The sequence below is a fragment of the Ixodes scapularis genome, unplaced genomic scaffold (assembly GCF_016920785.2).
Source record: "Ixodes scapularis isolate PalLabHiFi unplaced genomic scaffold, ASM1692078v2 ptg001496l_1___fragment_2___debris__unscaffolded, whole genome shotgun sequence".
Lineage (NCBI taxonomy): Eukaryota > Metazoa > Arthropoda > Arachnida > Ixodida > Ixodidae > Ixodes > Ixodes scapularis.
The window spans coordinates 4,312-76,400 of NW_024610156.1; the positions used below are offsets into that span (position 1 = coordinate 4,312).

At 46.0% G+C, this 72,089-nt stretch overlaps 1 protein-coding gene across 1 annotated transcript; it reads left to right on the top strand.

Annotated features, from left to right (window-relative positions):
• Window positions 1–9,707: 9,707 nt before the first annotated feature.
• LOC120850630 (retinol dehydrogenase 12) lies at window positions 9,708–47,585 on the top strand. Its single transcript, XM_042288274.1, has 6 exons — window positions 9,708–9,939; window positions 27,023–27,259; window positions 29,031–29,123; window positions 33,359–33,544; window positions 43,577–43,686; window positions 47,400–47,585. Exons 1-6 carry the CDS (start codon window positions 9,708–9,710, stop codon window positions 47,583–47,585), a joined length of 1,044 nt encoding a protein of 347 aa, XP_042144208.1.
• The last annotated feature ends 24,504 nt before the right edge of the window (window positions 47,586–72,089 follow it).

Sequence of the window (72,089 nt, forward strand, 5' to 3'; positions counted from 1 at the left end):
CTTTTTTCTTAATTGGATTTCGTATTCGATTTGATAACTACTATTCGGTATTCGCACACCCTTAATTGTAAAAATCCTAGTAAAATCTATTATATTAGGGTGTGATCGACACGACTAGGATCAGTAAACACACTGAAAACAAAAAAATTGCCAGCGACCTCTACATCCAAATTCCTGTAATTCGTTAAATGCATTATAGGGAATTGGCGTGTCACGTGACGTATATATACCAGCTAAATTTGGCGGGGAAACTGAATGGTTGTATAGGCCACATGACGTAAGGTCACGTGACGTCGATTTCCCTTGCCAAATTTAGCAGAGAAACGGGTTTGGTGTCTAAGTCACAAGACGTGAATCTTCCCATTAAGTTTAGCGAGTAACTGAATTGGTGTATTGTTCACGTGACGCCAATTTTTCGCTAAAATTAGCGGGAAAACTGGATTTATGTTTTGGCCACAAGACGTCAATTTTCCCGCTAAATTTATCAGGGAAGCTGAGTTGATGTATTGGTCACGTGCCGTTAATTTTTCCGAGGTGCATAGGTGACGTGACGTCAATTGTTATGCTATATTTAGCGGGGAAATTTAATTGGTCTGTGTATCCCGTTACGTCAGGTCACGTGACACAAATTGTCCAGCTAAATTTAGCTGAGGAACTGAATTCGTAGGTCTCGTGATAGCAATTTCGCCGCTAAATTTAGTAGAAAATGTTCAGACGGACGGACGAACAAAATTTAGGAATTGGCAGGTAGCGTTAAAAAAACGTTTTATGTTTTAAAACATAATTTAAGAGGGATGCCATTCATTATGCGGAACGGGAATGTCAACATCATTAACTAGCTTAATGAAAGAATCTGCTTTAGGATTCACAGCACATCAGAATTTATGGAGGTTTTCTGTAAAATACTAGGTGGTTTATTATTAAAGAACACATGCTTACGCTCAAGTAGTTGAGTTTTAATCTTTTTGGCGCGAACAGTATATCAACCAAGATTCTGGCGTGTTGACAGGTTTGGCTGTACGGAATAGTCGTGACTTTCGGTTAGAAAGAGAATGGGACGATCGAAAAAACCATGGGCTAGACGCATTATATTTGATTGCAGCACTAAAAACGTAGAGCTCAATAGGGTCAGGCAGCTTGTCAGGAAATAAACACCAGTTTACACTAACACTTCGTAAATTAAAATTCACAATGTAAAGAAGAAGTAATCAAATAGGCACTCCTTAAGTCAATCAAAATCGTCCTTGTTGCGCAAACGTACTTTATTTTCCTCACGCACAAACACATACTGGAAGTTAGAACATCAAGAAGAAGGTGCAACGCTTTACGGTCGCTTAACCCATCTAGGAAAAGCATTTAATGAACCAATGCGGGGTCAGCACAAATACGAAACTGTTCTGCGCTGGACGAATTGCCGCCGACTCTAGTGGTGAAAGGAATCAGCTGAGTGTGATTAAATGTCAACCACAAATGTAGAATTGGACTGGCACTTGCCTTTCCGACAGCATTTGTAGCAGCGTCGCTCCAATCTATACTGGGAAGGTTGAAATCCACGAAGATGAACGCGGGACAATCAATATAGGAATGTGAGAAGGCAGATATATCCTGCTGGTAAACAGTAAATATCGGTAAAGCGCCAGGAGGGCTATAAAAGACGCCTACCAGTATTGTTTTAAAGGAACTCGTTAAGCACACCCAAACTAATTCCAGCACACTTGATACTGATATCAATCGGCTGGGAATATATTTCTTTTACTCCGATAAAGACACTGCCGGCAGTCATATATAGGGTGTCACAAGTCACCAGGCTCGACCTAAGATGGACCGTAAAAATCGACGCCTGCACGAAGCAGTCAAAACTTTTCGTGAAAGGTGTATTTCTTAGGTCCGGTTTTTGTTGTAAAATGACAAAGCGTAGCTCCCTTTCTGTAATAAATAGGGCCGATAAACTTGCCAGGGTCAACGGCGGGCGCCGAAGCAGACGACTGAGTCGAGCGGCGGGGCGTGTTTCGTTCTCAAAACGCGATGGCCTCTGCCTTTTTGCTTTATAAAAAATGACACCTCTGCTCTTTTTCCACTTGACTACCGCACACTGCTCTCGATGTGTCTTCGATCTCCACTCGTGCGCACCTCTCTCTAAACTCATACTCCCTTCCCATACTCATGCATCGCTCTCGATGCGTCTCCCCTCCACTCCCCCTTCTGAACTCTCCCGCTCTCAGCATAGCTACACTCATCTCCTCCTCTTTTTTACAGCGGAGCTGTTAAGACGGTTCCTCAGGATAGTGTCCGGTACCAAAGAAATGTCGACACAAACCTACACGAACCTCTGGACAGCTACCGCCATCTATATGCGACGGCGGACACCAGGCAACCAGTCTGGTTGCCGCCGTCGCCCATAGATGGCGGCAACCTTTCCAGCTGTCATAGAAGAATGGGTAGTTGGGCGAGTTTAGAATTTATCCTAGGCAACAGCGCGCAAAACAGACGAGGACGAAGACGAAACACACGGGACGAGCGCAGCGCACATCACGTGTGTTTCTTCCTCGTCCTCTTCTGTTTTGCGCGCTGTTTCCCTACGCTCTTATCAGTTTCGGTGTGAACTCACGATGGGTCAGTCGCATGCCTTTTCTTTGGGAAAAAAAGACCGGGTGCGGAAGGAGTGGCGACGTACTCAGCAGCGTTAACGGGTCCGCAACCGCCGCGTGCGTCGAATACTTTAGATTCCCTCGCGAAAGAAGAGCAGATAGCTGACCTGTAAAGCCACCGCCGAGAACAGAAGCTACAGCTCCGCTGCTCTTTCTTCTTCACCAGAGTGAAAAGGATGAAAGCTTTTTAATCTCTCCCTCTCACACGCATTGTCATTTCCGAAGGACGCATACACATATGCCGACAAACAAGTCAAGTTGGCACCACTAAACCAAACGGCCCTCTGCCGCCGACTCTGGAGACACTCCAATTATCGACCCCCACAAACGCAGTCAGTCTAATCCAATAAATGTTCTGGAAGCGGTCCAAAACCGTTCTGCCCGTTTTATTCTAGGTAACTATCACCGCACTGCCAGTGTACGCTTCATGAAAATCACCTTCTCCTTGTCTCAGCTCTCTCTCCGACGTAAAGTTGCTCGTTTATGTCTTTTTCACCGTTCTCCATTTCACCTCGCATCGATCATCACCTCAAAGTTAGAATTTGTAAATGTAATACAGCCGCATTTCTACAATAATTCGTCCCTAAGACTTCTTTGAAATGGAATCACCTTCCGACTTCCGTAATCTATATTGTTGATACCCAAATGTTTAAAAATGCTATAAACGTTCTTAACTGTCCTGAGCCGCCGTGGTACATTATGTACTCTACTTTTTTGTTTCTTTTTGTGTGTTATTTTGTTACTCCCACTCCTCTCTTTAATGCCAATTGGACTTGAGGGCATTTACATAAATAAATTAGGTGTGAAACTGCTTTGAGCAATACAGATGTTATATTATCTGATTCAGCTGCTGTGTTAACGGTGAATCCATACAAAAGCGCCGCTAACTTCGGCACCGTTACAAAGGAATACCATTGAGTTTTGCTTTGGCAGCTGAAGATATTAACAGCTAAGAACTGCTACCACAAGAATATAAAATGAAAGAGGCACCACAATTTCAGGGTTATTTTTTTTTTTTTTTTTTAGGCAGGAGATTGTTAGGATAGTAAACACCAACAACAATCAGTTTATTTGAAAGTTTGTCAACGAGCTGCGAGGTGAAACTCTTTAGCGAGCTCTACGCTTTGAGGGGATCATTATAAATTAAACGGAATTCGTCCCCACATGACATCCTCAGAGACTTGCTAATGCCAGCACTTGCAAGGCTCTGAGCATTTGGCTTGTTCTAAACCCTTTTATATTCGCGTAGAAACCCTCCATTTCTCATTTTAATAAAAGTACATTGCATTTTTATAATAATTTCTAGATATATTTTTCAACATATTTGGTAATTAACTTTTTGAGCCTTTTTGTACCTTCGAATAAACCCCAATGCTTAAAGGTCTTTAATTTGTGTTCTGTGAATGTACACAACTCGGCACTGTTAGCGCACTACAAGCCATTGTCGTATTTTCTCGTTTCTTGCTTTCAGGTCTGATTTGCTGTCGTCAAAATTAACAGGAGGATTGAGTGTGCTTCTCGTGGGTACTAATATAAGCGGTAGAGTTTTGTTTTCTTCAGTGTTATTTACAAACAACACCCAAGAAAGCGCCGAAGTCGTGTTCCCAATATTTGTGTCGCGCAATGCACACTGAGTTCCATCGCTTTAACTCATTGTTTCCTCAACTGTAAGCCGCCACTTCAAGGGGAGTCGCGAAGGTTCAGCGGGGGGACGCGAAGCGGCTGAATAATTAAAAGAAAGCGCTTCTTGGCTTCTCTGCGGTGGCGTCGACGAAAACAAAATAGTGGTCGCGGCTCAAGATCGAACCGGAACTCAGAGGTGCGCTATCCGAATTTCGCCCTTATTTTGAGAAACCGCTCTAACAAACAAGTTAACTTTATTATAAAGTATGAGCCTTCATTCATGTTGGCTGCTCTTGCGCTCAAATATAGTAGCTTGTGGCATCGCGGAAAGTCAGGAGTGTGGGGATGGGGGGGGGGGGGGGGGGGGGGGGGTTGAGTCGCGACGCGATATTTGATCCTTCTGATGGATTGCAGGGTAGCAGAGTTCGGGAATCACCTATTACTGAATAAAAATGAATCGTTATTTATGCAAGCACCAATTACTCAACGTGTGTTCAATTACACGCGCAAATTTTTTTTCTTGTTTTTTTTTTTTTTTTTAATTTGCGTAAAAGCCCTTTGGTGATTACGCGGATTCGTGAAACTCAAAGAGATGTCTTTCACGGCTCTGCGGCTCTCTCGAGCCTCGTATTCGCAGGCGCTGTCATTCTTGTTCTTGACATACGATGGGTTTGTGTTCCGGCTGAAGGGACGAGGAAATCCGCATCTGAACGTTTGCGAAGCACTCGAATGTCCATTAGACATTCGCTAAGTGCGCGGTTCACGGGCCCGAGATACCAGGAAGCACGCGCGCTTACGACGTCCTCTTCCGACCCGGCAAGTATTTTAGTACTGCTGAACTAGTGACACTAAAGAAGCTACACTTCGGGATATCCACATTAGAGCTCTGAACGGGGCCGGGCCAACCCAAACGCCCGTGCTCGGCGCGGCCCGCGGTTCGGGTCCGGGTCCGGGCTGGGCAACACGGAGTGTTTCCGAGCCCGGGCGGGCCTCGGGCAATGGTGAAGCACACTTTCTAAAACGTGGATAATAAATGGCTAGTGCACTGATGGTTTAAATTTTATATAAACGAAAAAACCGAAGTGCGGACTCGCTACGACGCCACTGAGTTAATCTTAGAAATAAATGGACTAAGCAAGCTTACAAAAAGATACGGAGAATCTTGGGGATTCCATCAGTAAAGTGGGAAAGCTGCCAGCAAGCAAAAAAACTAGGGCAATTCTGCCACCTGATGACTGTTTTGCTGATGGAATCCTGAGGGGATTCCATCAGCAAAAATAATCTATGTCCTTTATATTTGTGTAAACGTTTGAATGTGCACCACGTGACTGATATGACAGCGTCTTTTTTTGCAAATTAGTAAAAGAATCAAATGCCGCAACACCTTCCCAGGGCAGTTTTGAATTTCAGAGATGAGGCACGCTTTAGCCTCTGATTGGGCCTGGCTGAGCCGGGCCTAATAAAATAGGCATCCCATCGGGTCGGGTCCGACCCGGGCCTGATTAGGCAGGCATGCCATCGGGCCGGGTCCGGGCTGGGTAAGAATAAGAATCATTGGTCCCGGCCGGGCCGGGCCTCAAAAAGTAGGCCCGTGCAGTGCTTAGGTCCACACTGCACTTGGCTACTTTGTCGTTTAAAGAAAAAATCAAAGTAGACATTCGTGTTTAGACAATGTAAAGTCGGTCGGCCTTCGAGGTTTCGCGATACCGACTTACGCTGTAGGTGAGAAATTTAGTCAGTGCCGTACGACTGCTAGCCTGGGATCTTTAACGTGCATCACGCAGCAGGTGTAAACGCCCGCACATCGGTACGATTCGCATCCAGACCAAAACGGGCGGGTGGTGGTGTTTAAACCCAAGATCCCTGGGCCGGTTTGCTCATCTTGCGGCCGCGGCTGCGGCCAAGAGGGATTTTTATGTCACGTGACGAGCTCCATGGGGACAAGGAAGTACCTAGCGTCCCTGCCTAATGGCAGAGAAGTCCGTGCCGCTTCGAGTACAAAAGTCTAATTTCGCTTGCAGAAACTGACTGCAGAGGCTTTCGACTGAAGTCCAATTAACCGCCCCATCATACTTTAGGAGCGGCAGGTAAAGTACGGCCAAGGAAGGTAAATATAAGTGAAAATAAAGGAAAAATCACGCAAAACGAAAGCGGTGGTTGTGTATTTATATATATGTGCCAGCGGCGGCGCAAACAGCGTCTGCTGTAGTCGAACGGTTAGAGCGCCGGGACTTGCCGTCTTGGCGTGAAAGTTCCCGGTTCAAATCTCGGCAAAAACCTTCTTTTTTTTATTCTGTGCGTTTTTTGTGTGTTTTTAAACTGTGATCATTTTTACAAACCGTCCTTGCTATGTCTGAGTCTTTGTTTCTTGCTCAACATCTATTTTAATAGTTTCCCTAAATGAGCGGAAATGTATGTTTGCGTCCCAAAACGTCTGGCTACCCTACCTTCTGCGTGTTTTGCGCCCTTTTCGGTTCTGCGGCACCTGCATTTCTTTCAACCGTTTCTTGACCGATTGCTAAATCGTTCCACCGACATACTCACCGACCGACCGACGGACCGACTACAACTGATTTGCGGACTTATCAAAACTCTCTGTCTGTGTGTGCCAACGTAGAGACGTCATCTAGGTCGAGACGCCTTGCTCGGCGAGAACGCATGTATTCTGATGCCAGGCAGGGAACGCGTACTCATGCAGCTGACGTGCACTCCGCGGAAAGCTTACGTCATTGACAATAACTTCCCATGCCTGTCTCTTCGTTCGCCAGGTAACTGTGCTGCTGAATTTCTCTAAAATTTGTTCTTTTCGTTCTCCAATTGCTCTAATTAATTTCATTTGTTGATCCAAAGTCATTTTAGGTGTTTGCGTTTGAGATATGGTTTGCTATGTCGACGCCTGACTCATTTTTGCATTCGGTTGTGATCGTCTGCTATTCATACTAAAATTCAACAAGTAATGTGTTAATATTCCAAAACGATTGCCACAGCGAAATGTAAAGAGTAAAAATATAACTTTTATCACATTCCATTGAAGTAAAAGTATAATCTCTTTTATTTCGGTTTTACGACTTTCTCAGACGTTTGACTGGCTGCCTTGCCTGTAGGATTTCGCTCAATCAATGTATCCACGGCTGCTATTTTTTTTTGTGTGTGTGAGTGTTTATTTCGTGGATTTTTTTTTTATTTGACACGAATGCAGTGTGTATTAGTACTAAATATGCGCCTCCTGTTATTGAAAAGAGTCGTAGCAAGAGCGTTGTATATTTAAAAACACATAAAATTGTAGTTGCTGGGAAAGGATGCTTGTTCCTGCCCCGTCTGTGTGAAAGTCATACCGATGCTGTAATCTTGGTGTCCTTTTAATGAACATTATCAAACGTTCGTATTTGCGCGTTAACTTGGCTTGATCTTGGTTTTCTTTTAATGAACATTATGAAACGATTGCAGTGGGGCGTTAACTTGGCTTACCGTAATATTTTTTTCTTCCGGTTTGTCGACCCAACAGGTAGGGCAAACAGTAAAAATCGTGTAAGGCGCAGTAGTCCTAGTGGATCATTAGTAAAAAAGATCACACGCGCAGAATAAAAGAAGTTTTCGTCGAGATTCGAACCCGGAACTTTCACGCCGCGACGAAAAGTCCGGGCGCTCTAACCGTTCAACTACAGCTTTTTTTTTCCTTATTTTCCGTTCGACTACATTACACGCTGTTTGCGCCGTCGCTGGCACATGTATATAAATACACAACCGCCGCTTTCGTTTTGCGTGATTTTTCCGGCTTATATATCCCTTCCCTGGCCGTAACTTTACCTGCCGCTCCTAAAGTAGGATGGGGCGGTTAATTGGACTTCAGTTGAAACCCTATGCAGTCAGTTTCTGCGAGCGAAATTAAACTTTTCAACTCGAAGCGGCACGGACTTCTCTGCCATTAGGACGCAGGGACGCTAGGTACTTCCTTGTCCCCATGGAGCTCGTCACGTGACCTCTTGGCCGCAGCCGCAGCCGCGGCCGCAAGATGAGCAAACCGGCCCTGGGTTCTACGGCGCTAGATTTTGTTTGCTCCAATAGCTCCGAACAGCGATCTGTCAACAAACTAGGCCACCGACGCCCCTTGTTGCTCAGAGCAGAGCGGGCATGGTTGCCGAAGAACCGATTAGAAAATGCGACTTTTCGAGCATGAGGTTCTTTGTCAGCTATCTCACGCGACATGGTTATGCTCTGTCTTTTACAGTTTTAACATTCTTTGTATGGGGGACAAAAAATATTTCGGGATTACGCTTTCAGAATGAGCTTTAGGTAAATAGTAACACTGATTTTAGGCAACTAGATGGCTCAAGTGTAGTCACTCTCAGGGGTAGCTTATGTGGTGACTCAATCGGGTGTTTCAGCGAAGAGTTAAAAAAATTCCGAACCAATAAAGTGGTTAAAAAAAGAAACAACTCTTTAAAAAAAAATCCGGCCAGTTCCGGCGGACGTCATAAACTGCAGAAAAACGTACCGATTAGCAAAATACTTAACTAAAATTGACTCGTGCAAATTTTAAAAATTGAAAATAAACGTATGGCTCCAACTGGAAACTTACTAAGCCCCACCGAAAACCCCCAAAATAAGTCAAATTTAGGAATGTTTAAAGCACATGGGAAGCGCAGGAGTGCGCTAAAGTTACCGCTCGTGGAACAGACGCAAGGCTGACGATGCGCAAACGCTGATTATGAGAATACCATTCGGCTTTTCGCACTGCCAGCCTGGTGCCTGCTGCGCAAGCGGCAAATTTAGATCGCTCCCGCGCTCAGCAAGATTTTATATCAAACCATACGTTTATTTTCACTAATTCAAAAATAAACTTTTTAGTTAATTAATCAACTATCTGTATGCTATTTGTTTTTGCAATCCTTGACGTTCACCGAAGCTGGCAGCATTTTTGTTTCCCCGAAATGAGCTTTTATTAAGCTTTGGTGGGTATTCTTTCAATATTCGTTGGAAAACCTAATATATCGGACGCCAGTCAGCACGCAACCTTGCCAAGGGCCGCGGGACATAAGTTTAGATTAGATGACAGCAGATATTCAAGAAACACGACCATAGCATGCCACGCGAGAGAAAGAAATTGGGTTGTGTGTATCTTTATACAGCCTAGAACTTGGTCTGTCTCAATGGGAGACGAGTCTCCCAGCTGTAGATTCGATCTGGATGAGCATCGTACCGGCGTGCGGTCGTGTATCACTACTGCGTGATGCACGTTAAAGACCCCAGGCTAGCGGTTGTACTGCACTGGCTAAATTGCTCATCTACAGCTGGGAAACGCGAGAGAGAGCCATGCTTAGCGTTGCGACACGCATCCATTAGGCCCTTTCGTTTTGTTCCGAGCAGAGTTCGTCTGCGCGTTCGGAGGCATTCATCTTTGACAATGTGATTTCGTTCTGACGGAAAACAGGAAAAATGGCCGACGTGGATCAACTTGTGAGGGGACTGGCTTTGAGCACGGCTCCGACGACCCGAGAGTCGTCCCTCGCCGGACGCCTGGTGCCGCTGTGGGTGATCCTCGGCCTGGTGTCGCTCGTCGTGCTCGTCATGCTTCTGGTCAAGTTGTACGCCGAGCTCACGGTGGGAAAGTGCAAGTCATCGGTGGACATGTCCGGAAAGACAGTCATCATCACCGGTTCCAACACGGGTCAGTCACGGCGTCCTTGGGAACAACTTGCCCAACCAGATTATAGGGCGGTTTCAGATGACCTACTTTCGGTTCTAAATCGTGTCGGACGCCATCTTGATAAACTTTATATCTGCATTTAATGCTCGGAGACAGTGTTTCCCAGTTCACTCGAGATCTTTCGCGCCCGCCAGAGTAGTCAGGAACGTAAGAGAGCATTGGCTGCCATTCGGTTCTCGTACATACCGGTCTTTACAAGCACTTAAAACGAGCTGGGGACTAAGAAGTCGACCCGTCCGTAACCAAAACGACCCACGCAGATGTCGCCAGGGCTATTACAAAAGAAGAAAGAGCGGAGTAAGCATGGGTTTACGGTGCCCAAATACGTCACCGGTCGTACTTACTGAGTTATATCGTCAGCAGAGCGACTGGCCATGTTTGTGCCTTTCTCCAGCGACAAAACCGACACCGATAACTAAGCGCCTGCGTGCAAACTAATGGGGAAGGTGGCGGACGCTGTCCATCAACATGGCGGTACGCGGCTCACCGGAAGTGAAAAGGTGTTTCGCGAAGCCACCGTGTAGTCGCTGACGACAGAAAGAAGCTTCATTTGTCCCGCCTCCAGCGTGAGCTTTCTGCCTTCGATAACGCTTCGGGGCCTGGAGCGTGCACGGGCGGCCGTAGCACGACGGAAGCCAACGAGCGCATGCTGGAGGCTGGGCGCTCGAAAGACCTGCCTTGCCGCTCTCACTTGACTGTAAGAGTTTAGTCCCCACCCCCTTATACCCAACTCCGCCAACCGAAGCAAGTCGCCTTATGGTTAACCTCTCTAGCTGTTTTCTTATCCTGCTCTTATCTTCTCTTCAAGCTAGTCCAAAACGCGGCAGGCTTCGGACACCTTTGGACACAATGGTGCATTCTTACACACAGAACTTGGTGTGAGGCTGGTTTCTATGAGACAGTATAACGTTAGGAGAGAGCGATAGCGATAGCGATAGCGATAGCGATAGCGATAGCGTAGTGTAACGTTAGGAGAGAGAGATTGACATTAGAGCTAAGAGAATGCGATAATCTTATGCTAAAAGTTCCAGTGATCCTCGAACACATCTGCCGAATCTGAGCACCGTTACGGCGATACGACTGATGCTGCCTCATTTGATAATATCCAGAGTGATCTTGCGCATAAAGCGTGTAAAGTTTAATTCCTTCAGATTTTCACGTCAAACCTGCGTCAGATACCAGGAAGAACTCCGAGATCGTCAGAGAGCAGCTGCACATCACGACTACCGCGTGCCGAACCAACTCGCGTTAGCAAAACTCGGGCGCTGCCATATTGTCCGTGACGTCACGGATTTTGTGAGATCATATGACGAGTAATCACATTCAACGTTAATAGATTACCTCAGCTGTGGAACTCTGGCGGAGGGGGTACCCCTCACCCACTTCAGTCCGCCTCCCGTCGTTCCAAGCGCCATCTAGATTTTCATTTACAAACTGTGTTTTCCATAGAGTACGGTGGAGCGCCGTCTAGACGCTGTGCTTCGAAACGTACGTATAGAATACACTGCAGTTACCATAGCAGATGTCGGGCGCGTCGAACAGCGAGAGGCGAGCCGTGGTCAGGAAGGCGGGTACGGCTCGTGCAAGCCGCGTCTATGAGCAGCTCCGCAACTGAGCTAATCTAATAACGTTGGCCACATTTGTGTGGAACATGGCGGCCACCAGGTCCAGAAGGGGGCGGGGGGGGGGGGGACTTTTGAATTTCAGATTTATCAATCGAAGCCATGGGAGTTCGCAGAACATTTTTCGGCGGGGGGGAGGGGAGGAGAGAGGGGGGAAGGGGGTATGCATACAATGTTTTTTTTTTTTTTTTAGACGGGAGCAACCGCGATTGACCATACGGGCACTAGAATATTTTACCTTCGGTCGTATTATATTATGCTTTCATCGGCGGAAATAAGAGTCTGTCAACTTTTGGCGTGCTGGTTTTATGAACACGCCCGCTTCAGGCTTCCACCGTGCCTGTTGCACATACCTTCGGGCATGTCGTTCATATCTGACAATCCGTCACAATCCATAAAGCCCCAGTCCCACTGCCCATGCGTGATACAAAAGAACCGGTATTCGCTGCAGGCATGGCGACGGAACCATCTGCGCCTCAAGCATGTTCCAAGCACCTTTGTTCTATATAGATTATATCGTGCATGTCGGCAGACAGTTTTTCTGTGACAGGGCAAGAAAGAAACATTGTCAGACAGTGTCTGCGGAATGACTATTAAATGATGTGTTAGCAGTGCTGGTCCAGCCCTACCAGTACGCCACCGAAACTTCTCGTCACCAACATCACCAGATTCCCAAAGACGGGGAGTGTGTGTATGTGTGTGTGCGGGGGGGGGGGGGGGGGGAGGGTGCAGGTGTTCCCCCCTCCATCCCGCCTTTGCACACCTCTTCGGACGCCAATGCCTCTACCTCGTTGGTATCCAGCTCTCGTCCCTACAAGAGCTTTACCAATGTCTTTTCCTATTCTCCTCTTCAATGTCCAAAGTCCCAGAGAGTACTGTAAGAAGTAAACAAACAAATAAATAAACAAACAAAATGCAGATTTGGATCTGCAGTAGAGTTCCTACCCCGTAGTGTGCGAACCCTTAAAGACATATTATACGAGCTAGGAACAGGCGTGTCCATTATCAAGCACGCTGCAAGTGAATGTTCAACGGTCACAGTCCTACTGTTTTCAATAAAGTAATATTTCAGAAGCTTTATGTGATAGCGACGCAGCGATTTCTCTTAATTAAATAGCAGAGGGAAATATAACTGAGAACCTCGCGCCAAAAATCTCGATTGTTTTGTTATTTCTGTTTTGACTATCTCACTCACTTCAAGTTGTCTTTGTTTCCACTTGGATTTAAGGAAGGCCGACAATGAAGAATAAAGATAGATTAAAAAATGCATATAACATTGATCATAACATGAAGGAAATTACTAGATTCAAGGTTTTCTTTAGAAAGCTTAAGAGACAATAAGAAAATTTCAAATTATATGCGACAGTGCACGGGGGAAACCAAGAATGTAGTTCATATAGGTTTCAGTGGGTGTTAATTTTTTTTTTGTTTATTAGAAAACGAAATTGTACTTTCGAAAATATTATCAAAAAGTTGTGCCTTCTTAATGCCCTGTAATGCCGAAAAAAGTGTCGATCACGAGTATCCCCAAAATAATGTGTTTGCAACAGCATGAGGTATTAGGCACCCTATTTATACGATGGCTTAATAAAACAATAACGTTTTCATGAGCATTACTTGCGATTGAATTATAGTAAATACTTTAATAAGTGAAAAAAGTAGAATAATCTTTTTTTTTTATAATTTGTAGTTTAATAGCCTTTGCTAATTTTTCAACATAGTAAAAAGGTAACTGAACACACACTTATTCCAACGATGGAAGCGATTCACGAAGCCGTCAGAGAAGAAGTCCACTCTCCGTTTCCGCATTGGTTGGTGAAGGAAAGACTGCGGAAACGTATGTTTGTGGCCGCCGATGAATTTATTGGTCGAGGCGAGGAGCGAAAGTTTATTAATGCATTCGCGGAAAATGTTGTCTTGTTTCTGAGAACATGCTCCTGGGAAAATCCCATTAGATCGAGTAAAGATTGCTGGTCGGCATGAAATTCAATGCATACCGCGTGCTTCCATGCGTTAAAGGACAATAGAACTGACCTTCTGCTTGTCTTGTTTCGAAAGAGAATGACGATCTCGCTGATTGCATCGCCGACGAAGATTGCGGTCTCCTTACTTGTCTGTTATATTTTCTTATTTTCATTTGTTACGATATGATGAAGTCCAATAGACAGCTACAAATATTTAAAACGATATATTTTGAGTGCAATGCTGCGTATAATTCGCAGCTTCTTTCTTTTTACAAACATTTTTTTGGGTGCAGTTTATACAATAATGTTACTCACATGCGTTTTTTTTTTTTTTTTGTCTTTATAAGTATGCATTTTTGCTGCGCAAATTTGTCGCGGGGATTTTATTTCTGGTTCGATTCTTTGGCGAGGTTATTGGAACTGGTTTCCGCTTGCGCACATATTGTATCACAACCCTCATATGCATGTTAGCCAACGCAATTTCGCCACACGGACAGTACAAATAGATAAATTTGAAATGTACAAAAGTGCGAATTCAACGTACAAACTTTTTTTTTCTTTTAATGGGCGTTTGTGCGACTTTTACAACGGTGCGACTTATAGATCAACTCAACTCTCTGATGTCAGACCACTGCGGTGGCGCTGCGGTTGGCACTGCGCATGCGAAAAGCTTGGACTCACGCAAATCTGGTTTCTGCGCAGGTGCAGTGCCTACACCCGGTGTGCGCAAACGCGAGCTTGTTTGTAGACGGGGTGTTGGGTGTAGACCGGACAATGCAGTATTTATGATTCAAATTCGTCATGGGCCATCGATTCGGGTACTGGGTAATTTTCGGTAATCGCTCTCGCATCAGGGAAATGACCAAAAGGAATACGAAAAGCAAGTGCAATCCGATGAATGTTTGTGCGTGTCTCTCGTTTGCTGCGTCATTCTCGTGTTGAGGGTTGCGTGCGTTTTTGCGTATGGCTCCGATTTGCATCGATCGGAGAGTCATCAGAACGTCGTCATCGGCTTGACCTTCCTTTTATTTTCGTTCGTGCGCCCAACTAACTCGCTCAGTGAAGCCTGACCCGAATGGAATTACCTTCACGACGGTCGGGGTCACTTGACGTACACTGCCAGGCCTCGTTGTAAAGTTAGCCCTCTATCTTCGGTTGTATTTCATTAAGACCTAAACACGGAGATGTTCGCTCAATTTCTTCTAGTCACTATAAAGGTGAGGGCGGCAGGGCGTCTCTTTCGAACAGCCGGCCTCCAGCAGGCGCGTGTAGCCTTTCTCCGTGATTTGGCTGCGCATACACGCTCGAGGTTTACAAGACGCCGAGGCGTTCTCGAATGTATGCGAAGCTGGCGACGGAGGCGGGTTGACTCCTCTATGACGTTCTCATTCCGTGAGTGGTTCCGACAAAGTTTCAATCTTTACTTGTTCCATAGTCACAGACAGAGTGAGCACGACAAAGGAGCGCATAAACATAAAAATTCTATTGCAATATACCGAGAGATGCCCCACACCCGAAAGATAGCCCACCCCTATTTTTGGCATGATTGGACCTTTTTTTTTTTTTTTTCAGAAGCGCCGAAAGATAGCCCTCTTCCAGTAATTCCAGGGCCCGGGCCAATTGTGACCTCGGCAAAATCGGTGGTATTTTACCACGGCGGGAAATAAGAGAACTTTGCTGATCCCATTGAAAAATCTCTTTTGTATGAGAAATTTCTGAGTACAATAAACACATATGAATCATGCAAGATATGTAAGAACATATTAGATCCATATAAGAAACTTGTAAGAAGTTTCTTAGAAGTTTCTTATACGTTCTTGTATATCTTATATAGTTCTCATATAGTTCTTATATGGTTCTTATATGTTAACATATATATTGTATGATTCACCTGCGTTTATTGGACACACAAGAAAGTTCTCATACAACTGATTTTTCACTAGGAGACTGAGAAGGACAGGCGTCTTTGGTTCATCGCCCCTTCCTGCGATCACAAGTTTTAAGGTTCACAAAATCTAAAACTATAGCTTTTTCAACTTCCTTTTAGGGAACACCGAAAGTTAACCTGCTCCTTATTCTAATACTATTTGCTATCGTTTTTAGGTGGGCTATCTTTCAGTATATTACGGTAGTTAAGACATTGGTGGGTCCTCACGGCCGCCACATGGTGCATTGACGAGAAAAATAAAAAAAGGAGGATGTTGTAACCAAGTTTGGGAATAGCAACGCAGATTGTGCTTTATAGGACTGTGTACCAAGCCTACCTATAGAGCGTCGCTTGAAACAAAAATGTGATAACGACCCGTTTTCTTTACGAAAAACTGTGCAACCTGGCAGAAATCGGAATAGTTCTGTAATCAGCAGATATCCGACCCCTTTTCTAGCGGAACGGTTTTGGTTAGCGTATTTATAGTGGGAGAAACCTTGTCGCCCCAATGATGGGAGGAGCTCGAAGCACGCTGCATATTCTGTATCTCTCGCCTTTATTCGCGGGACATTGAACACACCGAGATATTTTCATTAATGTTGTCATATCGACATTACGAAAGTATGAATGGTTTTGTGTTTGGGTAATTAAGCTGTAAATATTAAAGTAATCATGAACTGATTTGTCAACTTCTCCTTCCTTAGCTTTCCTCCTCAGCTCAAAAGCGAAAGGAGAAGTCACATGGTCGTGCCGTAGTATTTCACCGGAACCGATGACTCCAAGGTTTTACCGTACTTTTCAAGCGCACCGTGGAACTTGTCATTTCCAAGCGATAAGTTCCGTCAGGGCACTCATTGGCCACGAACGCGATTCCAAATATTCGTCGACGGATTGATTGTTGACGAGAGCATACGTACGAATGACGCAGTTCTCGTGTCCAACGCGTGAGCTGGGTTCGGCTAACGCGCTTGGTCACAGCGGATGCATCGCAGTGAAAGGGCGGAGAGCTTTCGAAGGAAAGGAGTTAATAAATAGTACGCTATACCTTTAAAATTTCGTACCGAAGAGCAAGCGTTTGACTTTCTACTCCCTGGTACTAGTTTTATTTTGACCCACTAATCGATATGCGGTTCGTAAAATGCAAATATAAAATCTTTCTTCCCTGCTCAAAATTAACTTTATGGTCCATTTAACAAACTTCGAGGTGCCGGCCTTTTTCATACAGTTAGATTAGGGATGTATAGGGAGTATTCACTGGCGGCCATACTTTTCATGCAGTTAGATTAGGGATGTATAGGGAGTATTCACTATTCACTGGCGGCCATATTTGTGTGCGCGAATTCTCAGCGCGTGCTGATGGCGAGCTTACGCAGTTCTTTTGCAACGTGCATTCCGCACCATCGAGAGTGCCGGCCTCAGCAGCCTATTGATGTGAGCTCGTTCTGAGCATGCGCTCTAAACAACAGCCACAAATATGGCGTCCAGTGAATACTTCCTATAACACAGTCTCTTCGTGGAATTCATAATAACAAAATGTGACATTAAAATAAAAATGAAAAAATAAAAATGTCGCCCGACGCCGGGCGACATTTTTTTGCTACTTGATATCTCCATTTGTCCATTGAAAAGTGGTAAAAGACGCTTGGCATGGCGGTACGGCACGGGCCTCTGGAAGAACGGTGTCTGTTTCTTCTTGGAAGTGAGAAGATTTGCAGCCTGGGGACTGTCGGGCGACGAGAGCTGCTATGGTATCGTATGTGCACTGACAAGGCGAGTGGTTTTCGGCACCGCCGGGATAGCGGCCGCTTCGTGGGACGTACTTTCGGACTTCGCTCTTGTGAAAGAAAATCCGATTACGCCGGCCACCACAAGACGATTGCCTCGGGACATGGCTGTTGCCCGACTGCCCCATAGTAAGCGAATGTATGCTTAACATCGTGTACTTCTTCAAGACCCCATCATTCATTCGAGATGAGATTATCTCACCGACTGGCGAGGAGCGACGTCGACGATGATCTCACCCTCGTTTGGGCGATGAACAGTCGACGGGGTTAAACCGAGAAGGACAGCATGGTGGTCTCCAAAGGATTGTTGACGCCATCAAAAGAGACGTACGCCGGATATGAGGTGTTCTTGCCAACAGGCCAAGTGGTCGTCCGGAAGTTTACCGGCATGCTAAAAGTCAATACATTTATCTGGTGTAGCACAAATATCCGTGTTAAGGGACCATGAAATGATTTTTTAACTTCTTCTTTCTTAGCTGTAATCCTCAAGTCAAAAGTGAACTGTGAAATCGCGCGGTCGTGACATGCTAGGGCACCGGTGCGATGACCCCAAGCTTTCACCGTGCTTTTTAAGCACACCATAGAATTTGGCATTCGCCAGTGACGATAAGTTCTGTCAGTACACTCATTGGCCACGAACGCGAATTCAAATATTTGTCCACGAATTGATTGTTGACGAGCGCATACGTACGAATGGCGCAGTTTTCGTGTCCAGTGCGTGAGCTGGGGTCGGTTGAAGTCATTTTGGCCTTTGTGGGATATTTAGAACCATACAGACATGATGATAACATCATTAGAGCACTGACATTAATGAGCACAAAACGGGTCCAGCTACAAAAAATAAATATTGCACGTAAAAAATAATTATGTCTGTAGCTTGTTAATTGCAAAGACGAACACATATCTGAGCATCTAAGTTTAATAGTATGTGTTAATGCATTGTTATATAGCAGGTCATTTCATATACCTCATTTGAGCAAACGCCAGCTTGTGACTTGAAAGAACAAACCAAAATACACTGCGATCAAATGCAACCCCTTGCAACGAAAGCACGTTATATCAAAGTTTTCAGAACTGTCAATTCGTAAAATTGTCGATTAGTACCGAAGGTTAAAGATCGCAATAGCTTCTTCGCTAAAAATTGCTGTGATTATTCGGTGACCCAGGGCTGAAACAAGTTCCCCTAGGCCCTACACGCGAGGTATATCTTTTGTTTCAATTCTCAGAAATTCAAACTTTCAAAGGAAGCTAGAAAAATGCTAAAATTTTATCCTAAAAGCTATATTGTAAAATCGTTGATTAGTACAAAACGTAAAGATCGCAGGAGCTTCCTCGCTAACCGCTCATTCACACTGGAAGCGGATCCGCGTTCGCAAAGCGTTTGCGAACGCGGTTGTATAAAGATCCAGTACAATTGCACGCGCACTTGATGTCATCGAGTGCGCGTGCAATTGCACTGGATCTGTATACAACCGCGTTCGCAACCGCTTTGCGAACGCGGATCCGCTTCCAGTGTGAATGAGCGGTAAACGTTTCTGTGGTTATGCGGTTACCTGGGGCTGAAACAACTTCCGCAGGGCCCAACTTGCGACTCATACATTTCGCACCGCTTCTCAGACACTCCAACGTTGAAACAAAGCCAAGAGTATGCGAAAATTGCATGCTAAGAGTCTTAACGATTCTCGAATACATCAGGTAATCCGAGCACCACTACGGCGAGATGACTGATTCGATCTTGCACAGAAAAGGTATTAAGTCCCATTCTTTTAGATCTCCACGTTATACCCTCATCAGAGAGCACGAAGAAGTCCGCAATCGTCGGCAATCAGCTGCACATCACCACTCCGCACACCGAACACTCTAATCCACCAGCTCTGGACGCAGCCATCTTACCGGTGACATCACGAATCTTGCGAGGTCACGTGACGAGTAGTCAATCGGTTGCTATGGGCACGGTGCCAGCTCGTCTCGTTGCTATGGTACCGCGTGTGACCAATCGCGGTGAGAGGCGGCACGGGGAAAAGCGTGGCGCTACTCTGGCAGCTACGCTGCCACATAAAGTGGCTCTAGTGCCGCCAAGTCTCTGCTCGTGCGCACGTGTCCGTGCCAATGCAAGCTCGCCCAAGCTGCGCGCACGCTCCACGTGCTTACACATGGGCAGCAGTTGTGACGCCATGCTTGCAATAGACCGATCTCACCAGCCAGTTTCGTTAAGCCGCCGCTACCGCAATGCATGGAGGGAACTTTAGTCTTTCTGCACGTGGGAGAACTCCACTGGAGCTTCGCGCGTGACGAGACGACTCGAGGCATCTCATCTCGAGGCGCCTGCTTCTGGTGAACTAAAGTTATGGCGGCGTTACGCATGCGTGGAACGCTTAGTGAAATCGATCTATTGTCTTTTTACAGTGTTCTAGAGGGGGTTGTAGTGGCAAGAGCGACACCATGGCGCTGCTGTTCTGTGCCCTAAGAGCGCGCCCCCGTCAGCCCCATCACCCGCGCTGTTCGGCGCTTACTACTGTGGTTTGACTGGAGCTTTTCGCGGTGCGAAACAACCGCTAATGTTGTTATGTATACTCTGTTTCACCTTATGATGTACCGCAGGAAAGGCTACGAGCGCGAGCTCCTTGCTCTGGGGCACATCTCGGCGGCACAAGCTCTCGTGCGTTAAGAGCAGCTGCCAACGCTATAAGCTCGCGCTTCTAGCCTTCCCTGCGGTACACATAAGGTGAAACTAAGTATAGTAAATTGTAGTACTGCCTTTGGACTAATGCCTCTAGAGTGTGTGCTATCCTCTACTTGAAATATTCGCGTGTTTTGAGGGAGATTATTTCATTAATATCGACTCCCCCCCCCCCCCCCCCCCAGTACTGACACATCGTTCAGCAACGCTATCACTTGGGCTGCAGGCTTAATAGCTGCGAAAGAAGTCCTACGGTGCTACATTTCGGAGAAGCGTACCGCGTCACCCTCGTCGTCTTCTTCGTTCATCGCACACGTGCCATTAATTCTCCTAGGGCACAGAACTCCAGCGCCACTCGCGGTATCTACGTCGACCGTCTTCACGCGCTTCATTGTAAGCGGGCGCCGCTCTTGCCACTACACCCTCTAGAACACTGTAGTCTTTTTTGTGGTGAGAAGCTCGCCCTAGGGGCGCTTCTGTTTTCCTCACTCCACCTCACTCTGGGTAGTGCACGTGCTTGCCACGCGGTTATGTTTTCATTTTTATAGTGCATGGAAATTTTGCATTGCACGTGCTTGCTTCGGCAGAGAAAGTTGAAGTATCCTCAATCTGGGTTGTGAAAAAATTACACCAGGCGGATACACCCAAACTTCTCTCCATAAATACTCGGCGTCAACTATTTTATTCCACGTTGCCAAAGCTAGCTAAGCCTTCAGAGTGCTCCAACTCTGTCAAAGCTAGTTGCACGAGCGCATGCAAATAAAGAGCAAAAAGCAGCTACGATAACTTTGACCATAGTGAATTTTAGCATTGCGTACACGAGCGAACGCAAGCCTTGTGCATTTGCGTTGGCGTTGCGTGTTCCCCACTGCACGTGAGCGGAGCTCAAAGTGCGGCCTTGGATTGGCGCATGGCGACTTCGCGCATTTGCAGCGTGGAGAACGCAACGCTAACGCGCAAACGCATAGGGCTTGCGTTTGCTCGTATACGCAATACTAAAACTCACTATTGTAACATAGATATGTGACGTTGAGTAGAGACGCGCAACATAAAATGGAAATCATTGTTTTCACTACGTTCGTGGTCACGTGCGCGACCAGTCCGATAGTCACCTATTTAAAGAGAAGAAAAATATTTAGATAGAAATTAATTTTGGCAATGTCAGTTGGCTATCTTTTTCAAAACGACAAAATAGTACAACCACAGCGTCCCACACATTACACTTACCCCCAATGTTTTGTGTTCTCTTTGGGTAACTCACACGGGGTTGCTGACAGGTGTTATCAACACCTCTCTTCCGCCTCTCTCTTTCTCTTTCTTTTTGTTTCTCTCTTCCTTTCCGTCACCCCCTTTTTTCTCTTTCTCTCTTTTTCGCCCCTAATTTTTTTCATCACAGAAAGACATAACTTGTGATTAGGGTTCCGTGTTTTCGGATAAATCCGAAGAACTCCGAAAAACACCCAACCGTAAAAGTTTGGTCAATTCGGATTTACCCGATAAAAAGTACAAAAAATGTATTTTACAATTAACGGTTTGATCAGCACGTAGAGTCGATTGTCCCGGGAAAATGCCACCACACTTTTGTTTTAAATTTCGGTAAGGACAACAGGTCATTGTACTTTCGGGTCACGACAAAATTCACCGTTCATGTTTCCAGTTTGGGCCATACTATTTGTGCTTTATTAGGCGGAAGGAGAGGTTGTGTTTTTGTAACAGTGAAAGCTATGGACCATAGAGATTGCATGGACTGGGGACGAGGGACAGTTGAAACTTCTCTATTGCATCCTTTACCAGTCTGGGTCGTGCGGCGGCGCGGTCGGTTGATGGAATAATAAGGAATGAATACGGGCTTCCCAGCGCCTCCTTCCAGGAGTTTTTTTTTTTTTTTATCTTAAGGTATCGACGTCTGTCGAAGCAACACTTGTGTGCAACTTTTGTCGTAGGACAAATTACTATTGCCCGTAGTAATGGCACCAACGCCAAAAACAGCCGAAAAAACTATTCATTATTACAATCGCGTTCTTTTTTTTTTTTTTTTTTGTAGCATACGTTTAAGCGTGGATATTAATTACTTATTTTTAGAAAGGAACTCTGCGAAATTAAACTCTGAATTTCAAAGAATTGGGAATCAAACAAAAATGAACTCCAGTAAACTCCGAATTTGTTCGCAAAAAAAAAAAATAAGCAAAAAAAAAAAAACATAATCCGACATTGACGAAAAATAAACCCCGAAGACACAGATCCCCTCTTATGGTAGACTTGCTTTACGCCTTACACATGTGTTCCAACGGAAACAGTGAAAACGTCGTGTAGAAACTGAAAACACTACCGTTCGGAAATATGAAATTATGTGACGCACTTCAAGTTCCTTTGTTCTTTCACCAAAATCTATATAATATTTGTGAGTAGATATACCCAAGATACACTCAAGAGGGGGAGTATTATAACGGTCGGTGCTTGGGTAATATGAAGCGGTGGATTTACATAAAACAGGACTGGAGTGGAGTTCATTTTCACGGCCAATCAGCGACCAGACTTTTATTATTCCGTGGCAATACAGGATAACAGGTACCTAAAACTTAACGAAGACTTCGAGCCGCTGCGGGAGATTTTAGCAGACACATGTTTCCGGAAGTCTTTTCCTTCCGAAGAAATTTCGTTGTAGTATCCCTTTAAGCTGAGGTTCTTTCAGAAACGTGTTGCTCATGAAGCCACTGATGCTGTTCTAACTCTTTTCTGCGTTTATGGGTTTCTCGGTGAACAATATACAACATCAGTTCATTTGGTGCTCGAGTTATAAGGGTAGAAACTGCAAGAGAGAGTGTGAGAGAGAGAGAGAGAGAGGGGGGCACTGGAAGAGTCGAAAGCGCGCGCGGATGCCAGAGAACCGCGCTCTAACTGGAATGGGTGGACGCAAAGCTATAGCCGCCTTTTTCTTTACTCACTTTTCGAAGGCGTTCGAACGCCGAACGCTGGCGACCGGCTCTTGCCGTTCGCGTTCGAACGTGTTCGAACAGTGAGTGGATGCAAAGGAAACTGGCTGTGCTTCTCCATTAATCATTCCAGTCAGAGCTCGGCTCTCTCGTCCCATTCTCTCCCTCAATTCCTACCCACATAGGCAGCCTCCCATTCAGTTCAGCCCGGAATTACGAGCTTACGGTTGTTCCAACACACCTCGACTATCACTCGGCCTTAACGCACGGTGCGGAAAGCAGATACGTATGCATAGGGAAACAGACCAGACCGGAATATCTAACTGTGCGTGCACGTTCAGCGCTATTTTATTTACCAGACGTTTACGATCTTTACTACCTCGCAACCTGTTTTTACGTAAGAAGGAGAAGGCTCGAACTTGACCTTGACCTCGTTACTTACGCAAATGAGATTAGAAGTTAGCGGGTGTCGTTCGATCATGAGTTCGTTGCTCGTCTAAAGAGTTTTAGCTTTGTATGGGGACCTTCTAAGGACCTTGTTTGCTCGCGCTTTCGGCACAGTAAGAATGAGAGCGAGGGGGTGCGAATTGAGGCCGGGAGGGGGGGGGGGGGGGGGGAGAGGGGAAGAGAGGAGTGTTATCAGACCGCTTACACTCCTTATCTCCGTCCCCTTCACCCTCCCCCGCTATTGTTGCCTCCTACACTTCGACCAACACGAGCAAGCCCCATCCCTTCGAGCCAAAATAAAACGATTGTTTCTAAAAATTGATATATTTTTTATAAATCATCTATATCCTCTGTTAAAAACCCATAATTGTCAAATTATGTTAAAAAAAACGAATAAAAAACAGACACTATTTCGACAGGCAAAAATAATGCGTTCTTTAACTGCATTTGCAAAGTACGGCGAAATTCAGCGAATGTGTGCAAAATATACAAAGAAAGCGAAAAACAAGTTCTTTAGCGAAGACCTACGCTGCCTTATAAAAAACAATCCGAAAAGTTTCGGAATGCGGTTAACCCCCAAGCACACTTCTACTCCTTTTTGTTTTACTGGTTCTTCGAGAGACAGCTGGGATGCTGTTGACGTGTGTGAACCACTCGGTAATGTTTTCAGTGAAACGTTTTTTTATGAGACCTTTCTCTTACCTCTCCTTTTACCTGATGACAGTATACTAACGCAGAAGAGTCCAATCACTGGGATTCAGAAGCTAACAAAAAATCTCCCGACAAATTCAGCTCCTGGCCTTGATAGTATTTCAACGAAGCTGCAAATACGAAGCTTCCGCTCTTCTGTGTTTACTTTTCCAACAATCCTCACGTACTGAAGACCTGTCAATTGGAAAAAGGCAAAAGTCCCCCCAATCTCGAAGAGCGGTCAAAGGTATGAGTTGACGAATTATAGACCAATTTCTCTTACAATTGTACAAGCAAGCTCAAGGAGCATATAATTTTTTTTCAAAAATTGTAGATCACCGGTTGGTGAACAACTCACTTTCTATAAGCCAGCATGGTTTCCGGCGGTATCATTCTTTTAAAACTGAACTCCTAGAATTCGTCACAGACCTACTTTAACCGTCACTTTAAAACGGAAACCCATGCAATTTTTATCGACTTCTTTTTAAACGACTTCTTTTTAAATTACGCACTTTCCAAATAGGAGCATCTGTGATTGTGTGTATATTCAACTTCCTCGTCGACCGCTCGCAAAGTGTGTGCTATGAACGTGAATCCTCATCTTATCATAAAGTGAAATCAGAAGTACCGCCAATCACCGTGCTAGATCAATTTTTGTTTTTTTCGTGAATGATTTGTTTACTACTTTCAGTTCATCATCCGATGATTGTATGCCGATGATTTTGTGGTGTATAGAAACATATCCAACTTATACGATTGTAATGAACTTCAGAACAACTTAATCACCCTTCAGACATGGTGTAAAAGTGGCAAAATAAATTAAATATTCCAGAACAAATTTCTAAATTTTATCACTAAGCGAAATCAAACAGATTTGAAATTCACTGTCTTCGCTGTGGTTTTTGAACATGTGCATACATATAAATATCTTGGGGTTCATTTCACGTCAAACATCTCTGGAAAAGCCCAAATTAATCACATTTGAGCAGAAGCCAACCATAGTCTTGGTTTTCTAAGAAGAAATGTTTACATGGCCAACTGGGAAACAGCTTGTAGCATTAGCCGCACTCATTCGGTCTCAACTCGAACACGCTTCAATAATATGAAACCCACATCAGTCTTATTTGGTTGATCGGTGCAAAACAGAGCCACACGCTTCATTCACAAATTTTACCTGCGCACAAGCATCATCGCAATAAAAGAGAAACTTGGACTACCATCTCTCGCAGACCGAAGAAAATTTTCGAGACTTAAATTATTACTCAATTTGTATTACCACACATTGCCGCACGTACTGACAAGTCGAAAGAACTTCATTTGGTCACCCTACGAACAAACCTTTTAAATTCTCACCACTGCAGCATATGAATGGAACTGTCTTTTTGATAATATTGTAATCGTTCAAGAACCCTCTTGTTTCAGAGCTTCTCTTGACACCTACTTAAACCTGCTTTTTTTTTTTGCTATTGATTGTTTTATGTTTGTGTTTTAAATTAATTATGTTTCACTTGCCTTCCCTTATGTGGAGCCGCATTGGCGCTCTAAGAGTTTAATAAATTGAAATGAAATAAACTCATATGAGATTTTGTTGACTTAAATCCGATTGATTTAAATCGCTGAAGCTAGAACATAGTAATTCTTTACCACTATATGTATTTCTCAACATGCTATAATGATTGATAAATTTTTCCAAACACCGATAACAATACAGAATAACTAATTACTGTAAGTTTAAATTACAGTTTAATTAAACACTTTTAATTTATGTAATCGCTCCATTCTATAAAAAAATGGGGTGTGCGCGCCGGGAGCAAACGTGGCGGCCACAAGTGTTCTACGAAATGGAAGCACGAGCATGTCGACGTTCGGAGTGGCAGAAACACACCTGCGGGATTTTGAGGAACCCCCTGTGAACGCCAACTGGTGCTGGTCAGGGTACAATCGTGTAGAGGGACAGAGGCGGGGAGGTAGAGTGGGAGCCTTTTGGCACAGTGCCAGAAGGCTCCCATTGTATACCTCCCCGCTTTTCGAGGTTGTAGACGAGTCTACCGACTCTCCCGCCCAGGACCTTTTATCCTCGTCGTCGTCCATCCCTTTCGATGGCGTGACTGGCGTAACTGACTCCAACGTGGTTCGTTTCTGCCGGGCACTATTTAGCTACTTCAGTAAGAACTGCGGAAAAATAAAGTTGCTACACAGAAAAAGGTCGCCCACCTTCCAATGGAAACACGTAAACGCAGATGATTTAAGGCCAGTGTGGCCAGACGGGTCGGACGTTTTAAAGCAAGACTCATTTAGGTGCGGCCTTAGACTTGAAGAAAGAAAACAAAGTACCGCACAAGCAAACACGAATATTTTGGTTTTAAATGTAATATTTTAGGCAGAATAAACAAAAACTGTGCATCAAATGAATTTCGAGAAATAATTATTTATCACGTGCTCCTCTCGCGGTTTAGCAGGAATGCTATCGACACCAACTCAAAGTGCTCCGTTTATTTATCGTGTGATCAAGAACGCCATTTACTACAGGTATCGTCAGCCAAGGGACCTAAGCTAAAGGTACCTTCACGGTGCCGTGTGAATTGGGTATTAATCTTATACCCAATTCACATAGTCAACATTAAAGTACCTTTAACATAGGTCCGTTTGCTATCGGCGAATCAGCCCGTGCTCTTGAGTGGCGAGCACACGCCACGCGCGAAAGATCGGAAATTGATTGGTCGCAAAGAATAAGGGTCTCTTAGCTAAAAGTACCTTTACGGTCGTGTGAATGGGGTATTAGGCAGAGACATTGACTCATGTATGCAATGTGTTTTCTTTAATTGACTTCGGTGTGCACAAGGCTGTGTTGTGCGTAATCGAGTAAATAATAAGTCGATATTCATAAAAGTAAATGTTAGTAGGCGGAATACCAGCTGTCGCCGTCACTTCTTCACCCACGTGGCGAAAAGCTGCGATTTCGTTTTTCTAAACTTCTTTTTTTTGCGTTTGATCCAGGAATCGGCAAGGAGACGGCGAGGGAGTTGGCCAGGAGAAATGCTAGAGTGATCCTGGCATGCCGGAACCAGGACAAGGCTCGGGACGCTGCCGAGGACATCTTCAAGACCACGGGCAGGCACGTGGTCTGCATGCAGCTGGACCTGTGCTCCTTCGATTCAGTCCGGAACTTCGCCAACAAGGTGATCGCCTCCGAAGAGCGCCTGGATGTTCTCATCAATAACGCCGGCATGATGTGTGAGTGGGGACGCTTGGTCTACCTTAACAAATATATGGGGTACAAAAACTTTTTGTAATGTATGCGTTGTAGGGATTCGCGTACCGCCGCTGATTCGCCGTTTCCTACGTGGTCCGTCAACAAGCCGAGTCCAGCCTGGTTCTTTCACGGGAGCGGAATTCCGCTCCCAGTTTATTGGTACAATAAAACACAACGCTACAAAACACTCAATCGAAAATACAAATACAAGTGACATTACACAAAATATTTACAAACGCACGTTAAGCCAAAAGCTAAACACAAAGAGGCCCCCAGGCCTCGTGTCCCGCGATATCCTAGATCTGGTTGCCACCCACCTGCCTGCGTCTCGGTATCGACCGAAATTCTAAGATGCCTCTCGCCCCCTGACCCACCGAGTATATCTCGATCGATGGACGAGGAGGTTTCTCCTCGCCCGCCACGGGGCGCCTGCAGCGCCATCCGGTGGCTAGGAGAGAAAGCGGCACGTCGGGAGCCGAATTCGAGATCCCGGTCGACCCCGCGGCGACACGACCTTGTGGTCGTGTCTAAGGCGACGCAGCTACATAGCTGCCTCGCGGCCAAGCTTGGCAGAATGGTTTGATGGACGCCCTCGTGAATGCACGGAGCGCCATAGCGTGTTTAGACAGCTAATGGCAGTAAGCCCCCATGGGCGTACGTGTCTCCGCTGTGTGGATGTGACATGTTGCAAGTGCAGTACCACTGCTCGCCTGTGGTCCAAGACGGTTTTGGATTTTGTAAAGTATCTACCATGTAACCAATAGACCTTATCTTCTTATTTTGGGTGTACTTTTGTGCTATTTGATATGAGTATTAGGTGTCGTATAGTCCTTTTTTTTCACTGTGTCCTGCTTGTTTATTACATTGTCCATTGATTTGTTTTGTCTTCACTCCTCTCGTAGGTCCTCGGTGGGGGCTTATAGTATTATGAGATTAATTATTAATGAACATGCATCATAAGGGGGTGATCGATACACGACCGCATGCCGGTAAATGCTCATTCATGTACTCGAAAAATGAAATTTGCAGGGGTTAAGATTAGATACAGTACAGTGATTAGAATAGTATCAACAAAAACATTTAACTAGATGCGTCATTTTTGTTAAATAAAAAAATTGTGAACGAGGTATGCAGGTGTGCATGTCGAATTTATAAAGGTACGGCCAGAAAACGTAACTCGTTATTTTTACAGGAAGTGCTTTCTAGTCTATCTCGTTATTTCTGTTGATAGGCGCCACGTGTGTAAAGAAAGGGCTGTAAATTCAGTATTTTTACTCCCAGCCTTTTCTAGTGATTTGCTACCATGAAAGTCCGTCTTATACATCGAAAGCAGGAGATACTCAAAGTTGAAGCGACGACGTCGTCCGTAATACAGATTCGTTTCAAGAAAACAAATGGAACAGGTTAACGTCACCCCGCGTTCAATACCTCTTGTTCACACGTTTCGTACCGAGCCCCTCGTACGATTACAAACTATTGCATGCACACTTTAATACGTCGTTTTGCAAACATGCAACCTTTCACATAATAATAAAACTTCTGAATTTTCATTCAACGTGAAGCCTAATTATTTTTTTACCATCATTATGCTTGTTTACCAGTAATCAGTTATGACTAATGCGATGCCTAATACCGTTTGTGGCGTGTTTTTCTTTCTCAATTTTTTACAAAGTTGGGTAATGCGTGAATAAAGCGTGTTTTTACCAGAGATAGCAATATTTTCATTTTCTTTCCCACGCGATGACGTTTCAGCTCCTCCAAACCGCGAGGAGACAAAGGATGGATTTGAGGTCACCTTCCAGGCTAATCATCTCGGGCATTTCTTACTGACGCACCTTCTACTAGGCAAGTACCTTGCACAAACCCACCAATACGTCGTGATCACGTGAACCCACGGAGTCCATATGACAATAACTACGGTTCCCTTCGATTAACTTGTGACAAAGTGATAAAAGCAGTGTCTCTTAGCTGCCCCCCCCCCTTTCCCCCTTTACTGTGACCACAAGACAACGAAGTCTTTAAAAACGGTGCCGAGATAAAACGGCGAAGTGTTACCATCTTATCATGCTCGTTTCAGAATGAACAGGATTAAACGCATCTTCCTATGTTCAGCTGAACTACAAATATTTACTATAATTACGTTTTTATATGCATTTTTCTACGAAATCACTGATTTTCCTTATACCTGTATAACATGATAATTGAATGCCTAAGTAAAATTAGGAAATACGCGCTTGATAGACGACAGTAACCGTAAGGTTCTACAACAAGTGCAATTAAGTAACCTCAAGCTTTTATTCTTCGTAAAAGTGCGATCGACTCTACTTCGTTTCATAAGTCACACCGCAGCCTTCGTCACATTCAATTCGACATAGGGCAACAGGTAATGGGCCCGTTCGTCACAGCAGAACATTGGTCATAGGAATTAATTCGCCGCTGTAAAAACTCGTCAAACATAATCGCCAAGGTAATATGGTGTTTCGTTATATTTGGGTCTCCCAATAGGCTTTGTACTAGGGGGTCCACTTGGGTAAACAATTCAATTTCTCGCTAAATTTAGCGCAGCGGTCAAGCCGACGGCGACGCGCCGCTCATCGCGGAAATGGGCGCCTAAAAGCTGCGCTCTAAAAAGGTCAATTTATTGTTCCTAAAGTCGCTTCTCACCATCGTCCGTGCGCTTCCAGAAAGACCTTTTGTCTGCAGCTGTGTTCTGTTACCGAGGTTACCGAATTTTTCAGATTGCCCAATCCAGCGTGTTTCGTGGTTAGTTTTGGGGTTTAGAATCCCAGTTCCCCCGCGAATATAAAAGAGAGATCATTCTGGCTGCCGACCTTGCTTTCGCTCTTGAAATAGAGGTACTAACTACCAAGAGAGGAGGTGCGATTCTGCTCCACCAAGGGCCATTACTACACTCGTACTGAAGTCGACGAAAGACTCTTCTATTTGTCTCGCGGCAAAAGGGAACTTGTAAAACCAAAGTGCCACCCATCATGCAAAAACTCGCATAATATATTGTACAAGCGAGCATGCGCATGCCGTAGACCCAGCCGAGTTGAATTCACTTCGGCTTCCTTATGAGGTCAAGGAAAAATCAGGCCTGTACCGACATGTCGTTTTTATGTTTCTAATTGTTTTATTTAGAACAACTTTTATAAAGTGGGAGCAAACACGCGGGTGTAAATTGAAGATGACATGAACCCCGAGATTACAGGTAAAGAACGACACGTACACTGAAAAGTGGCGAAAGGCATTACGGTGTACGTGTCCTTCTTTACTTGCAGCCGTGGGGCTTGTCATGTAATCCTTTATAACGCGCTTCTTTGTTATAGCAGCCTAGCTCCACACCCAGCACTTTTAGATGCCGCCGCCTCTTTCACTGAGAACAATGCTTCGCATACTCTTGCTGCGAAGCACTGTCGCCGACTGCAATAGGCGCCTTCGCTTCATTGTCAGCCGCTAGAGGGATGATAGTCGTTTGGAAACGGAGAGCAGAGAACGCAACATCGTATTTTTTCGATTGGATATTTTCCTCAATGGACGTATCCTTTTCAAGTGCTACCATGACTCGCTGGCTCTTAATCATATTCGCTTTATATTCGCTGTAGAAAGACTCAACCTGACAGATTGATATTCTTAACGCACCGACTTTAATTGCAACCTTTTGAATCCGGCGTTAACGAGGCACATCTGAATGTCACAGCGATCCCGCGTGCCCCCGTGTCAAGTGGATACATGTGCCGTCAGTCGGCGCTTCTCTACCCGAATGCGCCTATAGCTCGTTTCAGCATAAGTCCAGACGCTGCAGATGTTACGAGCTAAGGAGTCAAGCAACGTCAGAAGCGCGTCACTGTGCCTTTGCTGTTTATTCATTGTTTCAGCGATGATAGAACACTTCCAGAAACAGGACGGACGCCATGATGGTGGGATTTTCACTCTGTCTCGTTGGTCTCTTCAGCTCGTAACGCCGGCTGCGTCTGGACTTAAACGAGGCCTAGTGACGAGTTCCCCTACGAAGAATTCTACAATGTCACATAGTATAATTCTTCGCAGGGGAACTGTTGCCCCGTTATCAATTTACGCCTGACAAACCCTCACAAAACGAACGAGCCTACACCCACTATACTTTGTTTCAGCTTCGGTCCGAGCGCGGCCGATGTTATGAGCCGAAGGGCCAATCAAACAGCGCAAAAAGCGCAGCGTCATGGCGTGCTCTCTGCGCTTGATAGGATTAGCCGGCGGAGGAGCACGCAGAGAGAGACGCCGAATACCGGCTAGTCCTATCAACTGCAGAGAGCATGCCATGACGTTGTGCCTCTTTCGCTGTTTGATTGGCCCCTCGGCTTATAACATCGCCCGCGCTCGGACCTCAGCTGAAACGAAGTATAGAAGGGAAAGTCACTGGGCCTTCCCAGAACATTATTGGTTTAGCGATGAAACAAAGCACACAGAAACAAGATGAACGCCATGACGTTGCACTTTTGAAGCTGTTTGATTGGTCCCGTCGACTCGTAGCGTCAGTTACGTCCGGACTTTAGGCGGAGTGAGGTGTGGGCAAAACATTTGTGGTTCGTCGGATTAAATGACAGGATTCATTTTAGGCGGACTAAATAAATGTGTCTGTTTCAAGGTTCGGGGCCGAAAGGGTGAACGCTATTTTGGTGGTTAGAGGTTTTATCGAAGCGAAAGAAGTATCGTAGAAAATAAACTTTTTTTATTGCTATATCACTACGTGTGCTACCTTTCTAGAATAGACCCACACCTCCTCTGTGTCGAGTATTTCGCGAAAGTGCATCATGTTCGCTTGCAGTGACTGCAAAGCCGCTTTGAGGCATGGAGTTAGAGTGATGCAGAGTGCCGTTCGTGACAAAGAATGACACGAAATTTGGTAAAACTGAAACGGCACCCAGAGAAAATTACATCAGAAAGCAAACAATAAACTTTATTTATTTTCGGTTTTGGGTCTTCTCTGTGGGGATGTGCAACTCTTTTTAGTATAGACGCTTTACACACGCGCCAAATTACAGCCGCCATTGCTGACCTTCTCTTGTCTTTCCCAGATGCCGAGCCACTAAAGCGGGCGTGGACAAGCCTCCAGAAAGGCCATCGCTGTGGAGAAGGACACTGTAAAAACTAAAATGGCAACAACCTGCCCCGCTATGGTAACGATGAAGTGAAGTAAATGTAATAAGAGGAAACAAGACTTGAAGGTCGGTTATGGCGGCGCCCATGCACAGCTGCTGTAAAGCGTCTATATGAACCCAGGCGGGGCTCTCGCGTTAGGCCAGTGCGCGGTGGCGCTGCTGTCGTGGCGGCGCATGCCCAGACGCTTTACTTGGCCCGAGAATCCGGCTTCTGCTCGCGCGCAGTGCCCACACCCAGTGTGGGCGAAATGCTCACTTTCTTTGTGTGTTGTTAAAAGCGTGTTGGTCTATGGATAAAGTTAAGAAGACGTCCCACATGTGCCGAACCGTATCCTTCAAGTATGTGCAGCGTTCGCGTGAACGTAGCTTCGTCAAGCTTGCAAAGGCACGTACTTGGCCGCACGAGCAGACACATGGCGGCGGCCAGGTGCCGTGCTCGCGATCGTCCATAACATCAGATTTAAGCCGCATTCGCACTCGTACATCATAAAGGAGTCACGCTGTTCGCGGAGGATGGCAGACTTCTCTGCGGATACGCCTCGAGCAAGTTGGAATTACGTTTGCTTTATACATACGTGTGCTTCACACATGTGTGCAGACGGTACTTGTATGACCAATGGGATCGTCATGCAAGGAAGGCCTCAGACAGCAGCAGACTCTTTTTGCAGGATGCAGGCACGTAACCAGGACGGAGGGGCGGGGGGGGAGGGGGGGGGGGACGGCCCCCCGCCCTCCGAGATCTTCAATTTTGCGGGGGCCTCCTCTCCCCTCCCCCTCAAAGCATCTTCTTAGGGGCGCTTCCCCCCCCCCCCCCCCCCCCCCCCCCCGAAACAAAATCCTGGCTACGTGCCTGGTAGGCTATATGAACAACGTGACCGTGGCTTTATGCTCTTTAGTGTCGAGCGAAGATAACGTAGGGCGTGACCGCACTCCCCGCAGACCTGTTGAAGAGGAGCCAGCCCAGCCGCATCGTGGTAGTGGGTTCCGTGGGGCAGACGCTGGGCCGGTTGGACATTAATGACCTCAGTTTCGGGGAGTACTGGTTCCCGCTCCTCAACTACTGCACCACCAAGCAGTGCAACATGCTCTTCACCGTCGAGCTCAGTCGGAGACTCCAAGGCACCGGTGAGTTTCTTCCTTCCTACGAAGCAATTTTGAACGGAACCCCCAATCCTAAAGTGTTGTCCGTTCCTCCGTGCATTTCCCGCTAAAAGTTAGCGGGACATTCGCCTGACGTGACCAAAACCACGATTCTCGCTAAATTTAGCGGGAAAGATCAATGCCGTGTGACTCGACACTGTGAAACCAACGCAGCAATTCAATTTTCCCGTAAAATTGGGCGGGAGAACTAACGTCACGTGAACTGACGCCACGGAACCTACGAAGCAATCTAGTTTCCCCGCTAAATTCGGCACGGAAAGGGATGTCATGTGTTTTGACGTCAAGTGACCTATACAACAATTTAGTTTCCCCGTTAAATTTAGCCGGGAAATCGACTTTACCTGATCTACGCACCAAGTCAGCTTTCCCGGAAAATTTAGCCGGGAAATTGATCTAAACAGACGTTCATCACTCCCGAAACGACTGTTTAATGTTTTCTAAACAGAATTATTTTAAATACTGCGTTGCTCGCATGGTAGGACCTGGAAGACAGTGGACGTGGGAAACGTTTATGGTTTTCTTTTTATTTCTTGTTTTGTTTCACCTTCAATTGTAGAGCGCAGCTCTTAGGCGCCCGTTTCCGGCTTGAGCGGCGTCGGCGTCGCCGTCGGCGTAACCGTAAGGTCACGTGACCCCCCCAGGTCACGTAACCCCCCAGGTTGCGTGACCCCCCAGATCACGTGACCCCCCAAATCACGTACCCCCCAGGTCACGTGACCCCTCAGTACCGTTCTCCTCAGTACCCTCCCCTCAGTACCCTCCCCTCCTTCTCCTCAAGAGCTGCGCTCCAATTCGGCGTTGCCGGGAGTTGTAAACGGCTTTCATTTTTTGTGTGTGCCTCAGTGATTCACCTTAAATTACTGATGTGAAGTCGGATCTTTGTACTTTGTGGTAGAGTGGCCACTTTGAGGAGGACACGCGGGGATACACATTTAAGCTGCAGTCACATTTTCGGTCGATTTTCGTTCTCAACCCGGTTATAAAGGTGGATGTTAAAACTTTCAGTCCAATTCCGTGCGAATTTCATAAACGAGGAGAGCCGATTCAATAGACCAATTTCACCAAGCGTTCCGCGCGTGCGTAAGGCCGCCGTAACTTTAGTTCAGAGGGGGAAGGCGGCAGTGCACGAGACGGCTCGTGCTGTTTCGTGCTCTACACGTGGAGAGTTCCAACGAGGTTGTCGCAAGTGCAGAAAAACTAAAGTTCTCTCAATGCATTGCGCCAGCGGTGGCGTGGTTAAACTGGCTGGTGAGATCGGTCCATTGCATTTTTATTAGGCCTTTTGCTAAATTATCCCAGCATCAAGGACCCTGCTGCGAGTGTAGCTACACGCGCTGCACGTGCTAGCGGCTGCAGTAGTAACTCTTCCAAAACAAAGGCCTAAAACAAATTTCATCTTGCACGCGCATTCGTGAACGCCTGATTTTGGTTATCTACTTCGAATAATTTGTTCGAGGAATTTGACCGCATAGTAAGTATTACGCTATTTGAGCGTGGTTATTTTTTGTTGGTGCTAAACTAACACTGATGGGCCTGATAATCGTATGATGGGGTATTACACAATGGTAGCTCTATAACAGAGCCTAGATTTCTCTTTGTTTTTCTGCGTACGTTATTGGAATGAGGTGCATTTCGAAACTGATGCAATTGTTTCAGGATGTTTTTTTCTGCTTTTATATAAAAGTGATTCTACAAGTGCTAAAATGAAAACAAAATTTGAAGTTCACTTCTAGTGTCAAACCTTTGAAACTACCGTGTCTTTTTCTTCTTTTTTTCAGCATATTTTATTTTATTTATTTATAAATACCCTCAAGGCATGAAGCATTATAGAGGGGAGTGGTACAGCAAATACAATAAGTAAAATGGAATAATAATTGGGAAAGCATACACGAAAGAAAATTTAAAAAAAAACAAAAAACAATGGTTACAAATGATTAATACACTTTGATACTATATAGTCCACTAGCCTGAAACCGGCAAACACAACGTCTTCTACTGATACAGTTAAATAATCAATCAGATATATTTTTTAAGGCAGATTGAAACAAATCATAATTAGTAATAGTGGCTATCAGAGAGGGAAGGTGGTTCCAGTCACTAGACGTACGTGGGATGAAGGAATAAAAAAAGGAATTAGTGTTGCATGAAATGACTCCTACTTTATGTGGGTGATCCATCCGTGACGACATGTATGAAGGTGATGTTAACAGTTCACCGCGTAAAGTGGTGTGGTGGAAAATTTTATGGAACAAACAAAGTCGTGCGTTTTTGCGTCGTGACGCTAGGGAAGAAAGACCTAGGTTAGATTTCATGGAGGATACGCTAGCAGCTCGTTGGTAGTTAGATTATATAAATCGAACCGAGTTATTTTGAATCATTTCCAACTGATTAACGAGAGTTCCGATGCCAGGATCCCATATCGCTGAAGCATATTCTAGTTGTGAGCGCACAATTGTTTTGTAGAACAGTAATTTAATAGAAGTAGGGGCCGAGTAAAAGTTGCGTTTTAGGTACCCAAGCATACGGTTAGCCTTGTTAGTAATGTAGTCGATGTGAATTTGCCAGCTAAGATTAGAAGTAATATGGACGCCTAAATACTTGTATGATTCGACAGTTTCGAGTAGACTACTATCAAGGTGACATGAAGGTAAGTTAGCGGAACAACGAGAGATTCGCATGAATTTGCACTTGTTAACATTTAGTGTCATATGCCACGTTTTGCACCAAGAAGTGATAGCGTCAATATCAGATTGAAGTGCATGCACGTCATTGATAGAGGTTATTTCCCGGTAAAGAACACAATCATCTGCGAATAGATGAATCGAAGATGATACACAGTTTGGTAGATCGTTAATATAGACAAGGAAAAGTAATGGCCCAAGTACAGTACCTTGGGGTACGCCAGATATTACAGGGTGAAGGAGAGAGCTGACTTCATTCGCGGTTACAAATTGCTGACGATGTGTGAGAAAGCATTCAAGCCATTTTAGTATGTTAATATCAATACCTATTTTTTTTAGTTTTAGTAGCAGGAGCTGGTGAGATACCTTATCAAATGCTTTCGCGAAATCCAGATATATACAGTCGGCGGATGATCGATTATCGAGTATAGATTGCAACTTATGGGTGAATAAAGCCAGTTGTGTCTCGCACGAAAAAGATTTGCGAAAACCGTGCTGTGCGCGGTGAAAAAAAGAATTTGATTCCAGATAGTTCGCCATATGGGAGAAAAGTATGTGTTCTAGAATTTTGCAAGGAACGCTAGTGATTGATATGGGTCTGTAGTTGTAGGGTGAGTGCTTGTCGCCAGATTTGTGCACGGGAACCACCCTCCCTATTTTCCAGTCCTGCGGGAGCTCACCAGAATTGAGGGATTGCTGAAAAATTTTAGCGAGGGCGACAGAGGTATAGGCTTTCGTGTTTTTTAGGAACATGGGAGTAATGCAGTCAACACCAGAGGAGGAGAAAGGTTTGAGAGAGTCAATAATTTTGGCAACACCATCAGTCTCAATCTGCACAGGATACATGGGTAAATACTCAGGGTTACTAAATGAAGGCAAAACGTCAGAAAAAACACACGAAAAAGCGCTGGAAAACACGTTGTTAAGCGTATCTGAACACTGTTTGTCATCAATTGGTTCACCGTCCAAATTCGTTAGTACAATTCGCGAACTATCAGCCGGGTTCACTACATTCCAAAATTTTCTTGGATTGTTCAGCAACATATTTGGTAATGTGTTGGTTAGAAAATTTTCCTTCGCCGATTTGACTGCAGAATTATATTCATCAGCCGAGGTACGATATAGAGACCATCGATGTTGGTCACTAGACGTTTTTGCACTTCTATACATGCGTTTTTTTCGATTGGAAAGGCGCCTGATAAATGAATTATACCATGGTGCTTGCGGATTATAACAGATTACACGAACTGGAATAAAACGGTTAGCAAGCTCTGTCATCTTCGTTTTTAGAAGCTTCCAATTATATTCAACTGAGCGTGCTTCGAACCCGTTTAGAAACGCTTGTAGAAATAAAAACAGTTCATCATTGATTTGGTTAAAGTCAGCATTAGGATAATTACGTATCACTTTAGTTCTATTGGAAAACTTTTTTACAGGAATAGTCACAGAAAAATTTAGTAGAGAGTGATCACTTATTTTCGGCATGTATGTTACTTCTGAGCATAACTCGGGACGAGTAGTTAATACCAAATCTAACAGGTTCGCACTTGTCGGTGTAACTCTGGTTGGTTCGGAAATAATCTGTGTAAAGTGAAAGTATGAACATAACTCAATAAATTCCTGGCAAACGGACGAGGACGAATTTAGTGAAGGGGGGGACGTTGACCATTTGATTCCTGGATAATTAAAATCACCCAGCAAGAATACAGGGGATGTTGGGTACCGTGTGATAACGATGTTTATGGCATCATAGAGCTCAGTAACAAAGGTAGAGGAATCATTCGGGGGGCGATAGCAAACCCCGACAACCATTCTACAATGAGCTAGTTTTACAGACACCCATATAATCTCTAAGCATGACGCAATATGAAGTGCGAATGACTCAAATTCCTTTTTAATCGCTATTAGTACACCACCACCTTGCCTCGTTTCCCTATCTCGTCTGTAGAAATGAAATTGATTGGACAAATCGAATATTTCATTTTCACGAATGTTACTGTTAAGCCATGTCTCTGTTAACACGACAATATCGGCAGAGCAAGAATCAATAGCAGAAGAAATTTCGGTGCGGTTTCTGACAACGCTTCTGATATTAGTAAATAAAATAGAGACTTGTGATAAGGATGCACGATAACCACAGCCCCTCGGTAACCCCTACGTGTCTGACGTATCACGTTGCCTGGATGACGCAGCGTGTTGTCCCGAGGGCACAGTTGTTCGTGTATCGGTAGTAGCTGATTGGGATATCGGAAGTCGTGACTCACAAATTTTATCGGAGACAGGGTCGTACGTGTATAATTTTCCATTAACGGACAGTTTGTTGTATTTCAGCTGGAAGGAGGTAGTCTAGGTATATTGACTATCTTTCCATTCACAAAACTGTAACTAGAGAAGCTTGCACATCTCGACTGATATGTTGTCCCCAGAGCGTGCGACGTGCCCTACTACAGAAATTTTACAGATCACACGAGCGTAAGTACTTGCCAAGCCCCATAGTTCCGAGAGCCACCATTCGTTGTTGTCGTTTCTAGCTCAGTCCCACTTCCCGTGCGGCTACCACCTTGTCCACCAAACGCCCGTAGCCCCACTGTCACGCCCCTCCCCCTCAATTCACAGTGTCCATCAGGGAGGGTACTGTACTGGAGGTCTGTACTTTCTAATTGATCGCGTCACAGGGTCTGTGCGCAGATATCGTCCTGAAAGTTCAACAATGGCGCTTGGTATCTGTGCATCGTCTATAGGCATACAAATACCAGTAGTGTAACGCACGTTATCATTATAATTGCACTATAAACATAACCTTAAATTGCAAGCTTTCACCCTTGTTGGTGTTAGACTGGTGGCAGCTGATAGAACCCGTTTGCTGTACTGACGTCTAACCCCTAGTTAGCTCATTCGGTAGAGCGCTCTACTGGAAATGGAGAGGTCCCGGGTTCGATACCCGGACCAGTCACCTAGCTGTGTTTGGAAGTTTGACATAACTTGCGATAAAAATTGAGTGATCCCAAGTAGCTCTGCAATTCTTTGACGTTTGACAGCTCTTGCGCATCGAGGACCGCTTTGACTTTCTTCGATACGGGGTGAATTCCTTCAGGATCAAGCATGCGGCGGAAGTACTCCACACTTTTCTGGAACAGTGAACATTTTTCCTGTTGGAGCTTCAATCCGGCATCACTTATTTCTCTAGGACTGCCTCAAGATTCCGACAGTGCTCTTCTGTGGCCCCCGTGACCAGGATGTCGTCAAAATAGACAATGACCCCTTTACAATCTCGCAGGATATTTTTCATCTCTCTCTGAAATATGGCGGGGGGCGACGCCTTTGCATAAGGCAGTCTGCTGTACTGAAATGGACCCTTCCTTGTGCGTGTTAATTGTGATAAACAATTTTGCTGCCGGCTTCAGTTAATCTGCTGGTATGCATAAGGGCCATATTTCAATCAAGATTATGTTCATGCACAAACTTAACATAGTTACTTTTACTTTTTTACTGTTTCACCTAAATACTCAAGCTAAAAAACGCAAAAGAAAACGCAAAAACTCGAAACTTCACATAGTTTAGCGCCTAAAAACACGAGAAAATTTAAAGTGTCATTTTTTTAAGTCTTGGGAAGAAAAAGTAACGAGTAACGGAACTATGTTACACGTTACTTGAAATACGTAACGTGAGTACGTTACATGTTCCTGTTCTAAAAAAAATGTAACAAATACGTTACAAGTTACCGAAAAAATTAATCCGTTATTGGTAACCCCGTCACTTGTAACGCGGTACCGCCAACACTGGACCAAGTATACCTGCACGGACCCCCACTGATTCGGCAGAAGCTTCTTGGTCGCGGTGAAATTGCGAGGATAAAAGGGGACTATTTCTTTCAATCTTGCCTTTGCAAAGCTCGATGACGTAATTGTGGAATCGAAATCACAACCCTGACGACAGTCGAGCGCGGTTCATAGATTGGACACGAGAACTGCGTGAGCAGCCGACTTTGGCTCGTAACAATCAGTGCCTCGGCGGACACTCGGGTAGCGGCTCGTGTCCAACCAGTGCGGTGATGAGAATTGCCGGACAATACCTGGAGCTCATCACGCGTTTTCTACTTTGCCGACTCCAGCGCGTGGTTATAGTTAACGTTGGTGGCATACCATAAGCACCAGGCCACGTGGCCGCTTGTTCTGGCTGTGAGCTGAAGGGACGAACGGCGCACATATTTGTCCTATTACTTTGCCGACCGCCATTGCTTAAAAATAAAAACTACGGCAAGTTTATTCAGTTATTAATGATAGGAGGAGTGATTTTGAGTAGTATTTACCACGAGTAGAAAACTCGTTTCATGGCCCCTTTAATTTCGACGCGTTTCTGGGTTTAGGTCAACGTTTTTTGATTATGGAGAGTTGGGAAACTCCCGGCATACCGTGGCTCCATTTTGTAGCGCTTCCCAGAAGCGGCACTGGCGTCCCATTACGATTTAAGCGTGCTGCCCACAGTCCCGGTATTGCCCGGGCGCGCGCTTAAAAGCGCGCTTCAAGGCTTCCGGTGCGGTACGCGGAACACGGTAGAGCGCGATCCAAACCAACGCGTTTTTGTGCGCGCGTAGGCCATGCGCATCCCGGAAGTTGCGTATTTCGTGACGTTTTTGCTGTTTCCGAAGCGCTTTCTGAGTGACAACCATGCGCGTTGGTTAGGACATCCGCCCTCGGGCGAGCGTAGAGTATCTGTGCCAGATGGCAAAGAAACGCGGAGCCGGAACTAGTGCCCTTCACCGAATGCCCGAGTAAGGAGCGCCCTACTACGTTTTCGTACACGTTCAGAAAAAGTTCAAACCATCCAGCTTTCTTTTGCGCGCCCTGAAGGCGCAAGGAATCATCGCGACGTCACGAAATACGCAATTTCCGGGAAGCGCACGGCCTACGCGCGCACAAGAGCGCGTTGGTTTGGATCATGCTTAACGGCCTCCTAGAAATCTATTGGTCCTTATCAGCGACCTACTTTACTAACCGGACGCGCGAGCAGAAAATTCCGTTATATGACCGTTGCTTACGGGCGTGCCCTAAAGAAAAGAGGCAAAACCACGGATAGGTGCACTTCGTGGCGAGAAAACATTGTATAATATACTATAGCATTTTACTTTTTGCTTTGGTGCGCACGTTCTCTTTAAATAGACTTGGTACAGCGGTCATTATTTGCTTGACAAGTTCTGCGGCGGCTTGGTTGGCCGCGTGCCAACGCCTTTCAGAGCAGGAGCTAGGCTGCAGACGACGCGCAAGGGACCGATCCTAAATTCCTAACGGAACCGCAGCGCCAGCGCTTCGTCGGCTACTGCGGGGCAATTTTACGAATGGGAGGATTATTTTTGTAATGTGAAGCGGAATGGGAACCTTTGACACCCCGCCTCCTCCGATCACGGCCCGACCAGCGGCATCAGTGCCCGACAGTTTACGTCATCCCATATTGTTGTTACACCACTGATACGCGAACACACGGTCATATTGGCGATAATTCCAGTCTTCTGTTCACAACCCAACATTGCCATCACGATGTTGCTGCTATGTTGCTGACACGCAGAAATACAGAACCGCGTTGACTACCGGTTGGCTCTCGGCATTAGAAAACAGAACCGAATTCAGCAGAAAAGGCACCCAGGCACCGGGCAGCAAACCTGACTGTCTTGGACGCAGTTTCCGCGATTTCCATGAAGTCGTCAACGTCGACACATCCACGTTGGACACGTCGTTCCGCGTGGTCCGCATGGTCCCGCGTGGGTTCCGCAATCCGGAGATAGTTATCTTAGCCCAGTGAACGTAGCGCTGCTGGCACTGCTCCGGAACTTCACTATTTCTGGAGGCTTCGTTTGCTCGTTTGATAAACTTAGTGGTAAAAACGTCAATGCAACCGAAATGTTCTGCACGTTTGGACTGGGAGGCGGAATTACAAGCGGCCTTCATCGCCGCTGAAGCTCAATCAACAACATGTATTAATCAACGTGTGCGACGTGCTCGAGAAACGAAACCGAAAGATGAGTCGGGAAGGCGGAGGTTTTCTCCCGTCTGCCTGGAGAAGGAGAAAAACGTCTCGTTCCTCCCTTCTGCTCGTGTCCGCTTGGGGGTGCGTCAGTAGAAGGGAGGAAAATGCGCCGTTGCTACGTTGCTACCTTTTTCCTCCATTTTTTCTTGGAGTGTAGCTCTCTTCTCTCTGTGCCGACGCGCTACTCTCCCCATCGCTGTTGCCTAGGCAATCCCTTTGGTCACGACGAGGATTGCACACCACCGATCGGGTGATGAGGGGTCACACACGGCTAGCTAGCTACAGCCGCCATAGACCATTCCATTTAACGCTCTCAGGGCGGCGCCATTTTTTTAGACCACAGCGCCCTCTCCACACATCCGGGAAGTTCGGCAAGTTCGGCGGGGTAAAACGAGAGGCACGCGCCCGACTCTGCTAGCAGACGACAAATCGGGAGGTTGCCGTTCTCCATCTTTGGACTGTACCGGCGGGCTGTACCGAACATCGATATCTCGCTCGTAGCTGTCGTTGTGAAGTGGCACGCGTCCTTAGAATATTTATGGCTACTCCAAAATCAGCCATTAGCGCTCTGTTGTTTTATTTCACTAAAAGATGAACTAGCGTATCTTTGTTCCGTTACTTCAATAGCAGTGGAGTCAGCCAGCAACTCAACCACTGAGTCTATTTCGCCATGAGGGCACGTTTTTACATATTATTCCAGACTCTCACTCATTGTCGCTAAAGGCCTCCACCAGTACGAACTTAGTATAGTAAAATACCTACAGCAACCGGATTTACTTTTTGGCGGAGCGGCTGGCCACTCTGACACAGTTTTTCCATTTTCTTTCATTAGCACGAAGGTAACATCGCAATTAGACTCGGTTAGTCTTTTTATCGAACATAGCATTACAAGATAACTTGCATATTGAAATCGCGCACCTGCGCTTGAAATTTTCAAAATTACTAGATTTTATACCGAGTGTGGAACGCCAGCCGGATGTTAAATATAGCCCACTCGGCGAAGCAGACGACGCCCAGGATGAGAGGGGGAGGGCATTTTTTCTCTCTCCGCTCTTCTTAGAGGAACGGCCTATAGTCTCTTGGAAGTGAACGTTGTATCGGTTGAAAACCTTTGCAAATGTAGCAAATTATGTTATGTGTTTTTTTTTTATTTATTTATTTATCTGTGCTGAGTGCGTCAATCGCGTGTTTACCGCCTAAAATGCTAACATGAAGATTTGTGTTATCCTTTACCGTTGCTTTGGTCAGTGATTTGGGAAGGTAGTGTTCTACTAACACTGGTTCATTCGTGCAGGAGTGACAGTGAACTGCTGCCATCCAGGCTACGTACGGTCGGACATCGCCAACCGCAGCGAAGATATGCAAACCTGGCTCTTCAACCGACTTCTCGACGCCTATGGCAAGGTTCGCATCACTACGAATTTGCCTTAATAAGGCTTCTTTTGTGTCAAATAAAAGTAGGGGCAGTACTTTGATCATACCTCACAAAATGGACGTAGAATAAGAGTTCGGTAAATCTTGCTGCAATCATTGGTGTCCCGAGACCCATAACATAATTTCTGACGAGAACGCCATTGATTGACGAATTGTGTTGTGCGTGCTTTCTAGAACTGCATTTTAAAGCTCGGGGATGTTCAGATTGTTTCCACTGTCTTCTCCCTCGTACCTTGGGTGAAAGAAATACTATAGCTTGTATTGCAACAAATTCGCCAACGTATCATTTATGGGGTTCAAGAGCAGGGTACATCGACGCAGGTACTTGAAGTACAAGGTAACTCATAAATTAGAGGCAAAGTGTCGATTTATATCTTGTCAGTATAAATTATAGCGGTATTTGCCGGAAATATCATGCGAAACTCCAGACGTGGACTGTGTGCCGGAGCTATGGTTAGCAGGCCACTTCCGAACGTCGTATCTAGAAAAGAAACTGGAATACTGCTCAAGCAGAAACTGCTTCGTGCAAGTTTATAAGTAAAAATTCACCAAAATTGTTAAGACAATTTTTTCCATTCATTCCGCCATTTCATGTATACAGCAGGTCATTTATGCGTAGGTTTTATACCATTTACACCTTAGTCCTCTCCCTCTACCTCTCAGTATGCGTAACAGTAGACTACTGCTGAAATCTAAATATCTCTATCAATATTATAGCGCCGGGTGAAAGTGCTGTTCGTAATATACTAAATGAATTCAGCATTATCTAATGTTCTAGTTACATAATTAGGGTTGTGTGGATAATTAGACAGCGTAGTTGGTCAGCCATTTTAAAGTAGCGACGAGTCACTCGCTGTAGATGAGAAATTTAGCCAGTGCGAGATGAAAACGCGAGGCTTTTGCACATTGCAAAGCCTGACGTTTTCGTCGTGGGATGCGCGTGCCGGGGAGAAATCCCCGGGATTTCTCCCTCGTGTGGAATACCCCTAACGTGGACCTCGATGAGCGCATCTTGCTCCTTGAGTTCCCTTGCCAGGCCATCCAGCTCGTCCGTTATTTCTGCGAGCCATTCTTCGTGATGAGGCCTGAAGTTCCAATTGACACCGCAGCTTGGGTCTTTTGGTTTAGACGTTCGATTTCGGCTTGCGTCACCAACCTTTTCGCCTGGAGCCGCTTCATGTTTGTTGTTCGCTGATCTCTTATGGTCGCTGGATTCCCGGGTTTCGGCACCAAAATGTTCGATAATTTAGACTACTCTGGTTTACAAACAAGATATATACAACTTATTTACAGTTGAGACATTGATTGATTGAAATCGTGTCTTTATTGATGAGAAAGGTTCGCCTGCCTATGGTCTGGTGAACCTGAGGCGGGAGCGAGGGGGTTGTGAGGGTTGTAGGAAGAGGGGATTATGATGATGATTAGGTTAGATGAATGGATGGACCCGGGATGTCCTGATAAAATGTATTAGTGAATCCAGGATTTGCTTTCTGTGTTGTGCCTGTCCTTTTGGGTGGGCCCAGGATTCTAAATCCTTTGGTTTCGCCTCACTCGTTAGCGAGGCCCATGCGTCGTGTCTGAATTCCTCCAGACTCTTGCAGACCCACAGTATGCGTGTTGTTGCCAGCAACCCTCCTGCGATGCACTTCTTGCACACAGGGTCGATGTCTTCATTTCCTTCTTCCTTTTTTTGTAAACGTTGCTTTTCCTGCCGGTGTTAAGGCTGTACCAATCCTGATTCTTCGTAATCGTACGTTCTTCCACCTCGTGTATCCTTGCGGGATTGGGCCTTTTACTGCCAATAGAAGGCCTTTCAGGTAGAGTTTGCGTTCTTCTTTTGCCGATTCGGCTCTTTCTTCTGGGTCAATGGGAGCTTCCTCGGTTGCTTCTTCCCGAGAGGTTAGGCCAGTTGCAGAGCTGGTGCTGCTAGCTGCCTCCGCGGTGGCCTGGTGTGCCCTCTCTGAGACATGGGGAGGGCTCTTGAAGGTTGATGTCGTACCGACCAACGGTTCCAACTTGAGATGGTAGCCTTTTTTCTTCTTCTCTTCTTAGGAGATGCCCCTTGGTTTCTTTTCTTGTGAGCTGTGTAGTCGGGCGCGTATCCCCATTTAGCGGGAAATGTCCTCAATATTTAATATTACTAAACCACTCATTTAAGAAACCCGTCCTCGAAACCCGGACCGTTCGCGTCCACCGAGATCGAACTAAGTACGATTACAGCGCCGCCCTTTAGCGGCGAGTCAAAACTTGAGAGCTGCTTTGCCGTGCAGTTCCCGGAGTGGCCGTTGCGGGAGAAATGGCAGCGTTGTGATCGCGTCTAGTTCGATTCTCGAGTACGGATCGGAGCCACCTTTTTCAAAGCGGGCTCCTGCGTCAGTTTCCCAACTGAGTTGTTCTAGCAACGTTACTTGGCGCGCCTCTCAGCTGGGGTTGTTAGGCTTATGCACCCTGTAATACCGGGCAACTTAGTTCAGCTCAATGACACTTGGGGGATGCCAACGATCGTTGGCTTAATGACAGATGAGAGCGCTGGTGCAACAAGGGTATAACTGGTTGATTCCTTGAACCATAGTTAACTTGAAGGCATTTGGGTCACTTGTGCACGAAAGTATTAAGTTGTCTTAAGGCTCGTTCACACACTTGCGAGTGCTTACAACCTAGTGCGTTACAACCTCTCGTGATCTCTTATGATGAGAGTACGCACTGGTGGAATCTATCGGGTAGCCGTGGAACGCTAGATTTCTGCATATTCCTTTTTTTACGTAGGATTTTTTCACTATTCTCTCGAAAAACATTTGACAATGTTATAAACAATCCTTTGTCAAAATAGTACGTAAATTTAATTTAAAAAAATGTTGCAAAACCTTCGCTCTAGTGAAATGCAACTCCGGGGAAACCTCATATAGATGGCGCCAGCATGCCATTGTGTTCTCAAGAGGTCCAATGCACTCGGTCGCAAGCAGACACCAGTGTGTAAACCTGCTTTTAGAAGTTAGTTGACCACCTTAGTTTTTTTTTTTTTTATTTTAGTCAAATTAGACAATACATTTTGTCTGGAGTACCAAGGCAAAAACCAGAAGGTCTGACGAGACCTCAGTACCACTGCACAAATAAAATATTAAAAAGACAATGAAACTCGTCGACAGCAGAGCACGCTAAAACAAGAAGCACACTTAAATAACATATAATGAATAACAAAATATGCATATCAATGACATTTATATAGTACACATATTTGATACTAAAAACTATACTATAATACTAAAAAACAAGGACGCATAAAAAAAGCAGAGACAGCAAATAGGATAAAACCAGATATTTAAGATCAGTTTCTAACATTTGTTGGCAACAGAGTTTCTTTCACTATGATTTTGTATGTGTTTAGTGATATACACTTGATGTAATAAGTGTATGAAGATAACTCTGTGTATTAAGGAAGTTTGGAATGTGAAATAAGAGTATTTGTCTACCTATGTTTGTCCTGATTTTGGGGAGTATATACTTGTCGTTTCGAGTGTTGTAATGGTGGTCGGGTCTAGTGTATGCAGATGGATGGCTAGGTTGTTGAAGTCTAAGGTCATGGAATATGTAGCCGAAGGTCAAGTAGAAAGGAGTTCTACCGAAGGTCAAGTGGACAGGAGGATCACTGATCATTCTGCGAAATGTTTGTCCTTTTTCTCCAGAACGTTAAGCAGGGATCCGAAACGACCGTTTACCTGGCTGTTTCCGAAGACGTAGAGACCATCAGCGGTAAGTATTTTTCGGACTGCAAGAAGTCTTTCGCCGTCCCTTGGGCCACCGACCGGATCAAGGCAAAACAACTCTGGGAAGAATCGCTGAAGATGACCAAGGTCAAAGAAGCCGTGTGATGGAGACAGCTGCATGCGCCGTCTACTTTCAATCGGCTCTTCCGTTGTGCCTTTGGACTCTCAACCGCTCCTGTATAACCCCCCATATTTGATCTCAAGTCATCCAAAGTTCCGCCTGGCGGGAAGTTGATCATCCCGTGGGTGGGACGAGAGCTTGTTCGTGTTATTCGAGCTCAGTACCTAATAATTCTGGTGGACAACTCTAGTGTGAACGGGGTAGTGGTTTTTATATGTTTGCTTTCTCAGTGAAATGTCTTTTTTTTTTTACGTAAAACTACGTTTTTCTCCGCGCGTGAAGGGAGTGCAAAGTTTGTAAATCAGTGTAAAAAAACAAAAAACAAAAAAAAACTTGGCCGCCGAGGTGACTTGACACGGATAACACCTGACGGCACGCCACCTGCTGCCGAAAACAGCACAGTGCGCACGCGCGTCCCTTATCTGCTGGCCTGCTCGTTAGCTCGCCTTTAACGCGACGCGCTCCTGTCTGATTGAAACGGCGATAGACGCCGCTCGGGGTGCCGTGATTCCGCAATCTTCGCTCATCGACTGTGGAGTGGACAGCGGCGGAGCGGCATAGCTCGAGTGCTATGGGGCACGGGCAGTTCACACGACTCTCTCGTGCGACTCGGCGAAGCGTTAACCCCCCTCTCATTTCTTGTGCCACCACTTTAGTTCCACCCACACGTAGTTCTATGGAAATATGTGCAGCATAGTACACCTATGCATTGTCTAATCTTTTGGGTTTTTTTCTTTGTTCGTGGTAACGAGACGCACTGCCTGAAATAAAATGACTTTTTCACTTACAGCAAGTATGTCCACCATCCAAAGAGTTGTCGATTCGGTTTAGACCGAGATGTTTGTGAAAGCCCTTTGTGTATTGCTTTAACTTGAGAACGTAAAAATGGCTGTACTACTATTAAATGGATTCCTCGCTTGCTTCTGACGGCCGAGAATCTGGCCTCTGGAGCGATTATGCGGCGAAGAGCAGACGAACTTCGCCCGGTGGCACGTTCGCTTGACACGCGGTGCAATTAACAGCCACAGTTCTTTCACCACGCGCAGAGCAAACGCTGCCGTGAAATAATCCTTCGGTTTATCCCAGACGCACTTAGATAGGCGTTTTGGAGGCAAGCATGACGAGTCTGACATGGGGGTAGTTGAATGTTCATGCCCCGGTGAACAGAATAGACGGGGTAAAAGCAGGGGTGAAAGTAGGATGCCTGAATCGCGGAGGCACGTGAGCTTGAAGGTCGGAAGCTTGTGCAGGCGACATGACGGCACCAGAGCTGAAGTTGTTGGAGACTTCCGGCCTGGAGGGGCACGCCCCCAAAGATGGCCAAAGCCGAAAGACGTCATCGGACGAACTTGGGCACCCTTGGACGCTATTGGACGGGCACCCTTGGGGGTGTCCCCACCGACCGCGACCCCGGCTAAACTGGGGAATTTCTCGTTTGGCTGGCTCGAGTGAGTATGTCGCCTGCTCTTAAGAACCCTACGCACACTGATGGCCAAGAATCCGAGACATTCGGTTTAGTTCCATTCCGCGACGACATGTATCGCCTAAGCCCCGAGCGAAATCACTTTCCCAATTTCCAATGTGCCCTCTGTTTCCGCCCGCACAGCCAATCTTATCTTCGAATCCGGAGAGGAGACATCGTAATGCAATAACACGCTCAAGACAGCTCCGAACCTCGGAACCTCTCAGGGTCACAGCTGGGCGCGCCTAGCGCAGACGTGCAAGGTGTAATTGCTTCTCCCGCAGCCAATGTGCATTTTAAAGTGATAAATTAACGCTCAAGACTATTGCTCCATCGCTAAAAAGCCAAATTTAAACCGAGCAAAGTTAAAGCTATACTTCGTCTCACCTTAGCATGGACTGGCCCCGGAGGCTGCTTTAGCGCGAGACGGTAGCCTTCATTGGCGTTCGCGCCACACGAGCCCTCGTGCAGCCGCCGAGGTGTCTTCGAAAGCAAATAGCTCGCGCTTTTAGCACGCGACCAACAATAGCCCAGGCTAAGGTTAGACGAAGTATTGAAGCGCGAGCCGAATCCGCTGCGTTTTCCTACCTCGCACCGGCGGTAGTGCATCGGACATAAGGCAAAACGATGCTAAAAGGGCTCTGTTTCAGGCTGGGCTTTCTCTTATCACTGGAGCCTGTTAGAGAGGGTCTTCTGGCTTGCGGCGCCTTGGCTCAGGCTAAACTTTGTCTCACCTCAGCATGGACTATTGCTAGCCATGCATGCTAAAGGCGCGAGCCGTTTCCTTTGAATCACTCCTCGGTGGCTGCGCGAACGCTCGGGCAGAGAGTACTCCAGTCGAGTTTGTCAAGGCTAGCCGCTCGCGCTTGCACAACCTTTTCAGTAGTACTTCGCAGTCTCACGCTAACATGGACTAACCACGGAGGCTGCGCTAGCGTGAGATGGCAGCCCTGACTGCGTAGATTTGCATCCTCGCAGCACGAGTGCTCGCGCAGCTGTCGAGGCGTCACCCAAAGCGATTACCCCGGGCTTTTATTGCGCGTGGTTGCTAAAAAGATACAATTATAGCTTTGGCCGTGATACAGTGGAATATGCACGTCAGCTATTTATTTGTCTGTTTGTAAACAAGCTTACTATGGTGGGTGACAGCTCAAGAGTGCAGTGGAAGCTCCGCCTTCAGCGCGCGCTCCTTGCTTTCCGCCGCGCTTTGACTGCTGTGCACACCTGTGCTATCAAGGCCACAAAGCTTGTGCTGGAAGCGGAGCTCCCACTGCACTCTTGAGCTGTCACAGACTATAGAGTCCACTATTGGTGAACCCCTGCGCGATTCCGGATTCGAACTTATTTCCGTTTTGTTCCACGTCATTTTGCTTCCTGTACAGCTCGCAAGTACAAGGGTCGTTTGATAAGTTTGGTAAATTTATACGATAAACAATTCAATGGCTGACGCCATGGCTGGCTAGTGTCATTCTTCAAACTAACCCAGGCTAGCTTCCAGACGGGAGCGAAGCGCTGTTCATGTTTGAGAGACGGCTGAAGCAAACACTGTAGCGCTTGCCACAACGGGAAAAAAATCCAGCCCTGTGCAATGATCAAGCGCGTTTGTTTTAAAAATGTTAACGTCCACGCATCAAAACCGAGTTGCATTAGGTTCATGGGGACCCTTAAGGCCCGTTCACACTCTTGCGACCGAGTACGACTGAGAGCGACTCCTTAGGACCGGATGCGAGGCAGCGGAGCTGGTCCTAAGAGATCGCAAGAGGCTTAAGAACCGGTCTGGTCTCTCTCGGTCGTACTCGGTTGCAAGAGTGTGGACGGGCCTTTATTCAACATTGAAGGCTGTTTAGCTCTGGGTTCATTGGATTAAACGTGGCAGAACGTTCCCTGAAGATGAAGCGCGCTCCGGACGCCGAGTTGAGGCCACCACGACGAATATTGTTGAATAAATTCATAACATATTAATTGGAGGACAGTCGAGTGAATGTGCACAAGACTGCTGAGACCATAGGCATTTCAAAATAACGTGTGCACAAAACCCTCTACGAAAAGCTATGTGCGCGATGGGTACCAGCACCACCTCCTAGATAACACGGCCGTAATGCTGATAAGTTTTCGCCACAGAAGAAGGCCGATCGGGGGCCGTGATTGGACGCGAGGGCTGCGTCAGCGTCTCGTTTCTAATCAGAGAGACGGACGCAGCGCTCGTATCCAATCACCGCCCGCAATCGGCCTTCTTCTGTGACGAAAAATTATCAGCACTACGGCCTTGTGATCTAGGAGGTGTTGGTACCAGACTGTTCATTCACCAAGACAACGCGCTCTCCCACGAATTGACCGTGACAATGGAAAAATTGGAAGAATTGGGCTTCCAGTTGATTCATCATCCACCCCATTCTTCTGATATGGCGTTGTGTGTTTTATGAGTGTTCCCGAACTTGAGAAATCTGACTCTGTCGGAAAAAGTTCTCATCAAATGAGAATGTCTTTACTCCCGTCAGTTCATATTTTCTAGCCTTTAAGAAAACCTCTTTTTCTGAGAGGAAGAAAATTTAGAAACTCGCTGGACCAAGTGAATAGTCCTCACTGGGGACTATGTTGAGAAACGACATCAATTTTTTCTTCTAACAAAGCGTTTAACCAGCTTTTTTTACCAAACTCATCAAACGACCCTTGTATGCACGTTCATATAAAGGTATAACTCGGAACACAAGGCACGCTTTGCATTAGAGATGGACAGATAAGCGCTTTACCAGAAGTTTACTGGGGCATGAACCACCCTGGCGCCCTTGTAATATCAACTCACGCCGAGCGCGATGTGGTACAGATAGAGACGGTACCTACGAATGGTTGGACCACACCGAGAAGGTCAGCAGGAGAAGCTCCGTCTCCACCTCGCGCTCCTCATTCTTCGTAAGTTGAAGCGTTACCAAACTTGAGAGCTCGAGCCGGAGTAGGAGCTTCCCCTGCTGACCATATATTGTAACAAACTGCATAATACGCAAGTTTTTGCAAGTCGTGTTTCCAGGTTCAGCAAAAACTCTGCAAGCAGCCTTGAAATTGTGGTAACCCACATGATTTTAAGCCCGTGTCGAAATTTGACTAAGTTGTCTGGTAGTCACAGAAACATCTGTAAGCTCTGCAGTTGGTAATATTGTGCAAGGGAGAGAAAGAAAGATACTATATGGTGCAAATAAATAAATAATTATATGCTAGTTCGCCCATATATTTTATACCTTCAGCGAAGGCGAGGGACCCGCAACATTTCCTGTTTGAGTCATGGTTTTCTGAGAGTCCCTAACCGAGTGTGCTAGCGCCTGGTAGCTCGGGGCATGTGGAGAGCAGAAAAAATCAGGCTACAAAACCCGGAAATCCTGGGTTCGTCCCCACCAATCAGGATGAGCACCGTACCGGCTCGTGTTTGAGTTGCACAGGCTGAATTTCTCAGGTACAGCGTGAGCCAGTATCACCACCTCTCAAACCGCACACACATAAAATTTTTATACCCTTATTTGTGTAAATGGCATGTCCTATAGGGAGCACCCTTATTCGTGTAAGAAAACACCGTAAAAAAAGGGTGTAATGTCTCACACCCTCAAATAAGGGTGTTTGGACAAGTACGCGAGTAGCGAAAGTGGCCGATTAAAGGCGCGGTTGCAGGTGTCAGTAACAGCATACGACGCAATAGCGTGTGGGCTTCATGTTCTTATCATACAAAAACGGACTAATTAAAAAATAAAAAAGCTTCCGTCAGGTCGAGTTGAACTGACAACCCCTCGGTAAGGGCTCAAGCGTTCAACCCACTACACCACCCTCAAGATGCAGATTTTGTGTTTTACTCCTGCTGCTTAAGTCTTCCTAGCACATTTAGACTTCAAGTGTTTTTTTTTTTTTTTTTTTTCGTCAATTTCAAATTTTCACGAGCATCCCTAGGACTACTTACACGCCCCTTTTGAAGTATACGCGATCGCGGCTCGATCACGTGCACTTTCCAGCCTCTACATCCGGCTTTTGCGCGTGGCGGCGCTTTTCTATTTGGCTGTATTGTCTTACACACGAATTGACATTTCCACATTTGGTCGCATCAACGTACCGAAATTGAATCGGTCGGACGACCCCGTGCAGTTCATTAGGACTTTCAAACTATACCTGATTGTGACGGACAGTTGAGATGCCTTTATCGCCATTGTTTGTCGTAACAAAGTTCGATTAACTGATGCCTTGGGTTAATCCGACATTTCACCGACACACCCCTCTCACACCCTGTAGATATGGGTGTAAAGAGAAAGACGAACACTCTTTTAACACAATTTACAAACGATATGTACCTGTAGGCTGTGTGAACGGTGTAGGATGGGTGGGAATCGTCCGTACACCCTTGTTACACCCATCAATAATTGAAAATCGTGTAAAAATGGTGTAAGATGGGTGTGTTTTCTAACTCACACCATTCTTACACCCTGTTTACACAATTATGGGTGTTAAAATGTTTACTGTGCAGATCTAGCTCATGCGGAAACGCTCACAACGAATGTAGTTGCCTGATTTAATCTTTTGGAAAGCTGCGAGGCCACATATTTGCTAAACAGGGCTCTTTTGAAGTATGTAGTTAAAAGAAACGCAATTGGCGACAGCGGGCGATGTTCTATGATTAAACAATTCTACAGGGTCTCCTGTTTTCCATCCACCTTGATATGGTGGGCTGTCTTGTGTGCACTTCTAGATAGTATTTTGAAGTTTATATTTTACTTATTATTTTCCTTTTGGTTCAGCACTCTGCTTTCTCAAAGTTAAACAAGCTCGAACGGACTCTTGTGTCTATCAAACGCCATAAACAACGTGCTTTTCCGAAAGATTCTAAAAGCACCACGATTTTATGAGAGAGAAACAAACAAATGTTTATCGAGCGTTTAGCGAGCATGATTTCAGCTTGTTGTTGTGTGGCGATGTTGTGGACGCTGTAAATGAGAAATTCGCCAAGTGGAATATGACCGCTAGCCTGGGGTTTTTAACGTGCACCACGCAGTGGTAATAGACGGACGCGCCCCGGTACAATGTCCATCCACATTGAAACGGACAGGGGTGGGGATTGAACCCTTGAATCCATAGGCTCTGCGGTGCGACCATTCGATCGTTTATTTATGAAAACAAAGCAGGCATGATGTTGGGCCGACTTGGTAGAACCAGGAAGACCAGAAAAGGAGGACAACACGGTGACACGGCGGTCCCTGACAAGGTGGTTCCCGAGAACAGCGCCTGCGCGCCTTCAGATCATTTTATGCTTATGTCCACTTGAATCCTAAATACTTTAACATAAAATGTGCTGGACCCGAGCTTTTCTTGCAAACATTCGGTAAGGAAAGTATATACGTCATGCAGGAGTCCGAAAAAATAAAGAGTACTGGAGAAAGCGTAGACGCTCGAACACTCGGTTTGGATACTGCGTGCCTCCGATTGTGCTTCCGACATTAAAAATACTCAGCTATTTTTGCTTATTGCACTTAGCTAAAATTGCATGCGGGATTGCGAGCTTGAAATCTCGCCTTGTGGCAGCGGGCAGGGGGCACGATCGCGCTCATATCATAAGTGAAAGTGTAGGAGGCCAGGACAAGGATTACGCTCACATTTCATTTCATTTCATTTCATTTCATTTATTGTTCTCTCAGGGCCCGAAGGCATTACAGAGAGGAGTGGGTTTTTTTTTTAACGGAAACATATGAGTATAACGATAGATAAGGCAAGACATAAAACAAAAGTTATTGAACATCAAAAAACTTAGTAATGGCAATTTTAAAATCAGTAGCATCAGTTATCGAGACTATGGGTGCAGGAAGGCGATTCCAATCTATTGAGGTCTGAGGGAGAAAGGAGGAATTGAAAGATGAGGTGTTACACTGGGGGACGCCCCTCTTTTAGATGGTGATTAGTTCGTAGCGAAATGTAAGATGGTTCTAAGAATAATGTTTGACGAAGTGTTGGATTAGAGTGAAAAATCTTCTGAAAAAGACAAAGCCGGGATATTTTCCTGCGAAGAGAGAGGTTAGGCAAGGAAAGGGATGCTTTCATAGATGTGACGCTGGATGTGCGATGATAGTTCGAGAGAATGAAACGAGCGGAACGATTTTGTATGGACTCAACAGCGGATGAAAGGGTGATACCGGGGTCCCAGATAGAGGCTGCATATTCCAGTTTAGTACGGACTAAAGTCTTATAGATTAGAAGCTTTAATGAAACAGGAGTAAGCGAAAGGTTTCTTTTGAGGTAACCTAGTAAGCGATTAGCGCTGTTAGTGACATATTCAACATGTAAATTCCAGGAAAGGTCATTGGTTAGATGCACACCAAGATATTTATAGGAAGTAACAGAAAGTAGGGGGGAGTTAATGATGTTGTAGGATGGACAAGTGTTATTATGCCTGGACACTCTCATAGATCTACATTTAGATGTGTTGAGTTCCATATGCCATTCTGAGCACCATTGTGTGACGTTGTTTATATCAGTTTGAAGAACAGAAATGTCAGAGTCGTTAATAATTTCCTTATAAATGACACAGTCGTCAGCGTACAAGCTGATGGAGAAAACCAACAGACGCAATATGCTGGTGTGAAACAACTGTGCTACCGCAAGAGACGCGACGTATGCCTTCCACTTACGCTCACGCGTTACTTACGGCTGGGTTTTGTTTCCTTTGCTCGAAGGCGCTGTTTCCAACAAGCTAACGAAAGGTGCCCCAAATCATGCAGTCTGTCTTACCACTATCTTTGCAATGGTAGGGCGTGAAACAGCATAATGATAAGAAGTGCGACTCCACCTTAAGGACTCACAAAAGTCACGTGTCTGGGAGAGTTGAAAGAAGCATTTGCTTTATTCAACATACAGATGCAAGAAGGGGTTTAGAGGCTTCACAAATTCATCACGGAAACCTGCGCATGCTCTTCCTGCTCCCCCGCCGAGCCCTAGTAATTGTTGCATGCTGTCTCAGTCCTTAACCCAGTTTATTAACACAAAATATGTTTGTACGCCAGTTTCTATGAAAAACCGTCAGGTTAAGCCCTTATGTTTTACCGCTACCTTTGTTACAATGTTATATAAAAAAAGAAAACAGCAGAAGCCATCGGGTGGGATTGAACTTGGGAACTAATGATCCGTAGCCCGATACTATATACAGACCGAGCTAAGGGGCGAACACGTTTCAAAGCATCAAAGTTAATTATGTGGGACCCGATGCCTACAGCGCGCACTCACGGGGCAAATACGAAGAAGGAGCAAGGTACAAAATATAATACCCGAGACCGAAGGAGTTGTATTGTACACTAGCTGTCTCACCAAAAACCGTGAAGTTTAGCGGGAAGCGGCACTAAGCGCTTCCCGCTAAAAAGCCATCCGTTCAATGGAAGCCTTGTGCCGATATTAGAGAGTTCTAGCAGATTGTTTTTATCCCCGATAACGATACCTCCTCTCCCCTCCGGCTTCCTTGGGCATGCATCGTACCCTTGTCAGGGCGAAAAAGCGAACTGCTAAAGCTCTCCATTAACTCTGTAGCACAACTGCCGCCCACCCCAGTTGCAAAATACTTATTATTCGCTCTAAGGTTGCTCCATATCTACTAACTTCGAGGGGCCGTGCGTTCTGAGCGTTGGATCGTACTATAATCCGTTCGCCCCTAAGCTGACAGTGCGGCGGAAGCTGCGTTTTTCCAGACCAATCAGTGGCCTGCCTCTTATCGCCTGAACTCGCTCTCGGCACGTGGTATGTGGAGATCAGGGTGGTCACGTGGTGCAAGGCCGACAGTTGACTAGTCCAACAAGCACAAAGCTTCCACCGCACTGCCAACTTAGGGGTGGACACGAATCGAACGCGACTCGACGGGCGGACGACGGTTGAGACATCCCTCCCAACCTAATCTATAAACCTCCCAACCTTTCTATATTTTCCATCGTTTTCTCCCGACCCCTTCCCTATCGACAGTGTGCGCACTGAGCGGGCAAGCAACTAAGTAAATTTTCTAAAAAAAAAGGGGGAAATAAACATCTCTCTCTCTTTCTTACTCGGCTAACAGCTGCTGTGCCATCATACCTCGGGATATTAGATCTGCAACAACGAACAAAAGGTCCGTAGAAGGAAAGATCCTATCGTCTACATCTTCATTGTTCCCCGAACCTGCTACTCGTTTCGTGTTATACACCTTCCAAACGCTTATCTCTGGTGCGAAAAATTCCGAGCGACTGGACTGTAAACGCAGGTGCGGAGTACGATATTTCGCGGAGAAGAGCTACTGCGCATGATCAAAATGCACTCCACAGCCAAATAAAGATGGCAACTAACAGAAGATCGAAGGTCTACACCATGCACATTGGCCCCAATGTATATAGGGCAATTCAAATTAGAGCCTTCTGCGAGATACCATCTTTGTTCGCTGGGCTGTGGAACTCTTTCGTATGAGAAATAACCCTCTGCGAAATATCGTACACCTGTCGTTAATATGAAGGTAGAGGCCGGTCCGTCGACCGCTCCGTACTATCCGCGTCATGACGCGACGGGCGTGGCGGCTATCGAGCCTTATCGGCGCTTGGCGCTTCACCGAAATTAAGCGCTTGGATCGAACACTGTCTTCGCTTTTACTGCTCCGCTCTGCAGAGAGCGTGAAAGTGGATTTCTATTTTGCGACTTTTCGTGGGCGCTGTGCACACGTCATTGACGGCAAATAGTTTGCATTTTGCTCGTGGAAAAGCGCCGACGTTGCTCGGTATAGTTCATCAAAACTCAGATTCTTTCTTTATTATTCACTGAACGCTAATAGCGATAAATATTTTTACAAAAGAAAATATTTCGAGCGTATCATGACAGAAGCCACTTCGACTTTTCAAAAATGAGCGTGGCCGAATGAGCCGAAAGAAATGCCGACCGCATTCAAGAAAAAAACAAATAGTTACTTTATCTAGTCACCACAGTGCCTCCTGATAACGTCCGAAAGGCTCCTACCAAATTCTCGCACTTTCTTCAGGGAGCAGCAGCAGAGCTGAGCTGATTCACACGCTGAATCTCGGCGTAGAGCGCGATAAGGTGCGCAAGCCGCCACGGGCCGCAGCATCATGACGCTGATAGTACGGAGCAGTCGGCGGTCCGGCGTTCACATTTATATCGACGTCGGGTGTACGTCGCATTCTCGTCCACAGCCCAGTGACTCGGCAGTTTTCGTCTTTGTCAGAACAGTCGGAAAAGTGTACACCCTTCATTATGGATTATCACAGGTCGATGGAAACTTGTTTTGTTCCGTACGTTACCAGCAAAAAAGAAAAGGCATACACGAGAAGCGCATAAGCCAGGAGAAAAGCCCACGCGAGTGCACTTCGAAAAAAAAAAACACAGCATACTAATGCTTGGGCGGTGAAATGACTGAAGTATCATCGGTCTAGGCAAGTTCTTGTAAGAAAACCTGAGACTGGGAGTTATTTCACGCGATAGCGTAAGGCTCCCGTTCAGCGGAAAAGCCGGCGTAGTAGTAGTCGGCGTCCGGCGTGACTTCGTAGGCCACGTGACCCGTGTCGAGTTACCCGGGTCACGGCGTCCGGCGTGACCTCGTGGGCGGGCCCCTCCCTTTCCCTGAACACTCGGGTCACGTGACCCGGGTGTTGAATAGGATCCCCTCCCCTTACCCCCCACACCTCCCATCCCCTCCTCCACTACTCCCATCTGACCCCCACTCCTTTCCCCTGCCCTCCACCCCTTGCCCTCCCTTAGTAGCAGTCGGCGGCGGCGTGACCCCTTGGGAGGGCCCCCTCCCCAGCTCCCCTCCCTTCATCCATTCCCTCCAAGCCCTCCATTCCCCCAACCCCCACCCCCTTCCCTTCCTTCCTCCGCCTCCCTGCCCTTCCGCCCTCCTCCACTCCTGCGCTGACGACCCGACCTTGCGCTATCGCGTCATACACTTAAGGCGGAGCCTAAGTGTCCCCCCAATTTTTATTTGTCCTAGTCTCAGGTTTTCTTTCAATGATGTTTCCTAGCCAGCTCGCTCGCGTACTTTCCCTCCTTACAGTTCTTGTAGCTGGATGTACAGTCTCCCGCAATAGGAAGGACCCATTCGACCAGGCAGTTTGAGGCTGTTTTGGATTTGCCTATGCCTGGACCATATTTCTTGACGTGAAAGAATGAAATAAACTTTTATCTTTCTTGTCGCTCAAAATAAAGTGCGCCTGGCAAAAGTGGAATAAGCGCCGCCCCATAAATTGCATCGGCGAATGGATCCTTCATATTGCGAGTGACTGTACACGCACTTAGCGCGGGTGTACGGCCTAGGGAGCAGCTCGACATGAGAAATGTCGCGCTCCGTCGGTTCTTCGATGGGGTCTGGACTAGCTCATTTGGCGGCATATGTATAGTCGTCTGGTGGAGATATCAGTCAATCCTGTGACACAGTCTTTACTTTGTAAAACATGAAACATCATCTCCCCACCCGGGTTCTTCCTCACCTTCTACAGATAATTGATTCGGCATTGTGATACACAACCGCCACCGAATGCAAAAAAACTCAGGTAGATAAAATAAGATGTCCATAATAACGTTTGAGTCTTGGTGGAACCTTAGAAAAAAAAAACTGGGTTCGAACTCCCGAGAGTCCTGAAATATATCATTGCCTGAGGGCCCGGGATTTTCGATGGTAGTCGAATTTCCCGGGCCTTGTGTAATAAGAGATACTAAAAATTGCATAATTTGGCATGGAACTACCTCAGGTCACGCAGTCACGCCAGATTGTCAGATTTATAATGAGCGAAATAATTAAAAGCTCACTAAAACAGCATTAGATGACATATAAAAATACTCTCCCAGACTAGCGTCATGTATCCATAGTGGAGACCGGACCTCCTCAGGCAATTTTGTGCTTTCCTGAACCAGGCGCAGCTGCCCCAGGGACATTCGGGCTTAAATCTCCGGAGCGAAAAGACGCGGTTTTCGGTGCCAGGGACGAGAATTTAGAAAAATACAGAAAAATAATTAGTATAAATATCAAAATGCTCTCCTCGACTATGATACTAGACATACCCAGCTACATTCTAAACCAAAATTCGATATTCTAAGGCGATGTTTTTCCTGAGCCGGGCGGAACTGCCAAGAAAAACGTTGGGACTTAGTCTCCAGAGCGAAAAGACGCGGTTTTCGGTGCCAGGACGGGAATTTAGAAAAATGCAGAAAAATAATTACTATAAATATCAAAATGCTCTCCTCGAATATGATACTAGACATACCCAGCTACATTGTAAACAGAAATTCGATATTCTCAGGCGATTTTCGTGACTTCCTGAGCCGGGCGGAAACTGCCAAGAAAAACGTTGGGACTTAGTCTCCAGAGCGAAAAGACGCGGTTTTCGGTGCCAGGGACGGGAATTTAGAAAAATGCAGAAAAATAATTACTATCAAATATCAAAATGCTCTCCTCGAATATGATACTAGACATACCCAGCTACATTGTAAACAGAAATTCGATATTCTCACGCGATTTTCGTGGCTTCCTGAGAGCCGGGCGGAACTGCCAAGAAAAACGTTGGGACTTAGTCTCCAGAGCGAAGAGACGCGGCTTTCGGTGCCAGGGACGAGAATTTAAAAACATACAGAAAAACTAAATATTATAAATATTAAAATGCTCTCCTAGATCATGATACTAGGCGTAACCAGCTACATTCTAAACGAAAATTCAATATTATCAGGCGTTTTCTGTGGCTTCCTGAGCACGAGGAATAGCCAAAAAACGTCTCAGACATACTCTCACACAGCCGATAAGACGCGCTTTTATTGTGCATGTGATCAGATCAAAAAAAAAACTATAAAATAATTATTACTATTATGAAAATACCCTCCTGGAATATGATACTAGACATACCGAGATACGTGAAAGATGGAAATTAAAATCTCCTTATCAATTTTTGTGGCTATCCTCAGCCAGGGGCAACTGGGCGGAAAAATGATCTGGCATAGTTCCCAGAGCGACAGATGCGGTTTTTTTTTTGTGGGAGGGCGAGATATAAAAAATTGCAGGAAAATAATATTTATGAATATTAAAATTTTTTTGCCGGAGAATGATAGTAACATGCCCAGCTACATGCCATGTGGAAATTTTACCTCCTCATGCAATTTCTTCTAATTTCTTGACCTTATGAAAAAAGCACTGTATAATTTAGTCGGCAAAAAGGCGACAAGTAGCCTAACTCGCACTTTTTGCCTACTGCTTTGCCTTTTAACACTCCAGAAGCTTCCTTGAGATTATAAATGCGAACTAGGGTGCCTTCATCTCCGCTTTAATCGGGGTGATGACATCTTTTGTAGTACCCGATGCCGAGAGCACGTGCTCACAACGAGAATACAAAGAAATACCTTGAAAAAAAAATGGTGCCGTAGCACAAGTAAAGCGCGCTCCTACCAAAGAATAAAAAGCACAGCGCCCGTATGAGAAATATTGCACCATTGTTGGTGACATGGTCACGTGACGATAATTTTTGGGGGTCATGTGACCATCGTCCGTTGCGCCACATTAACCACGTAACCACAGTGAAAGAGTGGCCCAACGGAGGCCACAAGGTCATGTGACCATGATCCTCGTGGGGTCATAAGAACACGGTCCGTGGAGTGACGGAAACATAACGCGGGGCGGGGGGCGGGGGGGGGGGGCGGGGGGGGGGTTCCTCTCCGCCTGGTCTCCACGCGGGAAAATTATATTGCATTTTAAGCCTCACAGGTTGTCCAATTGTCCAAGATGACAGCCAACGTTTTGCCGATCACGGGCGAGCGCGGTTCTTCTTGGTGGGCGGCCAACAGATACCCCCCCCACCCCCCCCCCCCCCCCCCCCCTCCACCACCACCACCACCCGAAAAGTACAGAGGAAGCACCTAGAGCTCCCAGAAGTGTGTGAGTCAGAAATTGTGTAAAGTCGTCAATTTCTTTACTAAGATTTGGGCATGGTACAGGAACCGCAAAATCTCTTATAAGTCCATAATTGCCATCGACATGTATGGCGCTAAAATGAAATCATTTGTCGTTCGGAAAGAAGGATCTTGCTACCATGGTGCAATCAGCAGAAATATGTATTTCATTCTTTAAAATAGTAAAGATTTGCGAAATATTTAGGGCGTCGATCTCTGCTGACCTAACCATGTTTTAACGCTATTGCCAGCCCTCGGTTATTAGAGGGCTTTAGACCTAGATAACTCAAAATTGAGCGTGAATTTCAAAATGCTCTCCTGTAATCAATTAAAGCTAAGATTAATAAAGCGATCGGATTTGACCTCAAGCTCCTGTGGCGACAAGCTTTTCTTCCTGGGAGCTGAATGTCATGGCCTCGTTTTCAATGGGAGTCTATGGGATTCGGTTTGTTGATTCGGGAAGGAAATGTAATGGTCGTGAGGCACTGAAATTCTTCAAATAAGCGGGCTATTAGATCAATATTATGGCCCACCGAGTGCAATTAAATTTGTGGAGTTTTAACTGAATTACAAAAATAAAACTTTTTTGCCCATTGAGTTACGCTTGGGCGCTGACGTGACTGCCGAGAGATGGCGTAAGTTGCGAGCGGCGGCATGTCCCGGATTCTTGGGGTTGGACCTTTTTTTTTTTTTTTTTTTTTTTTTTTTGCAGGGTTGTGTTTTTTTATTTTGCTTCACGATTCCGGGGTCTGTTAGGGATTGTCTCTCTAAGTTTTCGATGTGTCACGGTTAGAAAATAGGCTTACAACGTGTTGTACTAGGTTTAGGGTTTCATGAAGCAAGTTATCGGGAAGGGGCGCGGCATGGGCAGCACAGGGAGGGCGCTCCTGAACGATAGAAGGTGGCCTGCAGGCGGATATTCCTCAAGAGAAAAAAAGGTCCCGAGCCCCGCAAGTTCACTTTTCCCCTCTTCTCTGGCGTTCATGTCCGCCCATCGTCTTTTCTGCGTCCCGATCAATATTATAACGTTAATAGAACGCCCTTCCACGTTTCGCTTTAGTGCGATGACCGGCTATTCAGATGCTTGTTTTACAGCAATCTAGGAATCGCACGCATTCATCGAAAGTTCGAAACACATGCTCCAAAAACAAAACAAAAACAGCACCGTGATTAAGTTTAACAAATTCAGTTTATGTTTTCGGGTGTTTGCTGCAATGCACTCTATTTGACATGTCACAAACTCAGAGGTATGTACATATCTTCTGTGAGGAGGTCTAGGCAATCAAAAGTTGTTCTGGATTGAAACTGTTCCTACTGTAGACGGATAGTTTTGCCACCGCTGTGCGGAAGCTAACGTGGGATCTTAACGTTCATCGTGCAATAATAATAAATTTTGCCATGAAACGATACTGAATTTAAAGATTAAGCACTTCAAAAAAGAATGCTGACAGAAGTATGTGAAGTTCATGCTCTCATGCAATGCCTCTGAACTGTGCATTTTTTTTTTTTGTATAGTTTTAAAAGCACAAGCGAACTCCTCTTGCAGTCGCTCCTACGCAAAGCTTGCTGACGCAGTTTCGGGAAACCACGACGTTGATATACCACGGGTATACCTTCTGAACTGTCGTGACTGATATTTGAATGGGGTTCATGTGTTGGACTCGAGCACTGCGTTGGCACTGCACTTAGGCTTAGCCGCAATCGATGCCTTGCGGGACATTCAAATTTTGGCTCGAGCTCAATCACTGCAGTGACCGCCGGAACAGCCAAATGTACGAAGTGGGGAGTGCGTACGGAGTGCGGAGTGCGGCGTTTGCACCGTTCATTGACAACCGCTGCGCACCGCTGTAATGATCATTCGCGGCACATCATCTGCAAGAAATACATAGGGCAGGCGAGCTGGTTGGAAAAGAACATGCTGTATTTGTAAACCCTGGGACAGAGAGAATTGAAAAAAAAAAAAAATAGACAACACAGCTCATTGCCTCAAACTTGTGGCCGCTTTTTCTGTTCAAAGTGCAAGAGCAAGTTGTTTTTATTAAATATTTTCTGCGACTACTCGTGCGCGGTTAGAAGTGCTAATAAGTGTTTGATAGGTTATAAACTGGAGGTATCTGACGATAGTGGAGAACAGTTTTATTGTCCCTTTATCGCACTCCTGTACGATGATAATCCGAATCCAATGGGGCAGTGGCCGGGATCTAAATCAGTAATTCTACAAAAATTCACAACCTTTTTTCCCATTATACAAGCAATATTACGACTTAAAGTGAGAAGCTAAAAATAATTTTAAAAACTTCCATAAATATTCGTTTCTCGAAGCGAGAGTTGTTTTTTTTTTGTTTTTTTTTTATACACAAGAGGTGGATACAGGACGTCAAAACAAATCTGGTCAATGTTTTATTAATTGCTCTGCTCTCCCATAAAATCACGATGGAGAATACAGAGCACGGCCTAATGGTACGTTTACACTTGCGGATCCGCCAGCGGATCCGCCCAGCTTTTGCCGCTGGGGCGAAACGCTGGGCGGAAAACGCGGCGGCGAGACGAATAGGTCCGGGATCTATTTCTGCCGCCGAACGAGGCGTTTCGCTGACCGGATGTGACATTCTTGCGCAGCGCGACGCTGCCTACGTCACGAGTACGCGTTCTTCCGGGAGCAGCAACGCCCGGGAGAGAGAGAGCCGAGGCGGGAACTCTCGCGCCTTCTCGTCATATTTGACGAGACGTTACGGGATCCGCTGCCGCAGCCGGCGCTGCCGCCACTGCTCGAAGGAAATAGATGTAAACACAACCAGCTCGTCGCCGCCGCCGCCGGGAGCGGATCCGCTCCCGCGGCAGCGGATTTTTTTTCAGGTGTAAACGTACCATAAAGAAAACGAAAAATTAACGTCAAGGTGATCTCTCCCGAGGCTCTGAAATGTTTTCGCTGAAGCTTTCCCAGCGTACGCTCACAATGGAGGCAGGTGCGCCAGCACCCGGCCGTTCCTCTATAATCCCTTACGTCCTCCAACCCGATTTCGCTAAGCTAGGGGAAGGACGGACTCGACAGGTTTGTTGTTCCCTTCTGCCCTTGGATGAGCATTGACTTTCCTCTAAAGTCCGGTTCACAGCCGTGTCATCCCGTACCCTTATGGCGTCACCGGCGACGTGGTACGGCTACGGGTGTTGTAATAAAAGAAAAAAAAAAGTTATAAAAAATAAAAAAAGCAACAACTAGAGGTTCAGGGCGAGGGAAAAGTACGCTGGGGAGGGGGAAGCAGGCGGAATGGTGGAGAGAGGGGATGTTCCCTCTTCTCCGCTCCAGCAATCCGTCTGCTTCCTCCTCCCGTCCTACCTTCAACGGCGTGCACCAGTGTCACTTGTTCGTGACTTCCAAGACATCTACAAAAATTATTGTTGTTGGTGGCAGTCGAACAGAGAAAGGAGTGCGCCAAGCGTTTTTAGAATCGGCCCTCAAGGTGCTCGTCAACGAGACTGATGATTCAGGTAAGATGTGGCGCTTCATATTTCTCTTAGTACAAATTGCTTAGAGCGTACTGGTTCCGTCAAATTATATTTAAGGCCATTGGAATAGTCTGGTGTCGACTGGTGTTATAGTCGAATAATTCGTGCTAGAAAACAAAAGTCGCATAGTCAATGGCTTGCCGAAATTGGCGAGCTCATGTTGTGAGCTAGAATATTCTCGAAACATTTATTTAGGTTCCAAAATGTTAAATACCGAAATATTGACATAGATATTGGCTTGTCTAGAAAATTCTTGCTTAAATAAAAAGACTACAAAATGAAAGAGCTCTCAGGGGAAATTCAGTAAACCATTCATGTATTAGTCTTTCAAAGCATCTCAATCGCTTGGTTATTAGCAGGGCAAAACGTCGGTAAAAAAACATGTTAGCACGATTAAATACTTATTCAATTAACTAATTGATTAATCGGTTTCGTTTATTACCATGAATAATAGACTAAAAAGTCAAAATGGGATATTTTGCTTTCGCTGAATATTGTTATAAACGGCGCAATATACAATTCAGGATTTTAAATCAACCTTGATGTGTAGTTGAAATCAGCCAAAAGGCATTCTCAGTCCCAATTTATTACTCCAGCCGCGGAGGCAAAGAGGTTCCTTCATATTCTCCGGCAATAGCGAACTGCTTTGATTATGCACTAAACGGACTCTCGCCAGGCGCTGTACGTTACTGGGACACGTGTATCTTCCACTTGCATTACGGCGAAGAAGTGTTTATCGTTGGTGATCTCTTCAGGACTTTGAGGGAATGCGAAGAGATTGTTGTTTTATTCACTAGGTAGTAGGGTACTTGTTTTATCTATGCTTAACATCTACTATATTCAACCTTTTACGCTTCTTCAGATTGATACTAATTATTTCTAAGAACAATATTAATTTCAGACAATCATTTTTGTTTCCACAGATTCTCAACAAATTTGAGCAGCGCAGTGATAAGATGCCTTATGAAAGCCTCACTTTTTTTTTTTGAGCCAAAGTCCTAGCAGATCCTTGAACTGACATGGAGAAGGTGGGCTCACGAAGGACGCCTCGCTATTCCTCAGACATGCGCAGCTGGAGCAGAGTATAGCTAAAGCAACCGACCAAGAAAACCTACCCATCACAAAAATGCAGCGAAACTCGTGTCGATGTCCTCACAGAATACGCGGTGGGTTATTCACTTTGATCTACAGAGCTCTTCAAGCGAATGACGCAGCTTATAACTCTGTTTGAATCGAAAACGCGATCTGCGCAGGACAATATTTTCCTTTTCCTGTGCGTGCCTGGCGGGGTTCCTTACGAGTCTTGACAAATTACGAAGTTAAACTGGCCCAGTTTTCTAGTTTAGTACATGACCAAATCGTGTGCGACGTTTCGAGAATTGGCGTAGCACTAATTGTCCAAATTGAGCTAAATTCATATTCGAATTATATGCCTCCCCTAAACATGTGCCCGCTTCGTACTAGGCACATGAAGGTCATATGTATGTTAAAATAATTTAAACACTACCTGTTCACTTCATCTTGTGATATGTGAGCATTTGGTGAAAGGCCTCAACAGTCTATGCAAAGTTAATGGCTGCGAACATCGAAATCACTACGTGACATTAAAAGAATAATTATGCACTCACACAGCATACGGAAGCAGGCAATCACTGATTATTATATCTAAATATGAAAAATAATAGAACGTATAATCATGACCCATGTTTGCATACTTTTTTTTAAGTGTGGTACTTTATTATATTGCAGGTTCCAGGAGAAAGATAAACTCATCCGACGGTCCTATTCTCTACAGAGGACGTCTTCTATTCTGCAGCTGTCCAAGTCCAGGTGGAGGACCTGTCGGTGGATGTTGGCGACGTCATCCATGGCTTCAGCCTCATGATCTATTGAACATTGGATATTCAATATGCAACGGGGATCAAGTCCGCATTGGCTCTTTTTGAACGTACGATCGGGCTGAAAGAAACACCACTGGAAAAGGTTGCCCTGAAGCTTCTTGGCAGGCTACAAGCTTTTACTAATTATTTTTTAAGCTTTTGACCTGTATCAAGTTTTTGATTTTACAATAAAAACGTGGTTGACAATATTGTTGGCTGACATGACTGGCAGGACTTTTTTTCAAATATCTGGATTGTGTGTTTCTAGAAGTTTTCAGTTAAATTTTGATGCCGGCACGTTGCCCGTGGGTATTATTCTCTTATCCCTGAAACCTCCTCGAAGTGCCTCCTTAAGGAACTTGACACGCAAAGAATTCAGAACTCTCTCGAATGACAGCTGATTTCAGGAATCATCGCCCCTCCAGCACACCTGAACGAGCCAGTTAGCTGAATCTCGGGGTCTGAAAAAGTGCCCTCACTCTTTGGAGCTCCGCGAGATCCATGGTGTACAAAAGTGACCCCAAAGTGGGGAGTCGCGGAAAACCTCGGGGGTTATGTATAGTGTCTGACGGCACTCGCAATTATGGGGATCACGCGAGTCTCTAGGTGTAAAAAAGGGCACCAAAAAGCACCCAATTTAGGGGGGATCAAGTGATTCCCTGAGAGTTATACGCGGTTCTCAATAATGCCTGAATTTACGGGTGTCACATGAGTACCTGGGTGTAACAAAAGGCGTCGAAAAGCACCCTATTCACAAGGGATCCGTTGACTCCCTGAGAGTTGAAAATGGTTCCAAACAATTCCTCTAATTAGCGGTGTAACATAAGTACCTGAATGTGACAGAGGGCGCCAAACAGCACCCGAAGTAAGGGGTGTCGGTTGAGGCCCGTGGACTTTGAGGGGGGTGCTACTTGATCCCGTATATCTGGGGAGTACTTGAAATCCCCAACTTGAGAGGATACCACAAACACCCCAGGGGAGTCACATATGGGACACGGTCTAACTCCCCTGAGGGGAGTACCCGTATACACCCTTTTTTCTTAGAGTGTACGGGTCGAGTGCACGATCTGAGATTGCGTACGTATCTCGGCCCCGATCTTCCGCATAGTTTGCGGAATCGTAGCGCCTCGGTACTCGGGATGGCGTGTCCCCGCTCCACGCGCAGCGCGGTTCGAGGGCCGCTGACTATGAGAGCGGAGGCCGGTACGCACGGGCAGCGAGAGGGCCTCGGAGGCGAGCTCGTTCAGGTCGCGGAAACGGCTGCCTCGAAGATACGCAGCGAAAGTCGGATGGCTTTGGCGTATGATGCGTTCCACTCGCTTTGCATTGGGAGCTGAGGGTTCCGCGAGCTCGTAGAGCTCTTGCATGGCTCGTATGAACTCCAGCAGGGACTCGTCCGGATGCTGGGTTCGCTCTTCGAGCTCCCGTCGCATCCTTCTCTCGTAGTCGGCGGGAAGGAATTCGTGGCGGAACGCCTCTCGGAACTGATCGAGCGTTCCGGGTTGGTCACCGACAAGTCGGAACCAGCGGGCGGCTTCGTCGACGAGCGCGATTGGCAGAATGCGCTCAAGTATTTCACGATCGAACAGTCCCATCGTGAGTTGGTACACATCGCGACACTGTTAGCGCGAACACGACATCGGCGCATTTTCGCATTTTACTTCTAAACAGTATTACCGAGCACGAATTTTTAACGCTTAGATTATAGAACTAAATGAGCTCTTCCTGTAGCAATAATAACTTCGATGACATCCCTTGGTTTCAAAGATAAAAACTAGAAAAACTGGCGATAGCTTGTTCGCGCTAACAGTGTCGCGCTCTGTACCTCCGTAAATCGTCAAGGAAGTCCGTAGCGCTCGCTCTGTCTGCGTAACTCCGATAAGTCGGGACGAGAATTCGGACCGGAGGTTGTTGGGTCTGTGGTGCGAGTGTTGTCGTTCGCAACGCACCTGTCAGACTCTCAATCACACGTGCCTCGTTTTCGAGCAAGGTGTGGTGAGGCGCCGCCGCGGTTTCTCCGTGGGGAGACCAGTAGGCTTCGCTTTGTGCCGGCGGTGGAGCACGTGCGTTCAGGGAAGATCCGGGAGCGGTGGCGCCCGTCCGCAATGGCGTCGGAACCACGCTCGGCTCCACGGGTGTGCCGTAGAGCACTTCTCGTTGGAGGGTTGGCATTTCGGCTTCCCGCTGAAGTGGGTACCAAGCGAATGCATCGGCCGCGGTCGCCAGCGTGAACAAATCCGAGAAGTCGGTCTGCATCGTCACGGTAAGCGCTGGTTGCGTGAGGACTCGTCACTCGGCAGCAGTTGCCACACACAGACGTACCGGAATTGTGGTCGTCAGCCCCACGTTGGGCGCCAAATTGTGGCTCTCCTTAGGGCCACTGCCTTTGGGAGTACCACATTCGCGGCGAGACGCTCTACCGCGAAGCGGGTTCGTACTCGCGTGGCATGCTGCTCGTTGAGTGCAAACAGGCACCAGTCACGTTGGTAACGGTGATAAACTCTGTTTACTTACAATGAAACAAAAAGAAGAAAACAGCGGCTATAAGCTAGTGAACGCCGTCGGTGTGGAGATCGCCCACGGCCGAACGGTCCTTCACAAAGATACAAAGGACGGGGTAAACGCTCACCGGTGCGCCGGACGGGTGCCAAAACGCTGACGCGACAGAATGTTGAGGGATCACAATCCCCACAACCAGGATTCGTGTAGTGGCCCGTGTCACTGCAAGTGTCGAGTCGCTGCAATGACGGCACTATCCGAACCATAACAATGTCTGAAACTCAGCACGTGTCCTATGCTTTGCCAAGAGGCGGACACGTTTGCAGTAGGTGAACGCTTTTGAGCTTTGACACCTTGCACGCTGCAGCTTGTTTTGCAAACGCGGCCCGCAAACCACGTGACCCCGATCAAGCAGTTCCCCATCTCTTAAATCTGGGCTTTCAATACCGACGACCGACAAGCTTAAGCGCGAACTCGGTGCTGTGAGTGCTTCATTGGTTGCAGTAGCATAACATCTGGTGCTTTGTGTCCTGCATCAAGCTGTGGTGCGACATTCAGAAGCTATAGCAATGTTCATCAGCCTTTTGAACAGGTGAACAGGGCATACAAACAAACCAGGTGTCTTCAGAAACCAGACCCTTAACTTGCCCAGTAGCAAAATGTGCCCATCAATAACAACAGGGTCAGGCATGATTTCTTGTATTACCGACTATCTGAAATTTGGAAAAGAGCCAATTTTAGTTAAATTTCCCCGCTAAAATTTGCTGAAAACTTGCGCTAAATTTAGCGAGAAAATGTCTGTAAATTTCCTTCTAAATTTAGCGGGAATATTTCCCTGCTAAATTTAGCGGATAAAATGGCGTTTAATTTCGCAGGAAGTTTAGCGAAAATTTCCCGCTAGAAGGGAGGGGGGCCGGAGACAAGGAGGGTAGGGTACTGAGGGGAAGCAGGAGCATACCCTGCCCTTCTCCTCCTCAAGAGCTGCGCTCTAGTTCTACGTTACAGGAAACTGTAAACGTTTTTCATTGTTTTACTTCGGTTCATTTGTGTGAGGTTGGTTTTATATGTCATATTCAATTGTAGTTTTGATTGTATGTTGATTTCTACTCATATCTTTATTTCAAGGCGGCCTTACATGCACCATAAGGGTATCCAGGAAGTCTTCGGTTGAAGGACAACAAAAGCAAAAGCATGGAGGGGCATCTAGACGGCCAGTACAAGGAATAACACAATGTAATATATCTTCGAAGTCATGGTCAGTCACGCCCTTCAATCAAGCTACTGTTTCAAGACTTTTAGAGTGCTGCTCTTAGGCGCACGTTTCGGCGATTCTCGGCGTCGGCGTCGCGGTCATCATAACCGCCCCGCTAAATTTAGCAGGAATGTGAATTGATGTTGAGGTCACGTGACGTCAAATTTTTCGCTAACTCTAGCGGAGAAACTTTGGTTGTTAAAACAAAGTTAAAACTTTGCGGGGAAACTGAATTGGCGTTGTGATCACATGACGTCAATATCCCCGCGAATGTTAGCGGGAAACTTGACCCGGTAAATTTAATCGGTGTCTTTTCCGCTAAATTTATCGGAAAAATTCATCCTTTAAGTTTAGAGGGGAAATTTTCCCCACTAAGTTTAGCATGTTAAGGAGGAGGAGGGGAGGGTACGGAGAAGCGTAGCCTTCCCTACGTACCCTCCCCTCCTTCTCCTCAAGAGCTGCGCTCAAATTTCGCATTACAGAGATTCCTGAGCGCCTTACATTTTTTAAATTGGATTATTTGTTCAGCAGTCATATATAGGGGCAGTGATCTCACACACACAAAATCCTGGCAACGTGCAGTACAGGTTGTGTGCTCTATATCTTTTGCAAAACATGGACTCTTGTATGCCTTGTCTGGGGTAAAAAATTATACAAGGTCATATAATAAATGACTGAGCTGTGAACTATAATTATGCCAGTCGTCTACCCCAAAGCTTCAGGTGACTTTAGCTTGCTTGAACATAGAAGCTGTTCGCGCTAAATAATGAACCCCTATGCCTTTCCGTTTTGGTGAAGACAAAGGCTACGATCCATCCGCACCCTTCCTGCACCGGCGCTACACCTGACGACTCCCTTGGCGGAGCTCGAGGCCTGCCGTAAGAGTCACCTGCTGATGTATGGGAGGTGCAGGATTAATGCGGATGGTTCGTAGCTCTTGCGTCCAATAAAACGGGAAGGTATGGTGCATCGTTATTTA

Excerpts from the sequence above, each read along its gene's own strand:
- LOC120850630 (XM_042288274.1), top strand. The coding sequence starts at position 9,708 with ATGGCCGACGTGGATCAACTTGTGAGGGGACTGGCTTTGAGCACGGCT. Across the intron at positions 29,124-33,358 it reads ACTGACGCACCTTCTACTAG|ACCTGTTGAAGAGGAGCCAG; the intron begins GCAAGTACCTTG and ends CACTCCCCGCAG. Across the intron at positions 43,687-47,399 it reads TTCTCGACGCCTATGGCAAG|AACGTTAAGCAGGGATCCGA; the intron begins GTTCGCATCACT and ends CTTTTTCTCCAG.